The sequence below is a fragment of the Nelumbo nucifera genome, chromosome 5 (genome assembly GCF_055504915.1).
Source record: "Nelumbo nucifera cultivar China Antique chromosome 5, China Antique-T2T, whole genome shotgun sequence".
In the NCBI taxonomy this organism is placed as follows: domain Eukaryota; kingdom Viridiplantae; phylum Streptophyta; class Magnoliopsida; order Proteales; family Nelumbonaceae; genus Nelumbo; species Nelumbo nucifera.
In genome coordinates this window covers 74,120,727-74,192,815 of record NC_142653.1, presented here as the reverse complement: position 1 = coordinate 74,192,815, position 72,089 = coordinate 74,120,727, and the positions used below count along the sequence as shown (strand labels likewise).

General features: G+C 39.9%; 2 protein-coding genes across 8 annotated transcripts; one reads left to right on the top strand and one right to left on the bottom strand.

Moving 5' to 3' along the window:
• The first annotated feature begins 12,472 nt into the window (after positions 1 to 12,472).
• LOC104593974 (Pentatricopeptide repeat (PPR-like) superfamily protein) lies at positions 12,473 to 16,043 on the top strand. Of its 6 annotated transcripts, none has more exons than XM_010254098.3 (4): positions 12,473 to 14,924; positions 15,071 to 15,302; positions 15,426 to 15,651; positions 15,810 to 16,043. In XM_010254098.3, the coding sequence occupies exon 1, from the start codon at positions 12,885 to 12,887 to the stop codon at positions 14,868 to 14,870; it is 1,986 nt and encodes a 661-aa protein (XP_010252400.1). In that variant the 5' UTR covers positions 12,473 to 12,884; the 3' UTR covers positions 14,871 to 14,924; positions 15,071 to 15,302; positions 15,426 to 15,651; positions 15,810 to 16,043. The 6 variants fall into 6 exon arrangements, with proteins under 6 accessions (XP_010252400.1, XP_019052667.1, XP_019052668.1 ...); XM_019197122.2 differs by having other exon boundaries at positions 15,395 to 15,651; XM_019197123.2 differs by having other exon boundaries at positions 15,388 to 15,651.
• Positions 16,044 to 46,676: 30,633 nt separating this feature from the next.
• ATSPS4F (Sucrose-phosphate synthase family protein) lies at positions 46,677 to 70,566 on the bottom strand. Of its 2 annotated transcripts, XM_010254101.3 has the most exons (14): positions 69,906 to 70,566; positions 66,633 to 66,722; positions 63,113 to 63,342; positions 60,193 to 60,256; positions 59,303 to 59,517; positions 58,360 to 58,840; positions 56,622 to 56,753; positions 55,847 to 55,978; positions 53,664 to 53,840; positions 52,609 to 52,662; positions 52,434 to 52,496; positions 50,580 to 51,425; positions 49,593 to 49,720; positions 46,677 to 48,245 (listed from the first exon to the last, which is right to left on the bottom strand). In XM_010254101.3, the coding sequence occupies exons 1-14, from the start codon at positions 70,176 to 70,178 to the stop codon at positions 47,966 to 47,968; spliced, it is 3,165 nt and encodes a 1,054-aa protein (XP_010252403.1). In that variant the 5' UTR covers positions 70,179 to 70,566; the 3' UTR covers positions 46,677 to 47,965. The 2 variants fall into 2 exon arrangements, with proteins under 2 accessions (XP_010252403.1, XP_088743742.1); XM_088887616.1 differs by lacking the exons at positions 66,633 to 66,722; positions 69,906 to 70,566 and having other exon boundaries at positions 63,029 to 63,113.
• Positions 70,567 to 72,089: the final 1,523 nt, after the last annotated feature.

Sequence of the window (72,089 nt, the reverse complement as noted above, 5' to 3'; positions counted from 1 at the left end):
CGGCTTCAAGAACTGATGTCCGAGCTGCTGCTGAAGTGTAACCCGTGACAATCGAACCTCCCACTATCATGTGGATGGTGCCCCGAACCGGCCTCTCTTCCGGAGGCTGCCTCTACCACTGTTCAGCCGGCCTACTGCTGGACTCGGGAGCATCCTTACCGTGCTCCCCTTGCCGACCTGCTTTATTACTATTATTATTATTTTGTACAAATTTCCTTAGATATCCGCAATGGATGAGCTCCTCAATCTCATCGCAGAGGTTTTTACAATTTTCGGTACTATGACCGTGATCTCTATGAAAACTGTAGTACGTATTCTTATTTCTCTCACTAGGATTTCCCCTCAAACCTGGTGGCCACTTCACATACGGGGCATCCTTGATCGCCATCAGGATCTCAGCCCGCTTCGCATTCAATGGGGTGTAATCAATTCGGTCCGCTACAGGACCTCGAAACAGCTGGCCCGACTTTGCCCCCCGAGCTGCATCCTTTTTCTTTCGGCTGTCCCCTTGACTGGAAGGCTCTCCTTCCCTTTTCCTCTTTTCGGGTGTGCCCTCGCCCTTCTGGTTGATCTCTTCTTCGGTGGCTATAAACCTGTCCGCAAGCTTAAGAAATTTGGTTATGGTCGCCGGTTGGTTGACGACCATGTGCCATTTGAACTCTTTGTGCGTCACGCCTTTCTTAGCTGCTGTGAGGCGCACGACGGGGTCCAGGCGCGGTATCTGCATGCAAGCATCGTTGAACCACTTGACATAGCCTCAGAGGGATTCTTCTTCTCTCTGCACTATGTTGAGGAGGCTTTCTTTAGTTCGTGGACACCACTTATTGGTAACAAAGTGGGACGTGAAGGCTTGCGCGAACTGCACCCAACTTCTTATTGATTTGGGCGTCAGATTCCGGTACCATGTGCGGGCTACTCCTCTGAAAGTGGTGGATAAGGCCACGCACATGCACGACTCACTTGCTCTCGCTAGGTGCATCTGCGATTGGAAGGCATCTATGTGATCATTTGGGTCGAACGACCCGTCGTACTTGTCAAGAGGGGGGAGCTTGAAATCTTTAGGCATTGGGACCACCAGGAGCTCGGGAGATTGAACTGAAAGGATGGGAGCCTTGACTTTGCCCGAGCTTACCTCTTCTTTGCCTCCGAGATCGGGCAGGTCGTGGGTGGCAGACCGGCGAGCTCGGCGGCGGCGTCTCTGCTTCTTGGCAGGCTCGGCGTTTGTGCTTCTCACCTCTGTGTTGTTAGGAATGGTGTGTGTAGGAAGTAGCTTAGGCCACTAGTGATGGCCGCGGACAGAGGGATCCTGCTTGGAGCCTGTGGCCAGGATTTCGAACTAGTTTTCCAGGAACGAGGTATCAGGCTTTGAGGGCTGAGGTGACGTGGACCTGGCGAGCTGAGGTCCTCCCGACCTGATTGCTCGTGGTGAGACCGGAGTGGCTGGTCTTTCTTGTCTGCCGCAGGAGGAGGCCTGGCTCCTAGGAGGGTTCTGGGGGGCCTCTCCTTGGCGAGAAAGGTGCTCCTCCTGACGGCGAGACCTGGCTCGCTGTGAGGCTGGGTGCCGAGGAGGGAGTTGCGATTGCTGAAGCTGAGGCTTAGGCAGCGAGGGAAATTGCTGCTGATACTGGTACTGGGAGACCTGGTGTAGCACATGTTGCTGATAGAGCTGAAACTGTTGGAACTGTTGCATTTGAGCCTGCATGGCCCGCATGCACTGCATCAAGTCCTCCAGTTGGTTCGGGCTGGCCGCAGGGTGCACGACCGAGGGTTCGGTGAACGTTGCTCTGACTATAGTAGGGAGCGGAGCGACGACGGGTGCCCCTGTAAGAGGCACGTTCAAACTAGGGATCCCGTCCGCTGAGAGGGGGATGGTGAACTGTCCGATGTAGACAGTAGGAAGCTGGGGCTGTTCCTTGGAGTTATCCATCTCTGTGCTTCGTTCGATGTTGCTAGAGGAAGCCATCAGTGTTGAGTTTTTGAAGAGTAAAGAGTTGTGAAAGTTTAGAGAAAGGCTTTTCGAAGTGTTTCCCACAGACGACGCCAAATGATGTAGCGCGATCCAGTCACTCCTACCTGGCACTTACGTGGCTCCTGGAAGATATTTGAGAAGAAGAGGAAACCCGGGGGAGTTACCCGGCGGGAACACTCCGATGATTAAGTTAGTGCTCTGTCGGAGTTACCTGTCCTCCTTTATATTAAACTCCTTGTAGCAGAAATCCGTAACATCCGGCCCACTGGCCTCTGCCAGGGCAGGTATAATCGCCACTGTCAGCCTACCGCAATCGTTACTAGCAGAGCTGAGGTGGCACACGCGGGGCTGTCGTTGTAGGGTACGTGCCTGTCAGGTGTAAGACACCTTCTGAATGTGGTAGGCACGACGCTGTCTGACGAGGGATATGGCTGTTGTCTCCAGATTTGTCGGGTACGGTGGTCGGGCAGGAGATCTTCCTACGATACGCCGAACTACCCTTCCGCGAGTTACCCTGCGCTGGGCTACCTTGTAAGCGGCGAGCTAAGCCGAGCTAGCTGGCCCGAGGTGTCTCCACCTTGGGGTATCCATAGGCGGATCGGCGTGTTCCTGTCTAGGAGTGGCCCGAGATTCACTGGGAGGAGCTCGGGCACTAGGAAAGGTCGGGGGACCTTGAGCTCGGGGGCAGCTCGGGGTGCCTTAGCCCCGGGGAGGCGGTGTAGGCCAGGCGGCTCCCGGCGAGTAGTCTATCCCGCCGAGTTGCTGGGTTGAGCTCGGTGGGACCTTCCCTCCGAGTTGTGGCTGCGGTTGTTGCGTTGTCGCGCTGAGTCATCGTTTGAGCAAGGTCACACCCACGTGTACCCGTGCTATGAGGTCGAGCCAAATCATCCTCCATCAATAATTATTATGATAATAAAATCATTAATTAAATACTTAATTAACTAAATATTACAATATAAATAATCTTTAAAAAATAAAGAAATAATAATAGAAAGTTAGACATTTTTTACTTAAACAAAATAAAAAATATCAAAAACTACTAGACGGGGTCATTCTCTAGTTTGATGAAAAGTAAAACTTTAACCATGCTCCTTGAAATGTGAGGACACTAGAAGTTTTAGAGTCAAAGCAGACTTTGATTTCTAGCTTAGGTCAAAAGGCTAGTGTGTGTAAGTGTGAAATTTTAATTTAGACATAAAGAAGATAGCCTCATAGGAGGTATTTTTTGTCCTAAATAAAAACCTAGTGGTAGGACTAAAATTGTGTGAATTCTTGGTTGACTTGAATATAGAATCCCTAGCATGCCTTTGGTTTGTGAGACAAAATAGGCAATTTCAATAGTAGGGAAACCTAGATAGGTGGAGATTGAAGGGATGAGAGATCCATTGTATGGACGCCCAAATCTTGCAGAATAAAGGGGCGAATTTCAAAAATTTTTCTCTCCCTTTAACTGAGAATCGCATTCCCTATTTAGAAAATCATATTTTCAAGGATCAATCTTGAACCATAAACTGAACCGGATCTGAACCAAAAGGAGTAAGAGAGGATTATACCTGATACGGAGAAATAATATCTCCCAACGAAGGTATTCACGCCCAAGGAAGGATCCAAAGACTGCTCCCATTAAAAATGACACAGTGTAGGATGGAGCAGAATCAACAGTGTTCTTCTTCAAGACCTCTGTCCTTCGCAAGAAACAATAGGATGGCATGTGAGTACAACTTCCTATCAATTCTTTCATAAAGAACTGATGTCATCATCGAATCTTGACTTCTCCCACGGAGTTGGAGATCGAATTGGATGTCTGGCGGCTGCAGGAAAGAGGCGGCAAGAAAGATTTTCGTAGGGATTGCAGAAATCTTTCTTCTGTGATTTCAGCTCTGAAGAGGATGTGAGTATGTGTGTCTTCTAAAGGCTGTCGCCCCCTCCTTCTTTTGTAACCCTAAAAGATCAGCTCCTAATCCAATTAGGAGCTGCTGATCCAAATCATATTTGGATCATACATCTCTTTAGGTGATAAGGGTAAACCCTTATCTTATCTGCAGATTAGATCAGCCTTCTCCTAATCTCATTAGGAGGTTTTTAGATCTGAATCATATTCAGATCTAGACTCTCTGAGTGGATGGGATTAAGACCCTATCTTATCTGCTGATCCATCTCAGAATTCGCCCATATTTAACTTATTAAATTAGTCCAGTTCGAAATGGGCTTTAGACCCATTAAGCTTATGTGCTCACTTAGCCTTCCTAATTGCTGCCCAGTTGGGATTCCTTGTATGGCGTGGGACCCAAGCATTGATCTACACATCAGCCACATGGGTTCGGCCCAACCTTTGTTACAAGGCCTGGCCGAATACACTGCTATGGACAGTGCACCCCCTGAAACCCATCAAATGGGGTCTATGGGCCCAACATTTACCCTAAGTGGTCCCTGGGCCAAGCCACCTTATAACACCCAGGGACTGTGGGCAGATGCATGATTAACCCATCAAGTATTACCCTCAATGGTCATACACTTAACCTCTCAGCCCATAATGATCAAACACTGCCCGACAATAGAGGACCTCTCCCTTGGCTGCAAGGAACAGTGTTGCACTCTCTGCTTATATGGATCCCGGAAATTAAAACCTTTTACAAACATTTTAGAAACCATAATATTTATACTTTTACATCTCATATAAAATATATTTTGCAAAACAAATCTCAACGTTTGAAATCGGCTGCCAGCAGTCTTGGTTTCCATCAGTGAGAGTGCATCCCCGATCATTACCTTTGTCCGACAAAGGGGCTGATCCTATCACTATGATCACCCACTTAGATGAATTCTTAAACTATTCCAACATACCCAGGTTTTGACCCCGCTAAGGATCTCACTGATTGGTACATCAAAGACAGCCCAATCCGACAGGTAGTGCAGTATCATAGTCGAGTGTAGGGGTCGGGTGTAAATTTCTAGTTTTGCCCATTAATCTCCAAGGTCCACGGCAACACAGGAAATCTGGTCCAGTTTAAAGATTCAATTAATCTTACACTATATGTGCCTAGGGTCTCACCCTAGCAGCTGAGACAGGCCACCCCAACCGACTTGGTGGCACCATAGTGTCAGCCTTATCAGGATAGATCTCCCCACACCGACCCACTGGCTGTGAACATTCTAAACTAACACGAGTCTCATTAGGTGTCCAGTTTAAGGGTATTTCACAGAAACATACCAAGGGAACATGAATCAAATATGCACTTTTATTCATTTACAATAAACTCATAAAGTACATCATTCTGATTGAAGCTAAGGGCATACAAAACTGTCTAACAGAGATTTGGGAAAAGGATTCAACACTAATGGACATTTATTACTCATTAAACTGAAAGAAATTAAATTTTTCTCATGATCATGCAAACACCTTGAGAAATTAAGAATGCTCAAGCTTAAAATGGACATTTATTATTCTTAAGCCAAAGTGTGAAACCATTTCAACTTGACTTAAAATGTTTGGGTGACCATGCCAGTTTCATAAGATCATAGTGCTTTGCATCGTTAAAGAATCCTTTGCCTTGAGTTGTTCAATAGTAGTATCAACCCTTTTCCTAAGAATACACCAAGGACAATATAGGGCTATAAACTCTTCTCAACCAAATATACATTTCTATTTGTGCTTAAACTTGAGATCATGTGATGAGCGGTAGCCATGTTTGTACTTGTGAATGATCATATGATGAGCTTATGTTGGAAATATTGGCAAACACCTTAGAACTGTTATATTTGAACTAAATTGTGTCTTGACTAAACCAATTAAGTCTTTGTTGGGAAAATACATTTAATAGAAACTTGTTCTAGTGCATATACCAGATTCACTTAATGTGTAAATTGCTTCTAGAACTAAAAATCCTATAGAAATCTTCAGCTAAGGAGACTAAATGGTCCCTTAGAAAAGAAGTTGATCTCTAGTGTGAACATCACAAACAATTCTAAGCTGAAATAGTGTACTTAATTACTTGAGACTAAGTGTGTTTCCAAGATAAGACTTTTTTGTGCCTAATTTATTTAAGCCTAAAGTGTTTTCTTCTCTTGAATTGTTGAGAGTCTAGTTGTTATGCAAAGGATTTGAAGCCTAAAGTGTTTTCTTCTCTTGAATTGTTGAGAGTCTAGTTGTTATGCAAATGATTTGACTTATTCATGCTTGGAATCCAACCATGTAGCTAGGATCAAGTAGTTTAAATTACAGAGAAGTACGGATTTGCCCAACGCAGATTTCTAATTTACACTACATAGCTATAAACATTCAAAAGGACCACAACCCACACTCTATGCACCAATGCCCGCCCGTGAATTGGTCATTCTCCCATTAAATTATCATTGTAGAAGAATTGCTGCAAGTAGTTGACTACTAAAAGAAAGTGGTTGACTACTTGAGTCTTTAGGTGACTATTAATACATGCAATTGACTACTCACTAGTAGGGGTGTCAATTGGCCAGTTTTGGGTTGGATCCTATCCGATCCAAATCTTATCAAATCGGATTTGGACGGTCTGTATAATTATTGGATTGGGCCAATCCAAAATAAATTGGTCCATATTCTTATTGGTTTGAATTGGACCTAAACCAAATTTCCAATAATCTGATCATGAGGCCAAACCCTTGTCCAATTTGAAACCAACCAAAACTGAAGCCATCATAAAATCACTTTTATGAAAGTATTTTTACGAAAGCACTTTTATAAAAGTAATTTTATGAAAAATGCTTTTACAAAAGCACTTTTGTAGAAGCACTTTTACAAAAACACTTTTACGAAAGCACTTTTACAAAAGAACTTTTACATGAAAACACTTTTACAAAAGAACATTTGCGGAAGTGCTTCTATAAAAGCACTTTTATGGAAGTACTTTTATAAAAGTTCTTGTAGGTAGGGGTAAGGCTTGTGTGGGGAACAGTCTCTTTGAAAGACAGAGAGAGTCCTATGGCTCGGGAGAACAACTTTATTGGGGATTGAGAATGTGAGGGTGAGGAGTCCGAGAGGGTACTCAAGAGTGTTGGGTGCTAAGATGCCAGGGATTAGATGATCTTCAATACGAGGAGGACCTCTATTTATAGGAGAGGTCCCGAGATCCCAAAAGGTAGGAGATGAGGATATTCGCTCCATATCGGGAGAGGGAATATTTGATTCATTGTCAATTATTGGGTGTGCTATTAGGGTTTCGCCGCATGTCTCATGAGGATCCTCTCGAGGATTGGCTTTCCTTATCCTTGAGGTCCCTCATTACTCACGTGTGCTATTGCCTTTTTGCGCATTATAACTAATCCTGCGTGGCATCGGTGGCGTCACCGTTTGACGGATGGCACTTGCCTGTCTCCATGTGGCAGCTCGCTACATCCTTAGCCATCATGGGTTCCATGTGTCTCCGGGCGTACACGGGCCTTGCCATGGGCTTGGCCTAGGTTCGTTCCAACCTGAGTCATGGGCGAGTTTGCAGGTTGTGAGTTCATCGCACGTTTTAGCGGGCGTGGCTTCATTGCATGTTCAGGTGAGCTTGGGGCTCTTAGAAGGGTTCGGCTACGGTTTCTTTGGGTTCTGACGCTAGGTTAACTCGGTGAATTGCGGGCTTATCGCGATGCTAGTGTGCTGCAGGTTCATCGCAACGTTGGGTTTGGTTGTGAGTTGCTTGTGTGTACTTTTGTGGTGTTAATCTTGATGTTTGGCGTTCTAAGGGTCTGAGTGCACGCTACATACCTACAGTTCTTTTACAAAAGCAATTTTTGAAAGTACTTTTATAAAAGTACTTTTACAAAAGCACTTTTATGAAAGAACTTTTACGAAAGTACTTTTATAAAAGAACTTTTACGAAAGTACTTTTATAAAAGCACTTATAAAAAGTATTTTTATAAAAGTACTTTTACGAAAGCATTTTTACAAAAGCACTTCTACGTAAGTACTTAAGTACTTTTCAAAAGCACTTATACGAAAGTACTTTTATGAAATTACTTTTGCAAAAGTGTTTTTTCAATGCCAAAAGAGTATACTTTTGTAATTTTCAGATTTCTTCATTTTAATATATTTTTGTAATTTTTATATATTATGTTTTTTTATATATAATTTTTGATATTTCATTTGATTTGGATTGGATCCAATCCAGTCCATTTACATTTTAATGGATTGGATTGGATTTGGTTTGTATTAGATTTGGATCGGATTGGGTCCAGTCCAGCCCATTTACATTTTAATGGATTGGATTGGATTTGGTTTGTATTAGATTTGGATTGGATTGGGTCGGGTCCAGTCCATTTGTAAGTGGATTCACATTGAACTGAATCGGGTTAGATCAAATCCAGTACAATTGACACCTCTACTCACTAGTAGTAGTTGACTAATATGCGCGGCGCTTGCTAAGGTTTAACATCTCTTGATCCTCCTCCATCCATTCAAGTCCCTCTCACTAAGAAACTTATTAAATGGCCTCAAGAGATGAATGAGAGTGTTCAAATACGCAAGGAGAAATCCATTCCAAGCATACTTATTACTAAAGAGGTTCATTATACAAGAAAGATATGAGGAGTTTCAATAGGTCGTTAGAGCACTAGAGTTTAAAAAGTTTCAATAAGGAGACCGAGATAGGATAATAAAGTCACTTCTTAATTGAATGTAAATTGGTTGGTTTCTTTGTGTGTAAAAAGTTAGGATGCATCTCACCATTTAGGAGGCACTATAAGAACTTCATATAGAGGCTTGATAGTTTATGAGAAAGGATTCCAAGAATATTAGTAGCACTTAACAGTTCTTATTACAAACCTAGCTCTTAAATAGAAGGTCAAGTTAGATGACTTGGGAAGTGTACATAAAAATGTGAATATTCTTGTGGCCAAAGCTAAGGAATCTTTTTAGAAAAATACTCTCTCCATTGCTTCTCCACCATGATCAAATATTTATTGTTTCAGAAGTAATTAGGGATGAAAAGTGAAATGTTAACACTACCCCTATTCAAAGATGGATGGTTACTTCCATTAGTAAAGAAGAGATCTAATAAAGATCTCTCCTTTGAGGTTGAGGCTTTTACAAATTTTGTTCTTGTGATAGGAATAACCTATGCCTTTCCTATCATGTTTCGGCTTTTGTCTTCAAGGAAATTGATTTAACCTTTTTAGACTTGTTGTGAGATACTCTTGGAGTTATGCATTTTTTGGTTTTTTGAACTCTATTCTTGATACTAGGGCAAAGTCCTAGGTTTTTCTTATTGTTTTCCTGATCCTATAGTCTTCTCTCAGACTTGCTTAATCTTGATTTACTCTTGGAATTATGTATTTCCAAGGATGTCCTCTTTGTCTTCTTTCCAAATCTGACACTCTTTTAATAGTTTCTCATTCCTTGTTTCTCAATTCATCAAATTCAGCTATCAAAGTTGAAATTTAGGAATTTATTTTATTTTTTATGATTATTCTTTTATTAATCATTAATGGTTCTTTTATAATATCAATAAGATCTTCAAAAAAATCAGAACCTTTAATGCCTACTTCTTCTTTCCTTTGAACTTTTCTTCAATTAAGGGAAATTATTTCTAAAATGATTGCCTTCCCTCTTGCATTCAAAGCAACTAGGTTTTTCTATTGGCTTCTTGTAATGCCCTTTTTGCTTTTATTTTTTATTTTTTTTAAGAAGTTCAAGAATCTTCTTGAAATTAAAGCCATTTCTTCTTCATCATCATCATCATTACAGTCTTTGTTTTCTTCCTTTTCCTTAGTAGAACTCTTAAGGGCAAATGCCCTTGCAAGTTTTTTTAACAAGGATATTAGAACAAAGTAAGCATAATTTAATCCCAAAGCAATAACTACAAAATCTATCTGATTGACAAATCGAACATGAGCAGCCATGATTCAAATGTAACCAATATTGAACTTTGAAAAAGAATAAAGCATGAACAATAGAATAAAACAATGGAATGAATGAAGAAATAGTGGACTTCTTTTTGTTTACTAGTTTGAAGCTTTAATAGTTCTATGGACACACTAATAGAGCCTTCCTTGCTCCTATTTAGTTAAGCTTCCCACAAGCTAACTTTAATAAAATCTAAAGACAACCAATGCAGAGATTTAAGAGAGATTTGTTGTAGAACTAAACAAGTTTAAAGATTAAAACATAAAAATCCATATAAAACAATCGATTACTAACCTAACTTAAAACTTCTAGAACATTAAATTCCCAATTCATAGAAAATATGCAAATCACAACTTTTGTGTCTGCATTGCATAAGTCCTTTTTATCTCCACAACATTAACATAAGCATTCAATTATTTGAACATATATACTTTGTCGCAAATGAAACCTCCCTTCACCAATTAGTTGTGTTGGAAACAAATCAACAAATCAGCCTAGCTTGCTTCAATTTTGCTTGATAAAGCTCGTACATCGCATAAGTCCTAACTACTGACTACATGGTTTTGTGTTTTATGGGTTGCAAATGAATCACAAAGAGCGCCTCATTGACTTGCATGTCAGGTAGATTACAAATGTTCCAAAGGTTGGCATCATGGTTTTGAAAATTGGACCAGAAAAACCGGGAATTGTTATTTTCCCAAAATCATTGATTTGGTCAGCAAATCGTTGATTTGGGCAGTCAAACCATTCAATTCATTCAAACCGTTCATCGGTTTGAGCGGTTTTTACTTTTTTATTTATTTTGTCAGAACAGACTTTTCATTCGATTTGAACAGTTGGACCATTTGACCCACAAACTGGACCCCTGACCGATTTGTTGTCCGGGTCGGTTTTAAAAATCTTGGTTGACACAACCTGAAAATGTGGGCCAGTGTCCTCTACATAGTGACTTAAATTAGAAGACAACCCGACCTGATCAAACTTGCAATGAATTTGGGTTGACTCAGGTCAGGTCATGCATTCCCTTCAAATCACCTATTTTCAAATAGATATTGATTTAGATGCTTGAACCATTTAAACCATTTTGAATCATATAATTAAAAACCCTTTTCTTGTAAAAACCATTAATTTGTAAAAGACCACTGACTGGGGAGTTTGAACCATTGACCCGTTTGACCATGGATCAACCCTAACCCAACCAAAAAGCTGACTCAACCTGAAATCTATATCTATGCTACTATTAGAAATACGAAGGAGAGTGTGAAACTTTTGTTTGTCTAAAATATCCCTATTTTTTGAATTTGATCTCTCTCTAAAATATCTCTATTGTTAACTCACATCTTTCATTGAATTATATTCTTGACTAGAAACTCACATCATGTTTCATTGACTAAAATGTCCTTATGTTTTAATTTGGCCCCTCTATAATTGTAATGACATAAAATGTATTTTGAACTGCTTTTTACCTCATTCAATTCTCTCTCATTAAGTCTTATATTTAAATTATTAATACCATTCTCTCTTATCAAATCTTATATTTAAACTATTCTTTTCTCACTAATAAATTCTATTTTTTTTTGCTTTAAATAAATTTTGTTAATTAGATTTATATCCAATGCTTTTGGCAATACAAAACTCATGTTTAAAACCAATCCACAAACGACACCATTCTTCCATCCTTGTGGTGGGTAAGTAATTCGACAACCCAAGTCAAATGGGTCAATACATGATGCCATAGTTAAATAATAAAACTTTTAAAATGGAAATAAATACAAAAAATAAAAAATTATAGAAAACTGGGGTACATCTCTAATATTCCATTTTAATCATATCAAAGGAAAATATGTATGGAAAACAATAATTGTTCTATTGATGTTGAAAATGAAATACAAAATTTAAAACACCCCAAAAAATGAAATTACTTTCTGGTTGTGGGTTAACAACAAGAAATACAGAAATCTAGTAATATTTTATATTAATCATATTAAATAAAATACAAAATATAAAGCCGACCGAAAAGTGAAATTGTTTTCCTATTTGGTAGAGGATCAACAATTTAACATTTTTGATCAAATGTGTTATCCCTTGATATCATAATTAAATAGCAAAAAAGATAAAAACACAAAAAATTACAAAAAAATGCAGAAACTTTGTAGAAAACATTTGGGCACATCTCTAATATTTATTATTAATCATATTAAAGAAAAAGTGTGATAAAAAGGAATTGTTTTTATTGATGATAATAGTGCAATACAACATTCAAAATTTAACCAAAAAGTGAAATTATTTTCTTATTTAGTGAATAGTGGCTGGTTAGGTCAAATATATTAACCCTTGATGACATAATTAAATAATAAAAATTAAGAAAACACAAAAACAAGTTTCAAAAAATGAATGCATTTTGTAGCAATTATTGGAACACATCTCTATATTCATCATAATAAATGGGATAGATGTGAGTTATTTTTATACTAAAAAATATAAAAAATTGTTGAAAATTTTGAAAACATATTATCATCAACCCAAAAAAAATGCCTTGAACCCGAATCGAACCTGACACGACTCGATTGTCAGGTCTACCGATGAAACCCCAGCCAAAAACGACGCTTGGTTGTTCCATAGATAAGCAAGTTGCCAACGGTCAGACACTCAGACTGGCATTCACCGCAGTCCGCAGTGGAAAACCCTTGCCCCGTATCTGCTATCCGGATTTGTCCTTATCCGGATTTGTCCTTACCCGACACCCCAACCCCTTGCTTCCATGGTTCCACTTCCACCAGTGAAGATATCACATCAATGTCTCCGCCGCCGGCTACTTCCTGCCTGAGAAAATTCGCCGCAGTGTTTCTCTCTTCGACAAACAACTAGCGATTTACCCTTTCTAATCCAATCAATACGTTAGCCTCGAGTTGTATCGGTGAGTGAGACTTCTTCTATTTAATACCCTGGTTCTCGTCCACGGCAACTTCCTCACCACCCCGTGACGGGCTACTCCATCCAATTCCTCAACCTCCGGCTGTGTTATTTCATCCATTCAAAAGGCTGTTATGACTTATGTGTTCGTTATCTTCGTTTTCCCTCCGTCCTCTCTCAAAAACATTTAAGTTCTTCTCAACTTCCACCCAAAAGACTGGAAGATTAACGAAGAAAGAATGTCTGCTCTATCTCCAAAACTGCAAGTCCATGAAAGAGCTGAAACAAATTCAATCCCAGATCTTCAGAGTTGGTCTTCATCAAAACAGGGATGCGTTGAACAAGCTCATGGTATTCTGTACAGACCCAAATTCTGGAAATTTACGGTATGCGGAGAGAATCTTCTCTTACATTCAAGAGCCATGTCTCTTTATCTTCAATTTAATGATCAAGACATTTGCAAAGAAGGGTAACTTTCGAAAAGTCCTTTTGCTCTTCAACCGGTTGAGGGAAGACGACTTATCCCCTGATAATTTCACTTACCCCTTTGTCCTTAAGGCAATTGGGTGTTTGCGGGCAGTTTCGGAAGGAAGAAACATCCATGGATTTATTGTGAAAACTGGTTTTGAATTCGATTCCTATGTGAGGAATTCACTTATGGACATGTACGCAGAAATGGGTGACATGGAGACTTTGCGCCGGTTGTTTGAAGAAATGTCACAAAGAGATGCGATTTCCTGGAATGTTTTGATTTCTGGATATGTTAAGAGTGGGAGATTTGACGATGCACTTTCTGTTTTCCAGCAGATGAAACAGCAGAGTTTTGTGAGGCCTGATGAAGCGACGGTAGTCAGCACTCTTTCAGCTTGTGTTGCCTTGGGGAATGTGGAGCTGGGTAAGGAAATTCATCTATATATTGACAGGGAACTTGAATTCACCACTGTTATTCGTAATGCCTTGTTAGATATGTATTCAAAGTGCGGGTATTTAAGTCTGGCTCGTCAAATCTTTGATGAAATGCCGGATAAAAATGTAATTTCTTGGACAAGCATGGTATCTGGGTATGTGAACTGTGGTCAGCTTGATGAGGCTAGAGAGCTCTTTGATAGGACTCCAGTAAGGGATGTTATTCTCTGGACAGCTATGATTAATGGCTATGTGCAGTATAACCAATTTGACAAAGCATTAACTCTGTTTCGGGAGATGCAAATGAAAAGGGTAAAGCCTGATAAATTCACTCTTGTTGCACTCCTTACAGGTTGTGCTCAGCTGGGAGCTCTAGAGCAAGGGAAATGGATCCATGGATACATTGATGAAAATATGGTTACAATTGATGCTATTGTTGGCACTGCTCTTATAGACATGTATGCCAAATGTGGGTGCATAGAGAAATCCATAGAGATTTTTAAGAGAATAGAAGAGAAGGACAGGGCTTCATGGACTGCTATTATCTGTGGGCTTGCTATGAATGGTCAAACAACCAAAGCACTTGAATTATTTTCAGAGATGAAATTGGTTGGTGTGAAGCCAGATGACATCACATTCATTGGTGTTTTGAGTGCTTGTAGTCATGGAGGACTAGTGGAGGAAGGGCGCCGGCACTTTGATTCTATGAGAAAGTTATATCAAATTGAACCTAAATTAGAACATTATGGGTGTTTTATAGACCTGCTTGGGCGTGCTGGACTGTTAAATGAAGCAGAGGAGTTTATAGAAAAGATCCCAAGTGATAATATTGGGATTGTAGTACCACTTTGGGGTGCTTTACTTGGTGCCTGCAGAATCCATGGAAATGTTGAGATGGGTGAGCGTGTAGCTAGACATCTTGATGGGATTGAATCCAATAATTCTGGTGTACATACACTTCTTGCCAATATTTATGCAGCAGCTGATAGATGGGAAGATGTGACCAAGGTAAGAAAGAAGATGAAGGAGCTTGGAATCAAGAAGGTGCCTGGGTGTAGTTTAATTGAGGTGAATGGCATAGTTCATGAGTTTCTTGTTGGAGATACATCACACGAGGAAATGAAAGAAATTTGTTCCACATTGCATCACATGGCCAAACTGTTGCAAGGTTTGGAAGAAAATATGATTGATAGAGAAGATGCAACCCCATTGATGTTGTGATACAAAACCTGTATTTGGGTTTGGAAGTTGGGATATGAGAAATATTTGAGCCCTGTAAGTATTTATTTTTCTAAATGCAAATAAACAAATATTAGAAACCAATATATTTATTTCATTTATCTCCCACACTTGAAATTGTATTTCTTAAGCTATGAAACTTGCAGGTACAGATATTAAGGTTTCTATTGTGAAAAATGCAGATTTCGTGTGTTCCTCTGTTCAAAGATTTGTCATGGCTTGATAACAATGAAGTGGAGAAGGAAAACTGGCCCCATTTTATGAAATCTTGAAAAGAAGAATGGGAGAATATAAAAATTTAGTGTAGCATATTTGAATTATCTAACAAACCCATTTCACAGAACAGTCTTGCTCAATGGATTAATCAGCAACGTGCAGTGGGCCACCATGGGGGTGAGCTCGAGGACGTCATTGGTAAGGCTAGCAACTGTGGTACTGTTCCTGTTGCATTCTATCTCTTTGCAACTATAATTGCTTTAGTAATTGATTTTCATCAAAGTTTTCAGAATTGGGATGAAATCGATTTGGGCACTGCAGGACTTCTACAATTTTATGCTGGATTCAGATATCCGGTTTTTGCAACAGCCATGGTATCATCCAATCCAAGGCGACAATGATGAAGACATACTCAAGATATCTCAACTCCAAGAGGTTTCTTACAGGTAGCAAGGATGGCATTGCTACATTGATGAATGGAGCCATCAAAAAGAAGCTCAAGATCATTCCTAGAGATGGAGAGCAAGTCTTCTTACATTGAAGCAATGTAATTTGAATTTAAGATTATTCCTGTTAATTAATATTCTTTAGTTTCCTAATTCATTTATTTATTCTTAATTTCTTTCCTTTTTTTTCTTGGGATTTTGTTTCTACTTGGAGGTTAGACTCTTTTCATATTTGGTATGTTTGGATTGTTTGCTTCAGATGGGGAGAAAAGTCAGAGTCTATGTTCTCAGCTTTAGAAAGTCACTTCATGAAACCAAGAATAGCTGAGGTATTGCTCCAGCATATAAACCGAAAAGGTGATTTCATGAAACCAAGAATAGCTGAAGTATTTCCATATCTAACTTGTAGTGACACCATTAAAAGATCATATAATTATGGATTACCTTCCAATGAATTAATTCTTAATAAAAAAATTTAGTATACATTAATTGATTTAAAATAGGCATATCAGCAAACTCTTTAGACACAGATGGCCAAGATCCAATTCTACCAATCACATCATGTGGTATTTCAAGAGAACTGCCCGGATACCATGTGATATTTCTGATGCTGTCTTGCTTCTTTTCTGCCTTCTTTGATTCACAAGATTTAGGATTAAGAGCTTTCGATTTATATTTCTATCTACTGAGTATAAATGGACTTATGTCCCAAGCAAAGGTTACGAGTAGTATTAAGGGTACACTCTGGATTGTATACCAATGTGATCTTTTTATTACCTTTGATAATTGTCATGGAGTGGACTAGGATGTCATCCATTGAATTTGAGCAAGATGGGAAAAATGGAGAATTGCATCTAAAGTCATTATGATAGGAGAATTAACATTATGGCTGAAAGGAAAAGTTTATTAAATGAGTGTAGGGCCAGCAATGTCGTATGGCACAAGTGTTATGCAGACAAGGAACATGTCAAAAAATGTGTTTAACAGAAATGCAAAATATTAACATGGATGAGTGGAAAAACTAGAAATAACAGGATAAAAAATAAACTTACTCAAAAGACACTTAGGTGACCAATGAAAAGAAGTGATCCTTTACAAGTTAAAGATTTTAGAATTCTAGAAGAGCCAGGGCGACTAAAAAGGACATGGGTTGAAGTAGTGAGAAAGGACTTAATGCCTCATAATTTAACAATTGATTTTGGTACTGAACAGAGTGGTATAGTGGAGCCGAATTCATATAGCAAATCCTATATAATTGGGACTAGGCTTATATGACTTGAGAAAGGACTTAATGGCTCACAATTTAACAATTGATTTTGGTACTGAACAGAGTGGTATAGTGGAGACGAATTCATGTAGCAAATCCTATATAATTGGGACTAGGCTTAGATGACTTGAGTACTTTGTTTGATACATGATTAGTGTTTCTTATCCACTAAGGAGGTGTTGGCCAATATATATGTTTTTGTTTTATATTGGCAAACACCCCTAAATGTCAAGCCTTTGATTTTCATGGATAATGCCAAGTCCTTCACTCCTGGATTTTTGTTTTGGTTTTGGTGTTTTCTTGAACTTTCTTCACCTCTAGTCAATCTTTGATTTGTCCAACTTGGTTAATAAAATTTAGGGTCCATTTGGTTTGCAGTTGGAATTGGCTGGAATGGATTCTCATTCCCAAGGGAGGGAATGGCAATTCCCTCAAATGGGGCAATGCCCTTCCACCAGTAATGTCGGATTCCGCTCAACCAAAGGAGGAAATTCGAATGGATGATTCTGATTCCAAACCCTTATTCATTCAAACCAAACGGATCTTTAAGGTTTCTCTCTCTACCTAGAACGTTGAGGGCCAGAAAATAATTTACTCTTGAAAAATTTTCCCTTCAAAAGCAAAACTTTGGTATACATGTTTTAAAAAATGATCTTGCTTACCGTCCATCTACCTAATATTTTCACCAATTTTGATGAAATTTGAGATTACTAGATATGCCAAGAGATAAAGCAAAAAGATTGTCTAGAAGTCAATAATAAAATGAAATAATCGTGCAAGGTTACGCAGGAATACAAATTTAATGGTAACGCTGACACTTTACCTATCCGATGTTTTCAATAACTGGACTGCGCTAAGTTGGAACCTCGACCTGTTTAGTCCACAATCCAACCCTATACAAATTACAAAACCAAGATACAAGTGAAGCAGCAATTGAGCCAAAACAGTTCACGAGAGTTGACCCATCCGGTTAATTCTGTCCAGTTCTCGAATCAGCTCGGTTAACCCACCAAACCCAGCCAGTAAGCCCCCCTACTTGATTCCAGTTCAACTAGGATGACATCCAGTCCAGTTAATTGCTGAAACTGTCAAATAGAAAATTAACTAGAGGTTGATCTGATTACAGAAGGCTTACGTTAAAATGATTCTGTCCAATTAATTTAGTTCCGTTTGAATTTCTGGAATTTATTTATTTTTATTTTTTCTTTTACATTAAAATGAATTTCAATATCTCCGACCAAACGTTTCACATTCTAAATTTTCACAATTTCTTATCTCTAAGGCAAATTGTATACTTACTATTTAATTATTGTTTTTAAACCATTTTTATTGTTTTTGACAATTGACTAATTCTATTCCTGTCGTTAGTGTCCGTTAATATTCTATCAAAATCCGTACACATGTGACACCATGTGATGTTTAAAATTTTTTTAAAACCCAATATTACCCTCAGCTCATTCCTTTCAACGCAGCGGCAAACACTCACACCCCCTTCCTCCTTTGACTCTCTCTCTCTCCCCATTGCAAGGCCTATAAGCCAATTCTTCTTTTGGGTCATCAGAGACCGTAAGATTTGTAAAGTTGTATAAGTCCATAAGCCTCTTTAAAACCTTGCTATCTTTCTTTCTTCGTTGGAGCACCGATAGCTTTCTGTCATCGATTTAGAGATGGAAAATATAAACAAAGAAGAAGAGCTCGACTTGCTTTTGGGCGAGATCAAGTGATAACCGATCATATCTCCTCGACTCTCAGCGGGTTCCATTAAAAATTCAATTTGCATGCTCATCGGTCCACTTCAAATTTGTTATTTAAGTTTGACCACTCTCATTTCATTTCCCTAATTCATTGATAATATTCACCGTATTCGTCGCTTAGATTTTCTTCAGTTAAAGCTTCCAAACATGGATTTAGTTACTAAGGCTCAATTTGAAAAGAGCACAAATGCAAATATGTACAGTGCAAGTACATACAAAATAATACCAAAAATAAGGTTTTGCATTCTACATATTTGATTTTGTACTACTTCCAAACTGAACCTAAGGTTCCGTTTGTCGATCTCTGTTCGAGTTTCTCTCCGGTGAGGCTATTTTAGATGTTCAGAAAGCCAGTATTCGACCTCGTTCTTGTCCAATTTCGCTGTTTCTAATTCCATAAATGTAATCCAAACCCTCACTTGTTCGTCTCTTGAGTTGGGCTTTGGTCATCTCGATCCTTCCGCCATTGTTTCTTCTGACCAGTCTTCTTTTCATTCCATTGTTCCCCACAGTTGCGATGGTGTAATCAGAAATCCTGTGAAAAATCCAACCTCGATTGGCCAAGCACTCCTGCATTTGACCTCATTCTTTGCTGTCTTTAGCGAGATCAAGGAATCCCAAACTCAACTTCTTTTATTCCTCTCAATTCTTCATCGATTGCCTCGATTTCCCGCATCCGTGCATCGTCGGATGTGTCTTCCTGTATCGTTCCTTTTTCTACCTTCAGTGTTAGATTGCTTTGTGAACGGACCAAAGACATTCCTAGCATTAAGCTCCCCATCTCCTTCCTTTTTCTACTTGCATTTGCCCTTTCAGTAGATGCAACAAAAATACAAGCGATTTATATCGATTGAGGCTTCAAGATGATGTTATGGGGAAAACGATCGCGTTTATGGAGTAAACTACCATGGTAGATTGATGAAGATGAGAAATGGAGAGAAATATGTGCTAGAGATAACCACATGGCATCCACGTCATCAGTTGGATAACACTAGTCAATAGTTATCTGTATATTTAATAACACCAGATAATTATTATCTTGTTATACTTATTAGTTATCTGTACATTTAATTTTGAACTTTTGAATTCTTTACATCTGTATATAAATCTCTATAAACTCGGTAAATATCAATTGAACAATTCCCTTCTTCAATTAAGTCTCGTATGGTATTAGAGATATAGAAGACTAGTGTCATGTCTACCCAAATCTCTTCGATCAACTCTCAAGGTGAGTCCTCATCCATAACTAATGGATTGGTTACTCTGTCCAACTTTATGAATGTTATTACAGTTCGCCTAGATAGATACTACTATCTTCTATGGTCCATGCAAATTCTCCCTGCACTTAATGGGGATCGACTCATTGGATATATTGATGGATCTCTACCATGTCCATCAAAGTATGTTGTTGGTACCAATGATCAACAAGTCACCCTAAATTCACCTCCTGGTATGAACAGGATCAACTCATATTGAGCTGACTTCTTTCTTCACTCACAGAACATGTTCTTTCCCAAGTTGTAGGCTGCAAAACTTCTAAGGAAGTATGAGACTGATTCAGTCACTTATTTTCCTCCACAAACAAATCCAGAATTCATGATTTGAAGCTAGAGCTAGCACACATAAAAAAGGAGACTTGTCAATTGTAGACTACATCTAGAAAATTAAATGCATTTCTGATGCACTTGTTGCTTCTAATTATTTTATATCAGATTCAGATCTTATTCACTATCTTCTTGGTGGTTTACCACCAGAGTATGATACCTTTGTTATCATAGTAACTACCTGATTGGATGATTTGACTATGTTAGATGTGCAAAGTCTGCTTCTTACCTTTGAGAAGCAATTAGCTCGACGTGCTATCTTTATTAATTCTCCTTTTGCTAATATTGCAAGTAAAAAGAGGGATACCACTACATACAACAGAATTCTTACTCAAATAAGCCTCGACAATTGTCTTCTTCCTTTGACAGTAAGAAACATCCTAACAATGGTTCTAAACGACTCAATGGTAAGGATATTTCTGTTATTTGTCAGATTTGTGGATATGTCGGACACATTGTTGCCATTTGCAAGAAATATCTAGAGCTTCTAGGTGCTAAGAAGTTTTACAAAAAGAACCCCAATGTTGCTGCTCTCATTGCCTCTTCTGTTGGTTCTTCTCATGATTCAACTTGGTACCCAGATTCTAGGGTTACGAATCACCTCACTGCAGATCTCAATAACTTATCCTTGCATAATCCATGTAATGGTTCTGATGAAATCACTATTGGTAATGGTATGCATTTACCCATCTTTCACATTGGATATTCCACTATTCATACTTCCTCTGGATCCTTTAATTTACATAACATTTTACATGTGCCTCGGATCACTAAAAATCTCTTGTCTATAAGCCAATTCTACAAGGATAATGATGCAGTGTTTGTGTTTGATGCCTTTGGTTTTCTTGTAGAGGATTGGATGATGGGGAAGATTCTCTTCAAATGACCAATTAAAGATGGCTTATACAAAGTGCAATCTATTTCCAACAGTTTTGCAGCCTTGATTGGAGAATGCACCTCCAAGGATGTTTGGAATTTGTGATTGGGCCATCCCAATCATAGAATTACCTCTCATATTATTTCTAAATATGACTTACCTATTTCCAATAAATCTTTTTCCTTCTGTATGGCCTATCCTAGAGGAAAAACACATTCTCTTCCTTTCTCTTGTAGTAATTCAGTTGTTACAAAGCCATTGGAATTAATATTTTCTGATGTTTGGGGTCTCGCCCCTACCACTTCAATTGAAGGATTCAAATATGATTTATCTTCTATGGATGTTTTGAGTAAATTTATTTGGATCTTTCCTATGACTACTAAATCTCAGGCACCATCCTTATTTCTATCATTCAAAAATCATGTTGAAAACTTATTGGATTGCAAAACCAAAGTTATTCAAACCGATGAGGGCACAAAATATAAGCCTCTTACTGATGCTTTTCATTCTATGGGAATATTCCATTGACGTTCATGTCCTCACACACACCAACAAAATGGTGCTGTTGAATGTCGACATCGTATCATTGTGGAACATAGTTGTCAAGGCTCCGCCAATCCTCCCTTTCTTTTTTTTCGAAAAAAACAGGGGCTCCGCCCCTATACTCCTCAGTCCTCCCTTTCTCCACTCATCATCATCATCATCATCTCCCTTTCTTCTTCTTCTTCTTCTTCTGCCCCATGAGTCCAACTATTCTCTATTTCCAGTCGTCCGCCCCTTGAGTCCATTCTTTTGCTTTTTTTCTTTTTTTGTAAAAATAGGGGCTCCGCCCTATACTTTTCTCCTCCCTTCACTGATTCAATCATTGTTGTCATTTCTCACTTCTCAGTTTTTAACAGTCGAACCTACTCTTCTTCTCTTCTTTAGTTCTTCTTCTTTTCATTCAAATGTTTTTTTATATCATATATATATATATATATGGGCCATATGGCTGAAATCTTTTTACCTAGCTAAACTACAAGTCTGAAACTTGATTATATGGCTGATTTTTTTTTTTAATTTCTATTTATATATTGCAATGTTGCATTTTCTGATTTGGATTATGGTTGCTTGCTTACTTAGGGTTTAGGAAATATATGAATATTGCAATATTGAATGAAATTTGATTATATTATATAGATATAGCTGAAATTTGCTTGCTTTAATTTTTTACTTAATTTCTATTTCTAACTGAATAGCTGAATTATTGATTAGCTAAAATTTTCTTCATTGCTTGCTTTGTTTTTGTCTAAAACTTTATTGCTTGCTTTGCTTTATTAACTATTTTATAGTTTAACATTTTTATTTGTTTATTAGTTTTTTTTTCAATAGAAATAGAGTTGTTTATTAGTTTTTTATAGTTTAGCTAAAATATACATTTTGGCATGATTTAGAAGATAAAAATGCAATTTCATGCTCATTATGTGGTAAAGTTGTTAAAGGAGGAATAAAAAAGATAAAACAACACTTGATTAGGGGATATGGGGATGTGACTAAATGTCCCAAAACTACTGTAAGTATTGCCAAGGAGATGCAAGAATATATGCACAAGAATAAGAGGAAGAAACTATTGGATGATTTTACAATTGAAGATAATCGTGAGGCATGGGAGCATATTGTATCTGAAAGGGGTTCTAACAATCAATGTAATCAACCCATAGAAGGTGTCTCCATTTCAAGTGGTAGGAGCACTCCAATTTCAAATTCCTCATTTCCACCAAAAAAGAAGGAAAATGTCAGAGGACCTATGGATAGTTTTGTGAAATCAAGTCCAAAAGAAGTTGTTGAAGCAAGGCATAAAGGACAATTGATTCAAAAAGCATTGACAGTCGTTTGAAGAATGAAGAAATGAAAAAAGTAAGTGAATATGTAGAAAAGTGGTTTTATCAAGCTGGGATTCTTTTCAATATGGTGAAACTGAAAAGTTTTGAAGTTATGGTTGAAGTAATTGCACAATTCGGGTCTACATACAAGCCTCCAAGTTACCATGAGTTACGAGAGCCACTCTTGAAAGGGGAGATTGAGAAAACAAAGCAAATATACAAGGATTATGAGGCTTCTTAGAAGACTTATGGTTGTACCATCATGTCTGATGGATGGACTGATAAAAGGCAAAGATCTTTGATTAATTTTTTGGTGAATTCTCCTAAAGGGACTTTTTTTTTTCTAAAATCAGTTGATGCATCAAATGAATTCCATAATGAAACTTTTTTGTTTGGGTTGATTGATAAAGTTATTGAGGAAATAAGGGAGGAACATGTAGTGCAAGTGGTTAGTGATAACCACTCTGCTTATGTTGTTAACGGTGATCTTTTAAGATTGAAGAGGAATAATTTATTTTGGATTCCTTGTGTTACTCATTGTCTAGACCTTATGTTGGAAGACATTGGAGAATTGAGGTCTACAAAAAGTTGTATTGCCAAGGCAAGACAAGTGACTGTTTTTATTTATAGGCATCTTCTTCTTCTTGCACGCATGAGAGAAAAAACAAATGGAAGAGATCTTGTACGATGTGTAGTTACAAGGTTTGCTACATCTTTTCTAACTTTACAAAGTTTATATACTTTCAAAGAGCTCTTCCATGCTTTATTTGTTGGTGATGTGTGGAACAAGAGTAAAGGTGCTAACAAATTAGATGGAATAAGAGCATCAAACACTGTGCTTTCTATTGAGTTTTGGAAAAATGTAAGAGTCGTTCTTTTGGCTGCTCAATTGATTGTGGAGGTTTTATGATTGGTTGATGGTGATGAGAAACCCATAATGGGTTATTTTTACAATGCAATGGAGTGAGCAAGAGAGAAAATAAAAGAAAATTTTAGTGGGAAAGAAAGGGAGTATAAGCCCAGTTTAGACATTTTTGATAGGCATTGGACTAATATGATGCAACATCCGTTGCACCTTACTGGTTTTTTTCTCAGTCCAGCCCTTTATTATAAGGCTAAACCACAAGATGAAGCATCGGTTGGAAAGTTTGAAATGAGCTTTCTAGATTTCATTGAGAGAAAGGTCAGTGATATTGAAATTCAAGACAATATCTCTCATCAGTTTGAAGAGTATAAGCACGCTCATGGTGCTTTCTCTAAAGAATTAGCAATTAGGCAACGTGAAAATCAACCAATTAATATAATCTCTCTTTTCCTGAAACTTATATTTATATTTTATTCTTGTTATTTTAAATTTATATTGTTTTAATTCATTTTTTCTATTTTGTAGCTGATTGGTGGCATAGCTATGGACATTGCACCCCAAACCTTAGGCGTATTGCATTACGCATATTAGGTCTTACATGCACTTCTGCTTGTGAGCGCAACTGGAGCACTTTTGAGCATGTAAGTTCTAAGTAATGGACCTAATGGTTGGTTTTGTGATAAAATTATTTATGAAAGTTAAGATACTTATTTTTATAATTTTTCTTATTTTTTTGTGAATGTAGATTCATACAAAAAAGAGGAGTAGGCTTGATCAAAAGAGGCTCAATGATCTTGTATTTGTTTAATACAATCAACGCCTCTGAGAATGATTTACAACAAGGCGTGCAAATCCAAAGCAATTTGACCCTATTTGCTTTGATGATGTAGATGAATCCAGTGAGGTTGATTGGGAAAGACCCATTAAATGACTTGGTCTATGAAGGGTGTGATCTTACATGAACTCAACTTGATGAAGCATTAGGGGCATCTAAAATCCTTAAAGGGTCAAATAGGCCAAAGAGAAGTACATGGATGTGGAAATGCAAGTGGGGACCTAGGGGTGCAAGTAGAGGTAGAGGTAGAGGTCGAGGTGGAGGTGGTCGTGGGAAAGGTGAGTCTGGAAGACAAGATAAAGGCAAAAGTGTTGATTAAGAAGAAGAAGAAGACTTGATGTGGGACAAAGATATGAAAGATAATGAAGATGAAGAAGAAGATATTGATGTTGAAGATGATCGTGATGATGATGATGATGACGAGGATGAAGATGTTGATTGCAATGCTAATGATGTTGGTACATTCAATGGAAGTGTTGGTGGTTCTTACTTCTTAGACACTCTAATTAATTGGAGAATAGAAAGTTTTCTTTAAGGATTGTCTATGATACATTTAAAATTTTAAACTTCATATTTATTTTTTGTGGACTTTTGGAGATGAAAGATGATTTATAGTCTTATACTTCTTCGTTATTTGCTATTATGCCTTTTATTTTTTAATGGTTTCATGAGTTTCATAGTTTCATCTTATTATTTCTTAATTGGCTACTTCCTTGTTCCTATACAAACTACCAAGTACCAAGCATCAACCAAGGTATGCCTTTTAATCCTTAAAGGGTTAATATTGAATTCTTATCAACTTTTTTTATTTTATTTTTGCTGTAGTGCTTCTTCTTCCATCAGTTAATGACAAAGTTGATTTCTTATTGATTGATTAATTCTTTTAATTTGTTTTCTTATTGAAGGCAAAGTTGCAGAAAAAAGAATACTCAAGATCAATACTCAATCATCCAAAAGGTATGGTTCTATTAAACTAAAATTTTAAATTATTAGTTTTTTTTAACTTTTTTAGTGTTGCCAACTTGGAACTTGCCATGCTAGTAGACTTGTTACTCTCACTTTACTTGCTTGATTGCATATCTTTTTTGATCAACAACTTGTTTGATTGCTTATTTCTTTTTGATGCTGTACGATCCGGGCACTCCTACCTGGCTACTGACTGGCTCCTAGCTGGCAATGGACGACACCTGAGAAGAAAACGGTGAAGAATTCCCAGGGGACTTGCCCTGTGGGAATACTCCGATGCTTAAGTTAGAACGTTGGAGAAAATAGTGAAGAGTGTGAAAAAGGATAAGAGTGTAGGTCGCGCTAGATCACTAAGTTAGCTCGAGAGCAAGTAAGTTCAAGATAAGATCTCAGATGTTCGAGAGAGAGCCCTTCCCTTCAACTAGGGGGCTCTTATATAGGCGTTCTTGTTAAATCGGGCGTAACCGCCACTAGGCTTCTATCACAGCCGTTATCTGCCAGGGCTGCGCAAGTAATCGTTGTAGGGTACTACCCAATCGGATGGGTGACACGTCCCGGGAGGACAGGCATGCCACCATTTGTTGAGAGACGTGGACGCAATCTGTTGAATTGGTAGGGACTGCGTCGTCGATCTGGAGATGTGACGTAGTTTGACGGGTACGGTCTTGTCAAATAGAAGCTTCCTGAAAGCATCGCGTTGCTTAGCCGCGAGCTACCTTGTAGCGAGCTATTCCGTCGCGTAGCGGGCTATCCTGTCGCGAGCTACTTTGTACCAAGCTCCTTGGGGTACTTCGAGGTGACCCCTCTCAAGGTTGCCATTGGGGCAGTTTTTCTGCCTAAGTGTTGGAGCGAGCTGATTATCCTAGCTCGTGAGCTGGGATAGACTTGTCTCGGAGTATTCCCTTTCAGTAGCTCGGGGGACCTCGAGCTCGTGTTGTAGCGAGCTCCCCCTATAGTGAGCTATGGGGTAGCGAGCTGCCCTATGGGCTGGTCACTTAGTCGCGGTCAGGCTATGGTGCTGAGTTGTTGCTCGTGTTGAGTCATATCCATGTGTCATCGTCTCAAGGGGTCGGGTCAAATCATCCTCCATCAATTGCCCCCACTCCTTGGGCTAAGTATGCCACTTTAGCGTGAGGAGTTCATGAAGTGTGACGGGTGGACTTGATCGAAGTTCAAACTTGATTGACTGCTCACATTAAATGCGTGCGCAGAAGTTAGGGGATTTCTGACGTTTTGAATGCCGAGAAACGCGCCGAAGTGGCTCTTAACTCTAGATGTCGTGCAACCGTCATTACCTCAATCATGGGAGACGTGCAACCAGTCACATTTCGGTTTCAGAAGATGTACAGTCAGCTTGACTGTGAACTGTCAGATCTATCTCAATCTGGGTTGTTGACTTGTGGGCACAATGGCTATAAATAGGAGGGCCCCCAGGCCACATTTTCTTTCACACTAACTTGTTGTCTTCGAATTCTGAGGTTGCGCATCCATCTAGTCTGCCCGAGCTCTTCTCCTGTTCACACCGTTTCATCTTTTTCGGTGAGTCTAATCATTTTGTCAATCATGTCTGGGTATCCTTACCACGCCTACTCCCAGGACGGAAACTAGGATGACTCCCCCTCGAGCTCAGGGAGAGCTTGGGAGTAGGCTTCGGAGGCTCGGGAGGCCTCCGTCGAGGTGGCTTCTACTTCTCAGGGCAGGGAGTCTGACACCTTCGGTTCCTCCTCTATGACGATGGAGAGACTTAGATCTCTAGTTCATTACTTTAACCTTCTCGGGGACCTTATCTACGGTCTCCCCTCTGGTAACTTTCCCTAGGAGCATGGTCCCAATGACATAGTGATTTTTCAGGAACAGCTCGAGGCTGGCCTGCGTCTTCCTCTGCACTCCTTGATAGTGGAGGTGTTGAATCATTTCAACGTCACCATTGACCAGCTCCATCCCAACGCCATCCGGAATGTAGTTGGGACTATTTCTTTATGCTATGAGTATTGTCTTCCCCTTGCTCTTGATATCTTTTCTTCCATTCTCTGCATCAAGAATGCTACTCTCGGAGTGCCTCCGGAAAGGCGTTCCTACTACTTTTCTCCCTGCCGCGGCTTCAAGCTCTTGCACAAGCTGCCAATCAAGGTCCCGACCTGGAAGCGGGATTATTTTGTGGTCCGTAACCCCAAGGGGTGGCCCTTCCCAACTTCTTGGAGGGCTGCCATCCAGGATTATGGGGTTGAGTTGGACCCTGAAACTCGGAAAATGCTGCAGTCGTGGGCAGTAGTAGGCCTTCACTGTTCGAACTACTTGACCGAGGAAAAGCTCGCGTAGGCTGGTCTGAGTCCGGGCAGGTTGCCTTTTAGGTCGCGTAGTTTTTTGGCAGCCATCATGTCTAGTGTTGACGCGCGCCGCCTTATTTTTAGCAACCAGAAGCGTAAGGCGAAGAGGTTGCGTCTAGACCGAACTTCCACTTATGGGGGCACTGAGTTCGAGTCTGCTGAGCCAGACCTTGTTTCTCTACCGCTTGAGGCTCCATCGGTCCCATCTAAAGGAGTTGCCGGGGAAGGTGGCCCTGAGGAGGGCGATCTCCCGAGGCCAGGGTTGTTTACTCCTAGGCCATCCCATCCATTCCCCTACCTGTAGTTCCCAGTAGGGAACTGGGAGGGTGTCAATGACTACATCGTGGTTGGGCGGAAGAGCCGAAGGTCAATCTGCCACGAGGAGGTCGCTAGGTGGGGGGAGATGGAGCCCAAGGCACTCGCCGCGTTTGCCGCCTCTCATTGTATGGTGGTAAGTGGTCTTTTCTCTTTCTTCTCATTATTTTCTTTCTTTTCCTATTTTCTGACCTTAGTCTCTAGTTGGCAGGTGAACACCGCCATCAACGCCATGGCCCTCCAGACCAACATCCACTCCAGTGACGCTCGCAATCAGAGGGCCAGCGTCCAGAAGATCCAGGGCAAGCTCGACCTGGCCCGAGGTGAGATCCTTCAGGCTCGCAAGAGGAGCGAGGCCCAGGAGCTGCTTGCCCATGACTAAGAGGCACAGATCGCCAGGCTTTATGAGGAGAGCGCGCGCTACAGGGAGGAGTCGTCGAGGGTGGCAGTGGAGAGGGAGCTCCTTTGCCAGTAGGTTCGAGACTTGGAGTCTACACTTCTGGACCAAACTCGAAACTTTGACACCATGGTGGAGGCCGAGTGGGCTAAGGTAGTCTGGAACTTCAAGGACTCCCAGGAGTATCATGACTTCCAAGTGGAGTATGGCTCAAGCTCGTACCACTCTGGATTCAAGCTCTGCCACTGGTTGGTCCGAAAGAAGTTCTCTGGGCTCAACCTCGATGGCATTACAATGAAGGGCCTAGCTCCCGAGACGGCAGACCAGGCGGAGGAAGAGGAGCCTGACTCCCCGGAGGACGAGGACGAGGTGGAGGAGGTGGACCCTTGAGGTTGGCGGCTCTTTGATTTTCTGTTCTTTTGATTGACTTCTGGTGGTTCCCGGGTGCCAGAACCCGATTTTTCAAAAATCTTCTTCTTGGGCAGTTGTGCCCTTTTTTACTTCTTGTTGAACTTTCCCGAGCTTTTTTAGCTCGGTTTTTATTTATGCATTAGTAATGAAATTTTTCTTTTTCTGCTAAGTATGGTGTGCTCTTTTATTTTTTGCCAAAGCGATCTCATCACTCGAGCTATTAGAGCTACATACCCGAAATAGGATTTTTCAGTAATTATTACCCCGAGCTGTCCCTTAGTGTTTTGAGGCATTTTTATAGTATACCGCAAAATAGTACCGTGTTTGCCCAAACTGTATGTTCGTAGGTTGTACCTTATCCGGTCCAACCGATGTATTGAGACTAGCTATGCTTCGTAGGGTTCAGACCCGAGCTGCTTACACCTCTGATACTTCATACTTTGCCTTCGCTGGCGAAGCGACTAAGTCTTTCATCGTGCCGAGGTCTTGGTTAGCTCGGTGTTTTAGCCCTTAGGCTGAGGGGGCGACTTATAGTCTGCCCTTGGAGTTTGCCCATGCCATGGAGGCGACTAGGCCTCATTGCGCCGAGGTCGTGTTAGCTCGGCATTTTGGACCTTAGGCTTTGAGAGTGACACATGGTCTACTCAGTAGTTCGCCCATGCCATAGAGGCGACTAGGTCTTATTGCGCCGAGGTCGTGTTAGCTCGGCATTTCCACCCTTAGGCTCTGGGAGTGACTCGTGGTCTACTCAATAGTTATAGGTAATACTGCTTTAAGTTGACAATATTCCATGCCCGAGGTACTTGTTTCCCTTCAAGGGTTTCAAGCTCGTATGTTCCTTCCCCGAGCACCCGTTTCACTCAGTAGGGACCTTCCCAATTCGGTCCGAGCTTGCCAACGCCGGGCTCAGGTACCATAACTTTACGAAGGACCAGGTCACCGACGCAGTGGTTCCACTTCTTGACCCTGGCGTTATAGTACCGAGCTACTCTTTGCTGGTAAGCTGCGGTCCTGATATATGCGAGGTCGCTTACTTCGTCGAGTAGGTCGGGGTTGGTACGTAGCTCATCTTCATTTGCCTTGTCGTCACATGCTTCCAGTCATAGCGAAGGAACCTCAATCTCAGCTAGGATGACTGCTTCGGTGCCGTAAGTGAGGTTGAAGGGAGTCTCTCCTGTGGCGGTCTTCTCTGTGGTTCGATAAGCCCATAGAACATTGGGTTGCTCGTCTTTCCATAGTCGTTTGGCTCGGTCTAACCATGCCTTTAGTCCGTAGAGGATAGCTCTGTTCGTAACCTCTGCTTGACCGTTTGCTTGAGGGTGTGCGACAGAAGTGAAGTTCTATCGGATCCCCATGTCTTGGCACCAGTTCTGGAATTTGATGTCCTCAAACTACTTGCCGTTATTAGAAATCAATACCCGAGGTAAACCGAAGCGGCACACTATGTTCTTCCAAAAGAAGTTCTGGATGTTTCGGGCTGTGATCATTACGAGAGGTTCAACTTCTACCCACTTGGTGAAATAATCCACTGCTACCACTAGGAACTTCCTCTGGCCTGACGCTGGTGGAAACGGTCCAAGTATATCGATGCCCCATTGTGCGAAAGGCCACGGGCTGGTGAGATACTTGAGGTCAGCAACAGGCTGATGGTGGATGTTGGCATGCTTCTGACACTTGTCACCCCTGTCGTAGTGCTTTTTGGGCGAGGGCCCTGCCCCCAAGTGTTCGTTGCACAGGCCCTCATGAGTGTCGCGGAGTATGATCTCAGCTTTGGAAGGTCATAAGCAGCGCAGGTAGGGGAGCGTGTAGGATCTTCGGTACAACCGTCCGTCTATCGTGACGTATTTGGCCGCCTGGCGCTCTACCCTTCCGGCGGCATTGCGATCTGTAGGGAGGGTCTCGTATAGCAGGAAGCTCGCGAGCGGGTCAATCCAGCTCGGCTCTGCTTAAACGACAGGAGCGACCTCCTCTGCCCCCCCCCCCCGAGAATGCTAGGCCGAGGTAGGTTCTCTATGTATACGGTTCTCATGGTGTTATCACTGGTGCTAGCTAACCAGGACAGGGCATCGGCCTCAGCGTTCTCCAACCTTGGGACTTGCCTGATGAAGTGTGACTGGAAATCGAACAGAGCCTCTCTTACTTTGGCTAAGTAGGCAATCATAATCGGTTTGTGAGCTTCATATTCTCCTGTGACTTGATTAACCACGAGCTAGGAATCGCTGCAGATGATAATATGCTTGGCTTTCATTTCTTTGGCTAGAGCTAGCCCGGATATCAACGCTTCGTACTCTGCTTAATTGTTGGATGCCGCGAACTCGAAGCGTAGTGCGTACTCCAGTTTCATGCCACTTGGGCTGTGCAGAACTATTCCGGCTCCGCTGCCCTGCTGGTTCAAGGAGCCATCTACGTGAAGGATCCAGGGCTCCTCATCCCAGTTCGCGCTTGGCCTAACTAGGAGAGATGCCGCACTGGCTGCTACCTCATGGTGCTCGGACTGGACCGGCCTGGGAGCTCCGGGCTCGCCTGAACTGGGGGCCTCGTGCTCGACCGGCCTGGGGACTTCGGAGTTGAAAGTGCACTCCGCGACGAAGTCTGCTAAGGATTGGGCCTTAATAGCAGTTCATGGCTTGTATTGGAGATCGTACTCGCTGAGCTCAACGGCCCACTTCATCAGTCGACCAGAGACCTCGGGCTGGAGTAGGACTTGCCTCAGAGGTTTGTTGGTGAGGACGATAACAGTATGAGCTTGAAAGTACGGACGGAGCTTTTGGGCTGCAATAACTAGTGCATAGGCCAATTTTTCTATCTCCGGATATCTTGTCTCTGCTCCCTGCAACGCTTTAATAACAAAGTAGATAGGTCGTTGGACCTGATCTACTTCTTTTATTAGTACCTAACTGACCACTTCGTCACTTGCCGAGAGGTACAACTCTAAAACATCGCCCTTTTCGGGCCGGGTTAAGACTGGTATGCTAGCGAGGTACTTTTTGAGCTCGTCCAACGCGAGCTGACAATCTTGGGTCCATTCAAACCCTTTGCTTTTAATTGCTTTAAAGAAAGGTAGGCAGCGATCTGCCGACTTGGACATGAAGCAACTCAGAGCGGCTATTTGGCCATTCAGCCTCTAAACCTCCTTCACTTTTCGGGGTGGTCTCATATCTAGGATGGCCTTTATTTTGCCCGGGTTGGCTTCAATGCCACGCCGGTTAACAATGTATCCCAGGAATTTACCCGAGGTAACGCCAAAGACGCACTTATTCGGGTTCAACTTCATATTAAATCTACGCAGAATTTCAAAGACTAAATACAAGTCTTGTATTAAGTCGCATGAGAACTGGGTTTTGACGACCATGTCGTCTACATAACATTCTACTTTTTTGCCAATCAATGGCTCAAACACTTTATTTAGAAGTCATTGAAAGGTTGCCCCGACATTTTTTAGCCCAAAAGGCATGACCTTGTAGCAGTACAGGCCAAGCTCGGTTATGAAGGCAGTCTTTTTTTCATTTGCCGGGTCCATCCTGATCTGATTGTAGCCCGAGTAGGCGTCTAGAAAGCTCAGCAACTCATGCCCCGAGGTCGCGTCCACCAGATGGTCAATCCTGGGAAGTGGGAAGTAGTCCTTTGGGCAAGCTCGGTTCAGGTCGGTGTAGTCAACGCACATGCGCCATTTACCGTTAGCCTTTTTCACCAGAACGGGGTTGGCCACCCAACTCGGGTAACGGTCTTCCCTGAAAAAATCGGCTGCAAGGAGCTTCCCGACCTCCTCGTCGACTAGCCTCTATCGCACTGGGCATTTTTGCCATAGACCATGCAAAAACATCTAAATTGTCAAGTAAAAAGCGTACCAGTTTAGATCGCAGAGGCTCCTCAAGGGAAGCACCGATTTGAAGTGTTCGGGTTGGGTCCTCTGTCGAGGCTGGGATGGAGACGGTCTCTTCGGTGGACGCATTTCACTCTTCGTTATGCTCCGTAGGTTGCTCCAGCTCAAGGTCATCGGCCACCTTGGCTTTCCCTTTAAGGGCGGCGACGTAGCACTTGCGAGACTCAAGTTGGTCACCTCGCGCTATCCCGATTCCGGAGTCCGTGGGGAACTTCATGGCCAAGTAGTAGGTGGACACCACAACACGTAAGGCATGGGTAATTGGCCGACCTACTATGGTGTTATACGGGGAGGGGGTTGCGACCACTAAGAAATCGTGGTTGGGCCTCACTATGCTAGGCCAAGTGTCGACCTCCACGGGTACTGTAATCCTTTCCAGGGGCCTGACTTCCTCTCTGCTGAAGCCTACCAGGGGAGTGTTCACGGGCTTTAGGTCGCTCTCCTGGAACTGCAGTTGGTTGAAAGTTTCTTTGAAGAGGATGTTCGTTGAGCTGCCTGAGTCGACGAGGACGCTCCTGACTTCGAAGTTGTTGATCTTCACCTTTATGATGAACGCATCATCAGGGGGTAGTGGACCCCGCGGGCGTCATCTTCTGTGAAGAAGATGGGATCTTCCATCCTTGGCCGCTTTGGGGGGTTCTGCTCTTCCTTGGCGGCTTCGCGAGCTGATGCGCGAGCTGTAGCTAAGGTGCAGCCCGCCACAATCAAGCCTCCAACTATGACGTGGATGGTCCCCCGAACTGGTCTCTCTTCGGGGAGGGGGGGCTGCTCCTGTGGCTGTTCCACTTGCCTGCTGGACTCGGGAGCGACTCTACTCTACTCCCCTTGCCGACCTGCTTTATTATCATTATAATTACTTTGTACAAAATTTCTCAGATATCCGCGACAGATGAATTCTTCTATCTCATCGCAGAGGTTTTTACAACTTTCGGTGCTATGTGATCTTTATGAAAGCTACAATACAAATTTTTATTTCTAACATTAGGGTATGCCTTCAGCCAAGGTGGTCGCTTCACGTACAGGGCGTCCTTGACCGCCATGAGGATCTCGGCCCGCTTCGCATTGAGGGGTGTGTAGTCCCTTTCTGCTGTTGGAGCTCAGAAAGGCTGATTTGGCCTTCCCCCCCGAGCTCGGTCCTTCTTCTTCCTGTTGTCGCCCTGAGCTGGGGGCTCTAGTTCCCTCTTCCTTTTCTCAACGGCCTGCTCGCCCTTCTGGTTGATTTCTTCCTCCCTCCCTATGAACCAATCCGCGAGCCTGAGGAACTCGGTCACGATCTTGGGCTGATTGACAACTTTGTGCCACTTGAACTCTTTGTGAGTAATACCTCGTTTGGCTGCGGTGAGGCGAACTGCGGGATCCAGGTCGGGTATCTACAAACAAGCGTCATTGAACCACTTGATGTAACTCCGAATGGACTCCCCTTCCCTTTGAACTATGCCGAGGAGGCTTTCCTGAGTTCTCGGACACCTCTTGCTGGTGACGAAGTGGGTGGTGAAAACTTGCACGAACTGCGCCCAGCTTCTTATCGAACCAGGCGCGAGGTTTGTTAGACAGTTTTGTATGCCCTTAATTTCAATCAGAATGATGTACTTTATGAGTTTATTGTAAATGAATAAAAGTGCATATTTGATTCATGTTCCCTTGGTATGTTTCTATGTAATACCCTTAAACTGGACACTTAATGAGACTCGTGTTAGTTTAGAATGTTCACAGCCAGTGGGTCGGTTTGGGGAGACCTATGCTGACAAGGTTGACACTGTGATGCCACCAAGTCGGTTGGGGTGGCCTGTCTCAGCTGCCAGGGTGAGACCCTAGGCACATACAATGTAGGATTAATTGAATCTATGGACCAGATTTCCAGTATTGCCCTGGACCTTGGAGATTGATGGGCAAAACTGGAAAATACACCCAACCCCTAAACTCGATTATGATACTGCACTAGGTGTCGGATTGGGCTGTCTTTGATGTACCAATCAGTGAGATCCTAAGCGGTGGTCAAAACCTGGGTATATTGGGACAGTCTAAGAATTCATCTGAGTGGGTGATCATAGTGATAGGATTAGCCCCTTTGTCGGACAAAGGTAATGATCGGAGATGCACTCTCACTGATGGAAACCAAGACTGCCGGCAGCTGATTTCAACCGTTGAGATTTGTTTTGCAAAGTATATTTTATATGAGGTATAAAAGTATATATATGGTTTCTAAAATGTTTGCAAGAAGGTTTTAATTCCCGGGATCCATATAAGTAGAGAGTGCAACACTGTTCCTTGCAGCCGAGGGAGAGGTCCTCTCTTGTCGGACAGTGTATGATCATTATGGGCTGAGAGGTTAAGTGTAAGATCATTGAGGATAATACCTGATGGGCTAATCTTGCATTTGCCCACAGTCCCTGGGTGTTACAAGGTGGCTTGGCCCAGGGACCACTTAAGGTAAGTGTTGGGCCCATACAACCCATTTGATGGGTTTTCAGAGGGTGCACTATCCATAACAGAGTATTCGGGCAGGCCTTGTAACAAAGGCTGGGCCGAACCCATGTGGCTGATGTGTAGATCAATGTTTGGGTCCCACGCCATACAAGGAAGCCCAACTGGGCAGCAGTTAGGAAGGTTAAGTGAGCACATAAGCTTAATGGGCCTAAAGCCCATTTCGAACTGGACTATTTAATTAGTTAATAATGGGGCGAATTTTGAGATGGATCAGTAGATAGGATAGGGTCTTGACCCTATCCACTCTGAGAGTCTAGATCAGAATATGATTCAGATCTAGAAACATCCTAATGAGATTAGGAGAAAGCTAAACTAATCTGTAGATAAGATAAGGGTTTATCCTTATCACCTGAAGAGAAGGCTGATCCAAATATGATTTGGATAAGCAGCTCCTAATGGGATTAGGAGTTGATCTTTTAGGTTAACAAAAGAAGGGGGCGGCAGCCTTTAGAACACACATCAGTTTTTCTTCAGTGTTGAAATCAAGAAGAGAGAATTCTGCACCCTGCGAATACTCTCTTGCCGCCCTGTTTTCCAGTTTGATCTTCAGTTGTGGGAGAAGTCAAGATTCGGTCTTGACATTAGTTCTTTGTGAAAGGATTGAAAGGAAGCTGTGCTCACATACCATCCTGTTGTTTCATTGCCCGCTGCTATATCATTGCCTCTTTAGACAATCCAATTTAGAGGCAGTTCGATCAGATCGAACTAGCTAAGGATGTACTGGACAGTTTGAAGACAATGTACGAAGAGCAGAATCGTTCTACTCGGTAGAAGGTCTTGAAACAGTTCATGACCGCACAGATGTCCAAGGGCCAACAAGTTCACGACCATTGTCTTCGGATGATGGGTTATATCAACGTACTGGAGGCTCTTGGATCCGGGTTGGATCTGGTTACACAGATCGATGCTATTCTCAACTCTCTGCCTCCATCATTTAATCCATTCATCATGAACTACAACATGAACAAGCTGAACGTCAGCTTGCAGGAACTCAGCAATATGTTGCAGAGGGCCGAGGAATTGATTCAAAAGGATGAGCCCATTGCCATGCTCGTTGAAACTGGCAAATCGGGCAAGAAAAGGAAGGCAAAGAGAAAGCCCCAGAAGAAGGCTGCCAAACCCAAGAAACAGAGGAAGGACAAGGCATCAGATGCCTGTCACTTCTGCAAGAAGACCGACCACTGGAAAAGGAACTGTCCTGCCTACCTGGAATCCAAGAAAGGTAATTTTGAAACTTGTGATATAGAAACCAATTTATTGGTAGCTTCTGCGTCCTGGTGTATTGACTCCGGGGCTTCAACTCATGCGTGTAACTCACTGCAGGGGTTCAAGGTAAGCAGAAGGCTGAGTGAAGGAGAAGTCACACTCTACTTGGGGACTAATGCAACTGTTGCAGCCGCGGCCATAGGAACCGTGGAGTTATTTTTTAGAGAATGAACAATTGTACTGAAAGATTGTCTTTATGTACAAAATTTAAGGAGAAATTTGATTTCTGTTTCAAAATTGTGTGCAGATGATTATTCTGTCTTCTTTAGTAATATGATTACTATTAAAAGAAACAACAGATTCATCACATACGGGGAACTGGAGAACGGTCTCTATGTTCTACATCCTTCTCTAGAAACTAACATAACCGAAACTACGTCGGCTGAAATCCCCAAGAAGAGAGCCCGTGATACAGTCAATCCCATGAGTCTGTGGCATTACCGACTTGGCCACATCGGTGTTGACTGAATCACAAGGTTGGTAAAGGATGGTCCTTTGGATTTTCTAATTGTAGAAGATCTTCCCACCTGTGAGCCTTGCCTACAAGGTAAGATGACGAAATGGCCATTTAACAGTAAGCCTGAAAGATGTACAGGCACACTTGACCTAATACATACTGATGTATGTGGTCCATTGAGTGTTAGGACACGAAACCAACACGTGTATTTCATCACATTCACAGATGATTTTTCACGTTATGGTTACGTGTACCTAATGAGACACAAGTCTGAATCCTTTGAAAAGTTCAAGGAGTTTAGACAAGAGGTCGAGAAACAGTTAGGGAGAGAAATTAAAGCCCTTCCATCAGATCGAGGTGGCGAGTATCTCTCTGACGAATTTAGGGACTACTTGAAGGACAATGGGATAGTATCACAGTTAGCTCCTCCTGCTACACCACAACTTAACAGTGTTTCAGAGAGGAGGAATAGGACCTTATTGGATATGGTCCGGTCACTTCTCATACACTCAGAGTTACCCACATCCTTCTAGGGTTACGCATTAGAGACTGCGATCTATGTGCTGAATCGAGTTCCAACCAAATCAGTTCCGAATACTCCATATGAACTTTGGACCGGATGGAAACCAAGTGTCAGACACTTGAAGATTTGGGGTTGTCCAGCACACGTTAAAAGAACGAGTGCAGACAAGTTGGAAACCAAGACCAGCCGTTGCCTATTTGTAGGCTACCCAAAAGGCTTTGTAGGTTACCTATTCTATGACAAAGTGAGCAGAAAGTGTTCTGCAGTCGAAATGCACAATTCTTGGAAACTGATTACATCCTGGACACCCATCGTCAAGAAGTTGTTCTTGATGAGGAGATCTCAAGAGCAGTGGGAGATGTTCCACAAGTTCCAGGTAGTGACCAACCTAGAAGATCCACTCGGGTATCCAGGCCACCAGTCCGTTATGGTTATGACCAGGATAGTTACCTAGTGGAAGCCTTGACTAGTGAGGAGGATCCCGTGACTTACGCAGAAGCTATGTTGGACATAGATTCTGTTAGACAGTTTTGTATGCCCTTAGCTTCAATCAGAATGATGTACTTTATGAGTTTATTGTAAATGAATAAAGGTGCATATTTGATTCATGTTCCCTTGCTATGTTTCTGTGTAATACCCTTAAACTGGACACTTAATGAGACTCGTGTTAGTTTAGAATGTTCACAGCCAGTGGGTCGGTCTGGGGAGACCTATCCTGACAAGGCTGACACTATGGTGCCACCAAGGCGGTTGGGGTGGCCTGTCTCAGCTGCCAGGGTGAGACCCTAGGCACATACAGTGTAGGATTAATTGAATCTATGAACTGGACCAGATTTCCAGTATTACCCTGGACCTTGGAGATTGATGGGCAAAACTGGAAAGTTACACCCGACCCCTAGACTCGATTATGATACTGCACTAGGTGCCGGATTGGGCTGTCTTTGATATACCAATCAGTGAGATCCTTAGCGGGGGTCAAAACCTGGGTATGTTGGGACAGTCCGAGAATTCATCTGAGTGGGTGAACATAGTGACAGGATCAGCCCCTTTGTCGGACAAAGGTAATGATCGGGGATGCACTCTCACTGATGGAAACCAAGATTGCCGGCAGCCAATTTCAACCGTTGAGATTTGTTTTGCAAAATATATTTTATATAAGATATAAAAGTATATATATGGTTTCTAAAATGTTTGCAAGAAAGTTTTAATTCCCGGGATCCATATGAGTGGAGAGTGCAACACTGTTCCTTGCAGCCGAGGGAGAGGTCCTCTCTTGTCGGGCAGTGTATGATCATTATGGGCTGAGAGGTTAAGTGTAAGACCATTGAGGATAATACCTAATGGGCTAATCTTGCATCTGCCCATAGTCCCTGGGTGTTACAAGGTGGCTTGGCCCAGGGACCACTTAGGGTAAGTGTTGGGCCCGTAGAGCTCATTTGATGGGTTTCATGGGGTGCACTGTCTTTAACAGTGTATTCGGCCAGGCCTTGTAACAAAGGCTGGGCCGAACCCATGTAGCTGATGTGTAGATCAATGCTTGGGTCCCACGCCATACAAGGAAGCCCAACTGGGCAGCAGTTAAGAGGGTTAAGTGAGCACATAAGCTTAATGGGCCTAAAGCCCATTTCGAACTGGGTTGTTTATTTAGTTAATAAAGGGGCAAAATCTGAAGTGGATCAGCTAATAGGATTGGGCTTAAACCCTATCCAGTTAGAGAGTCCAAGATCTAAATAAGATTTAGATCTAGAAACCTCCAAATTAGATTAGGAGATGGCTGATCTGATCTCCAGATAAGATAAGGATTATCCCTTATCACTTACAGGGACTTCTAACCCAAATGTGATTTGGATTAGCAACTCCTGATCTGATTAGGAGCTGATCCCTTTAAGATTATAAAAGAAGAAGGGGGCGGCAGCCTTTAGATACACACATATACACAGATCATCAGGTTTTCTTTAGTGCTGAAATCAAGAAGAGAGAATTCAGCTCCCTGCAAATACTCTCTTGCCGCCTCCCTGTTCTTGTCGCCCTGTTTGCCAGATCGATCTCCAGTTGTGGGAGAAGTCAAGATTGGATCTTGACATCAGTTCTTTGAGAAAGGATTGAAAGGAAGTTGTGCTCACGTACCATCTTGCTAAATATTGCGAAGGACAGAGTTCTTGGAGAAGAACACTACTGATTCTGCTCCATCCTGCACTACGCCATCTTCAGTGGGAGCAGTCTTTGGATCCTTCCTTGGGCATGAACACCTTCGTTGGGAGATATTACTTCTCCGTATCAGGTATAATCCTCCCCCACTCCTTTTTGGTTCAGATCTGGTTCAGTTTATGGTTCAAAATTGATCCTTGAAAATATGATTTTCTAAATGGGGAATACGATTCCCAGTTGAAGGGAGAGAAAATTTTTTTGAAATTCGCCCCTTATTCTGCAATCTTTGGGCATCCATAGGATGAATCTCTCATCCCTTCAGATTCCCAGAAGTGGGTGGAGGCCATGAGAGCAGAGATGGACTCAATGGAGACCAGTGGAGTCTGGACTCTAGTAGATCCGCCCTTCGGGGTAAAAGCAATCGGTTGCAAATGGATTTACAAGTGGAAGAAGGGCCCCGATGGTAGGGTTGAGACCGTCAAAGCTCGTCTGGTGGTGAAAGGGTACACTCAGAAAGAGGGCATCGATTATGAGGAAACCTTTTCGCCTGTGGCCATGCTTAAATCCATTAGGATCCTACTAGCTATAGTAGCATACCATGATTATGAGATTTGGCAAATGGATGTCAAAACTGCATTCCTGAATGGAGATCTTACTGAAGATATCTATATGCAGCAGCCGCAAGGCTTCATTGCTGCAGGTCAGGAAAACATGGTATGTAAACTTAATAGATCCATTTATGGACTTAAGCATGCTTCTAGAAGTTGGAACATCCGTTTTGACTCTGATGTCAAATCGTTTGACTTCGAGCAGAATCCGGATGAACCCTGTGTCTACAGGAAGTACAGTGGGGATAAGGTTACCTTCTTGGTTCTGTATGTAGATGACATTCTACTCATTGGGAATGATGTAGGAATGTTAACTACGGTGAAAGTATGTTGGGACAGTCCAAGAATTCATTTGAGTGCGTGATCATAGTAACAGGATCAACCCCTTTATCGGACAAAGGTAATGATCGGAGATGCACTCTCACTGATGGAAACCAAGACTGTCGGCAGCCGATTTCAACTGTTGAGATTTGTTTTGCAAAGTATATTTTATATGAGATATAAAAGTATATATATGGTTTCTAAAATGTTTGCAAAAAGGTTTTAAATCCCGGGATCCATATAAGTAGAGAGTGCAACACTGTTCCTTGCAGCCGAGGGAGAGGTCCTCTCTTGTCGGGCAGTGTATGATCATTATGGGCTGAGAGGTTAAGTGTAAGACCATTGAGGATAATACCTGATGGGCTAATCTTGCATCTGCCCATAGTCCCTAGGTGTTACAAGGTGGTTTGGCCCAGGGACCACTTAAGGTAAGTGTTGGGCCCATAGAGCCCATTTGATGGGTTTTCAAAGGGTGCACTGTTCATAATAGAGTATTCGGCCAGGCCTTGTAACAAAGGCTGGGCCGAACCCATGTGGCTGATGTGTAGATCAATGTTTGGGTCCCACACCATACAAGGAAGTCCAACTGGGCAGCAGTTAGGAAGGTTAAGTGAGCACATAAGCTTAATGGGCCTAAAGCCCATTTCGAACTGGACTATTTAATTAGTTAATAATGGGGCAAATTCTGAGATGGATCAACAGATAGGATAGGGTCTTGACCCTATCCACTCAGAGAGTCTAGATCAGAATATGATTCAGATCTAGAAACCTCCAAATGAGATTATGAGAAAGCTAAACTAATCTGTAGATAAGATATGGGTTTATCCTTATCACCTGAAGAGAAGGCTGATCCAAATATGATTTGGATAAGCAGCTCCTAATGGGATTAGGAGCTGATCTTTTAGGTTAACAAAAGAAGGGGGCGGCAGCCTTTAGAACACACATCACTTTTTCTTCAGTGCTGAAATCAAGAAGAGAGAATTCTGCACCCTGCGAATACTCTCTTGCCGCCTCCCTGTTCTTGCCGCCCTGTTTGCCCGTTTGATCTCCAGTTGTGGGAGAAGTCAAGATTCGATCTTGACGTCAGTTCTTTGTGAAAGGATTGAAAGGAAGCTGTGCTCACATACCATCCTGCTGTTTCTTGCGAAGGACAGAGTTCTTGGAGAAGAACACTGCTGATTCTGCTCCATCCTGCACTGCGCCATCTTTAGTGGGAGCAGTCTTTGGATCATTCTTTGGGCGTGAACACCTTCGTTGGGGGATATTATTTCTCCGTATCAGGTATAATTCTCCCCTACTCCTTTTGGTTCAGATCTGGTTCAGTTTATGGTTCAAGAATGATCCTTGAAAATATGATTTTCTAAATAGGGAATGCGATTCCCAGTTGAAGGGAGAGAAAAATTTTTGAAATTCGCCCCCTTATTCCGCAATCTTTGGGCGTCCATGGGATGGATCTCTCATCTCTTCAAGGTTATGGTACCATGTGCGGGCTACCCCTTTGAAGGTGGTGGAAAAGGCCACGCACATGCAGGATTCGCTGGCTTTTGCCAGGTGCATCTGGGACTGGAAGGCGTCCACATGATCATTCGGATCGAAAGATCCATCATACTTGTCCAATGGAGGGAGCTTGAAGTCCTTTGGCATGGGGACAACAAGGAGTTTTGGAGACAGTGGGGAAGAAACAGAGAGGAGAGGGGTAGCTTTTACTTCACCTGAGGTTACCTCCTCTTTTCCTCTGAGCTCGGGAGAGACTTGGGTAGCAGTTCGGCGAGCTCATCAGCGTCTTCGCTGCTGCTTTGTCGGCTCGTCATTGGTGCTTGATGCTTCAATGTCACTGAGCTCGATGGGCTCGGATTGCTGGTGGTGGGTCTGGACCGAAGGGCCTTGCCTGTAGTCTTCGGCTAGGACCTCGAACGGGTTCTCTGCGAGCGGGAGCTCGAATTGCGAATGCTAGGGCGATGCGGGCTTGGTTGTCTGAGAGGCCTCTGACCTGCCTACCGGCTGCGAGGCGGGGGTGGCTGGCCTCTCCTTCCTACCAAGGGAAGAGGCTTGGCTCTTGGCGGGATCCTGGGCCTGGGAGGCCTCTCCCTGACGAGGTCGTTCACTCCGGCGGGAGGGCTTGGTCTGCTTCGTGGCCGGGTGCCGAGGGGGAAGCGGCGGCTGGGCTTGAGGCAAGGAGGGAAACTGCTGCTGGTACTGGTATTGGGAGACCTGATGCAACACTTGTTGTTGGTAAAGTTTGAATTGCTGAAAATGTTTCATTTGAGCTTGCATAGCTCGCATGCATTGCATTAAGTCTTCCAACTGGTTCGGGTTGGCCACTGGGGGCACAACCGAAGGTTCAGCAAAGGTTGCTCCAATTGTGGAAGGGAGTGGAGCGATCGCGGGTGCCACTATAAGAGGCACATTCAAACTGGGAACTCCGTCCACGGAGAGGGGGGCAATGAATTGTCCAATACAGACAGTGGGAAGTTGAGGTTGCTCCCCAGAGGCATTCTGGCTGTCACCACGTCCGGCGTTGCTGGAAGAGGCCATGAATGCTGAGTTCTCAAAAGGAAATCGTAGAAGCTTAGAGGAAGGCTTTTTGAAGCGATTCCCACAGACGGCGCCAAATTATGTTGCACGATCCGGGCACTCCTAGCTGGCAATGGACGACACTTGAGAAGAAGACGGTGAAGAATTCCCGGGGGACTTGCCCGGTGGGAATACTCCGATGCTTAAGTTAGAACGCTGGAGAAAATAGTGAAGAGTGTGAAAAAGGCTAAGAGTGTCGGTCGTGCTAGATCACTGAGTTAGCTCGAGAGCAAGTAAGTTCAAGATAAGATCTCAGATGTTCGAGAGAGAGCCCTTCCTTTCAACTAGGGGGCTCTTATATAGGTGTTCTTGTCAAATCGGGCGTAATCGCTACTGGGCTTCTATCGCAGCCATTATCTGCCAGGGCTGCGCAGGTAACCGTTGCAGGGTACTACCCAATCGGATGGGTGACACGTCCCGGGAGGACAGGCACGCCACCATCTGTCGAGAGATGTGGACGTAGTCTGTTGAATTGGTAGGGACTGCGCCATCGGTTAGGAGACGTGACGCAGTCTGACAGGTACGGTCTTGTTAGATAGAAGCTTCCTAAAAGCATTAAGTCTCTTAGCGGCGAGCTACCTTGTAGCGAGCTATTCCGTCACGTAGCGGGCTATCCTATCACGAGCTACTTTGTAGCGAGCTCCTTGGGGTACTTTGAGGTGACCCCTCTCAAGGTTGCCTTTGGGGCAGTTTTTCTGCCTAAGTATTGAAGCGAGCTGGTTATCCTAGCTCGCGAACTGGGATAGACTTGTCTCGGAGTATTCCCTTTCAGTAGAGAGCTCACGTTGTAGCGAGCTCCCCCTATAGCGAGCTATGGGGTAGCGAGATGCCCTGTGGGCTGGTCACTTAGTCGTGGTCAGGCTGTGGTGCTGAGCTGTTGCTCGTGTTGAGTCATGTCCACGTGTCGTCGTCTCAAGGGGTCGGGTCAAATCATCCTCCATCACTTTTTATTCAAATGTTCATTTTTTATGTTTTCACATGAAAATTACACTTATATGAAAGATTTTATTGATTATGCTTAGTGTAATGTGTAGCTAGTAAGCAAATACAACTTATAAAATATTTTAAGTCCTCTAGGAAGTATATAAATCTGTAGATTTTATATTTATAGATTCCATCGCCTAGGCATCGCCTAGTGGCTACGACGTCTATTCCTCAAAACAAGTGGTATGATGCATTCGTAGCTACTGCCTTCCTAATAAATAGACTACCTACTCCAACTCTTTCCATGGCTTCTCCTTGGTTGGAATTATTTGGCACACCTAATTACACTTTACTAAGGGCCTTTGGTTGCTCATGTTATCCATATCTGAGACCATACAGGCGTTCTAAGCTAGAATATCATTATGATGAGTGTGTTTTCATGGGCTATAGGTCTTCATCATAAATGTTATAAGTGCCTTCACTTACTAACGGGCTGATTGTATATCTCTCGTAATGTTATATCCAATGAAGGGAACTTTCCATTTGCTACTGCTTTTGCAGAGGAACCATCCTCTCCACTCATTGCACCCGTAATACTTGCCCCTCCCCCCACCACTTCGGCATGCTTTTAGCAAAACTCCCCTAGCACCGGTTGTAGCTCCACCCTCCTCTAAGATTACACCTCTCGCTGAACCACCTGAACCACCTTTCGCTGAACCACCTCCAACTGCAGTTGTTGCTCCCTCTCTTGATAATGCTCCTCCTATGCTCTCCACTCACCCTATGGAGACTTGGTCCAAGCGTGGGGTTTTTAAACCAAATCCATGCTATGCATTACACACTAGCACACTCACTAAGACAGAGCCAAGCTGTTATTCTCAAGCCCAAAAAGACCCTCGGTGGGTCCTATCCATGGTAGAAGAGTATAAAGCTTTACTATCCAATAACACTTGGACGTTGTTTCCTCCCCCTCCCAACAAGAACATTATTGGCAACCGTTGGGTCTATAAATTCAAGAGGCGGTCAGATGGCACTATTGAGCATTTCAAAGCGTGTCTTGTCACTAAGGGATACACTCAAGAGGTGGGTGTGGACTGTGATGAAACATTCAGCCCCATTGTGAAGCCTACCACTATCCGCACTATGCACTCTCTTGCACTCTCTTATAACTGGTGTGTTCATCAACCGGATGTTAGTAATGCCTTTCTACATGGTATCTTGACTGATGAAGTGTATAGCAGCTAGTTGGGTTTGTTGGTCCCTGTTACCCTTCCTTTGTTTGTCGCCTAAATTTCAGTTTATATGGGCTCAGCAAGCCCCACGGACATGGTTCACTAGACTACGTGATTACCTTCTGGCCTTGGGGTTTATGAATCATAGGCTGATCCCTCTCTTTTTCTTCGACGCACTCAGGATGAAACTCTACTCCTCCTTGTTTACATTGATGACATTCTGGTTACGGGCTCTAGCTCCACTTCTATTTCCTCTCTTATAGCTGACTTAGCATCTCAATTTACCTTGCAGGATCTTGGGCCAGCACATTATTTCTTAGGCGTTGAACTAACTCTCTCTTCCTTTGGCCTCCATTTGTCACAACACAAATATATTGTCGATCGGTTAGTTCCCGCTCAAATGCATGAAGCCAAACCGTCTCCTACCCTAATACCTGCCAACACAAGACTTCACTCCTCACAGGGTGATCCTCTCCTTGATCCATCATTCTACAAGAGCATTGTTGGTGCACTCCAACATGTAACATTAACTTAGCTAGACATTTGTTTCTCCGTAAATAAAGCCTTCCAATTTCTCAAAGATCCCACCATTGTTCATTGGGCGGCTGTCAAGCGAATCCTTCGTTACTTGAAAGGTACTATCTCACATGGACTGTCTCTTCGCCACTCTAAATCCCTCAATATCATCGGTTTTGCTGACATGGATTGAGCGAGTTGCTCAACTGATAGACGTTCTCAAAGTGGCTATTTCATATTCTTGGTTCTCAATCTTGTTTGTCGGAGCTCAAAGAAGCAAACTATTGTCTTTCATTCAAGTACAGATCCTGAGTATCGGTGCCTTGCCTCTACGGCTGTCAAAATCTCCTGGATAACCATGCTACTCTCTGAACTTGGAGTGAAGCTTTCCCCGTCACTATTTGGTGTGATAACATGAGTTCCAAGTCCTTAGCCTACAATCCTATCCAGCATGCTCACACCAAACATATTGAACTTGATGTTCATTTTATTAGAGACATGGTCGCTAAGAAGCTGCTCTTTATAAACTATGTACCCAGCAATGACCAACTTGCTGACTTACTTACTAAACCACTTCCATCTACCTAGTTTACTCATCTCAAGGACAAGTTGACTATTGGTCCACCCCTGTCCAGTTTGAGGGGGGATGCTAGAGATAACCGCATGCCATCCGTAACATTAGTCAATAGTTAGAGATGGAAAAGGCCATAGTCGAGTATCTTTGTACATATTCAGGTTTGATATAGAGGTTTTAGCGTTCTTTCCGTAATCTGTATGATCAAACCAATTGAGGTGGAAGATAACGAATAATGGTGCAAAATCGCCACCAAAGTAAATTCATCATTATTGGGGCTTGAGAGCTTGATTTCACCGTTTCAGGAGAAATCCAATTGAAGACCACTCTTGGCAGCTTTCTAAACATCTAAAATAGCTGCAGCAGAGAGAAAACTCAAAACGGAGATTGACAAACCTTTTGTCAAACACCTTGTCGATGCCATCTATGCCTTCGTCTCTGTCTCCATTCCTCTTCAGCAATTCCAACTCCACCGTGAGTCTAAGCAGAAGTAGCAGCAGGTCACTCATCAACCGTGGCCATCCTTTATTTATCTGTGTTTTGTGTGGTAGCCTTTGCAAATGATTCCCACAGAAAATGAACTTGTTCAATAGTTCTTCTTACTAGTGTTTAACTATTGTCCCGAGGATGGTTTTTTGAGGATGAATGCTTCTAAATTTCTCAAATCTTGCTTCCTCTTCTTCTGAGGTCGGTTTTCCGCGAAGATTTTTTTAGGTCAGTTTTTGTGAGAAAGGTCGTCACAAAATTTCTCAAATCTTGCTTCCTCTTCTTCTAGCATTGGCTTGTAGTTTGTGGCAGAGGATGATTGGTTTTTTGACTAACTCCACCCTTATTGGGTTGGATTTTGAAAATTTGAGGAATAATAGAGGATAAATTTGATATTTCTTTGCTTTTCCTTCATACTTAATGATTATTTCAATTGTTAGAAATAACAAAGGTACTTTAAGATAATATGTAAACAGTAAGAGTAGAATTAGTCAAATAACTAAACCATAAGGGTAGTTTAAGAAATTTTCCCTATTTTAAATAACACATTTGATATAAGAAAGAAGAGTCGATCAATTCAGGATTAATTCAGTTTGTAGGAAAATGTAGGAAAAAGAAGGGAAAGGAAGAGAAACCTTGTATAGACTTTCCTGCCTTTTCCTTCCTTTCCCTACTTTTTCCTTCAAACCAAACATAGCTTCAAGTTTCAAGGTGTTGATACATGTGATATGAAAAAAAATTGTGTATTGCACAATTCAAAGGGGCACTATACTTTGATTTTTATTTTTAAGTTTCAAGAATTGAGCCATGACATCTCTAAGAAGGGCATTGCCCCTCAAAAATGGTCATGTGTCCTAATTCCCAGTATTTAGTGTATCTGTGTATTCAAAAACTGATACGTATCGATACTTTGAATCGATACTTTTGAACCTCGAATCAATTGAACCCAAGAGTTTGTAGGGCGCTTGAAATGCGGTTAGCACCATAGCCCTCTTCTAAAAATACTATGTTAGGGCTTTCTTGTGGAACCACATCTTCCCGTTTATAACTCTCTTCCTCAATGCGAAGGAGCTTTTCACTTCCATTCTCTACACAACCTCTCAAAATCAGGGTTTTGTGGAGGCCCACAAGCAGATCTTCATAGTCTGTGTCTCCTTTCTCTCCTACAAATACTGCTACTTTGGACATATCAATACCCCACCGAATTGAAAGGTACCTGTAATGCACATCAAGTAGAAGTGGTTTTTTATCAGTGAATATAACTGCTTATTATGTGAAATTTAGGGTTGAGCTGGGCTAGGTGTTTATTTTGCATTTTTAGGCCCATATTTCATACTTGGGCCCAAAGTTCATATTTATTGAAGTTTTGCAACCTAGCTAGTTGGCTTCTAGGCTGGACATGAAGCTCACACTACATCTGAGCTGGGCTCAGTGGGAAGCTCAGGCATTTCAGGAGGGGATCGTTTAACAGGTGAAGTGACTGAATGAATGACTGAGATTTATCACTGTCTTTTGGTGAAAAGCCTACCAAAAGTGCTTTGAGTGTTTGGTAACAGTTGCTTTTAAAAATATTATAATTTAACTTTGTGCTTTTGGGCTTTAAAAGCGCAAATCCTGAAGTTTGTTCACACACAAATGTTACATCCAAATGCCATATATCATATTTGATTAATACTTATTTGCATACATGCATTGCACATGCTCTTACACTAGTGCTATTAAGAAGGTTGTGAGCTACTTAATGGGTGAAGCTATTCAAGTTGGGGTAATTACTATATGCTCGGGTATTATATTTTTTAATTATTTTATGCACTATAAGACAAAAAAAAAAAAACGTTAAGGGTTCCTTTGTTTCATAGTAGGAATTGTAATCAGAATTATTTATTCCTTCACCTGTTTTATTCATATGACAATCAGAATCAAAATGAAATTGGCTGAAATGGATTCTAATTCCCAAGGAGGAGGAGGGGGTGGGGGTGGGGGTGGGGAAGAGATGACCATTCCATCAAATGGAGGAATGCCATTCCATCAAGAACCAACCGAATGAATCAGAATGGAACATCGATTTCTGATTCCAAACCGTATTCTCACAAAACAAAGGAACCCTAAATCATTTAGTTCATCCACTTCCTTCGTTATCAAATGGCCCCTAAAGCCGTATTTGGTTTGATAGAAATTGAGAGAAAAACACAAAATTAAGAGAAATTTCATAACAAATTTTGTAAAATTCCTTAAGAGAGCCTATGTACGGGCTTGGGTCTAGAGTCATGTTAGGCTTAGGCCTCCGTTTTATATGAATAGTCTCAATCCGGGCTTGGACCTTACTTGTTACCAGGTCCATTTGATAGGTTGGACTCAAATGAAGTGAACCCCCTACAGATTAAGACCCACCATTGGCTGGGTCCAACAAAGATAGAGTTTACACCAAAAACCAGCAGGATCGATGTTGTTAGACCGTCTGATCCAATTAATCATCAAAGTGGGATCGGTTGAACGATGGGCCATGATCATCCTAATCTGGGACAGGTGGCAAAGTTATGGGCTCCAGGAAAAGAAAACAAACCTTAGGGCCTGCGCCCTTGATGCGAACAAAGGAACTACATTCAACCGCGTAGAGGCACGCGTGTATACAAGATTGCATCGGAAGCCTCGCATTCGTAGCTTTTGGCGCAAATCATCGATCCTCCTTGTCTGCCACCCAAACAAAGAGTTCCACAAGTTGTCAATTTGGTACCCAAAGTTAGCAAACTGAAACACTATTTGGTACCGAAAATATATGATACTAATAATTGATGACCAATCAATTGGTATTTCACTCAAATTCTCATTGGATTCTTCTTTGTTAAACTATTTTTAGGTACATGAAAGTTGTCTGGGATCTAATCTCGTTGCATCTGGGGTTAGGGCTCATGCAGATACTTTGGGCCCAGACGTGGTCCATCCCCAAGATTGAAGCCCAAGTTATGTATAGGCCGATGGGCTAGTTCCTATCTAACCCAACCCATCAATCTTCTAAAAACCTAAGATGCTAAAAAGATATGATACCAGAAATATATTGGTTATCACATCTATGATAAAGCCTAGCTGTTGGTTGTAGTGAAGATTTGGGAATGAATTCCGCATGTACTAGGGTTGAGGGTTATGGATTTAGGGGATATGCTCTATATCAAGTATATTGTATTGTCTTAGCAAGGTTTAAAGTATTGACACATATCGGCCCATGTTGACTGATACGTATCGTACTGATGGCTTCTTGATATGTCTCTATAAGAGTTGTATCGGGTCAGACCATAGTTCAGAGGGTAATTAGGACTTAAATCAATCCCTCTCAACTGGTTTAAAATAAATAAATAAAATATAAAAAATAAACATATCGGCCTGTATCGATACTTTGAACCTTATGTCTTAATAACTCTCCAAAACTCCAACATGAAATAAGGTAAGTCTAAAACCGACCCCGTAATCAATTTTGAAAAAAAACATATATATATATATATCAAGTATCTAAACACTCGGTATATAAAAAGACTGTTCCAAAAGTAATTCTTACCTTGGCTCCTGGTTTTACCAAATAAGAAAGGCAACGAGAGCTGCACCCCTGGAGAAATTCCGCCACATCATCCTCGGCCCCACCATCCATCCTGGCAAGCCTCCTGACCGTTGCTCGCACATTGTCACTAGGCCACTTGTACTCCACGTGGGCCGCATAGTCCACGTCAGCCCCCAAGTCTCTCCACGGGTAACACATCACACTCCCACTACTGCAAATCAATGCATCGAAATCCCCTGCCTCCAACTGACAACATCTCAACATCTCCAACGTCTCTGCAAGTGTGGAACCAGTCGACAACACAAAACCGGTCCGACCGGGGCCACCTGCTGCTGCCGCCACATTCTTGATGATCACCGGTAAGCAGTTGGCCATACCTCCTCCTCCGTTGACGTCGTAGCAATCCACAGCGATTACATAAAGCCTTTGCCGCCTGCCCGGGCCATGACTGATGCTAACCGCGCCATTGTAAGGGCGACGACGGGTCAAGGCATCGATGAGCTCCTTCTGTCGAGCAGCAGCATCAAGTTCTCCATTCAACTTGAAGTCTGCATCAATGGAGAATTTCAGGGAGAGATCGTCGATGTCCTTGAGTGAGTCGCTCATGGGTTCTTCGGCAACGCTTGGGACAACCTCAAGGTGGTGGGTGGTGGGGTGCCGATTCCTACAGTGTTCAACATGGGAGAGGTAGTTACGACAGTGCTCCGGCCACGAGAAGCGATGGATGTTCTTGAGGCCATTTCTTCGACATTCGAACCAGAGGGTTTTGTCTGAAACGAGCTTGAGTAGGGCATCTGCGATTGCCTTCTGGTCATGTGGGTCTACAAGAAGGCCGTTGCAAAGAGCCTGAATTAAGAAACTCCATCATTAGATTCAATATTTTTGTAGTTTGGCCAATTGCTTTCAAGGTCAAACCCACTTCAAGTTGGACCAATTGATGGGGTGTATAGGTTTGTAACTCAAAAGTTGAATTGAAATGATGTGGGTACCTACCATCTAGTGTAACATCAGTTTATCCGAGAACAGATATGGCCTAAAAGCTATTGATGGGTCTGGTAATCAGGAGCTGAAGAATGAAATTTGGAATTTTCTTAAATTTTTTACATTTTTGTATGCTTGGACTGATCTGGTCAGGGGTATTTTTGTCATTTTGACCAGCCCAATGTGAACTTGAGTTATAGCATCTTGTTACTATAACTTAATATTACTTAATAATGCTTGTCTTTCAATTTTTGGTTTATTTGCATTAATAGATAGAAAATTATTGTGTTTCTTGATGCACAAGACAAATACTTTTTGTAATTATGGTGAACAGTGTTCTGGGCCATACAATTCACTCTATAAATAGATGTATTCTCTTCTTTTTGAGGGTAATAAATGAATGAATGAAGATTTCTTAAGAGCTCCCTTAGGGTATAGAGTGATTCTTACAAACCTTAGAGTGATTCTACGACCCCTTGGAGTGATTCATTGGGATTTCTCTCTCTTTTCTCATTCTCAACCCTTTTTATGACCCCTAGAGTATATGTATGAATGCATGTATATAAAACTAAAATTTAAAAACAAAAAATAAAATAAAATAAAATATGTATCAGTTAAAGTAAAATAATTGGGTAGGACCGGTTCTTGTTGTTTTCTTGTAATATTGTTATATTTTATGTCTAAAAGGGGGTAAACTTGATAAGCAATTATGCCAGACACAATTATCCGGATTAATAACTTGTTTTGGTTCTAGGTTTGTTTTATAGAACTGGTTTTGGGACTGACCCATCCTACTCGATCCATTGACAGCTCTATTTTTTTTTTTTTTTTGGGAGTTCACATTGCAGAGTGGGGCTTTTGAGAAGGTCTTACCTTGTGGATATCCACGGGGCCTCCATTTTTAGTGGCAACAACAGGAAGCCCATAAGCAGTTGCCTGTAAAACAATGACGAACTTGCTTTAGTTACAAACCTAAAGCACATAGAGCATGAGCCAATTCAATTTAAGACATTAAAATCCCCATAATCACATCCTATTTGTAAGGTACCTCAATGAGAGTGAGACCAAAAGGTTCTACTAGGGCCGGATTGATGAAAACACCCTACAACAGATACAGATCAGTGGAAGATGTATTAGTTCTAATTGCTGAACTACCATCAAGCTAAAAGTAAATAAATAAATAAATAAATAAATAAGGAACACGAAGGCCAAAAGGAGTATTCACCCATGTGAATGGTTTTGTTTTCTATAGCAAAAATAATTGCCACATCAGCAAAATTGTATTGGTTTTGCTGATATAGCAGTTGTTTTTGTTTCTCAAAACAAAACCATTCACATGGGTGAATACTCCTTTTGGCCTTCGTGTTCCTTATTTATGTGTAGTGCTGCAAGTCGGATTGGCCCAAGTTAATAGTTTACACTGTTTCGGGTTGGATTCATTGAAAATTTGACAAATTCCCAATCCTAACCCAAAAAAGTTGCACCCTTACTTTGGTGTAGAGCTGCAAATGGTATCCAATTGTGTGAATTTCATCAGTTTATAATTGGATAAAGCATGGGTCTACCCTATCCAATTCGATAATCAGATTTTAATATATGTGTTCATATATACTTAAAATTTATATAGCATTTATTAATAAACTTGGTATGAATGTTGCTTTTTTTACTTAATTGTTATGGGTTTAAGTTTTATACAAGTAATTTTAAATTGATTTTGTTCATGAAATATAATATTAAAGTCATTTTTAGTTTATTTTATTAATATTATATAATATTTTAATAAATTTTAATTTAATTTATTTATATTATTTAATATTGCGTACAAATTCAATTCGATATAAATATGATGGATAAGATCCGATTTGATTGGATCCATTTGCAGCACTTCCATTGGTGCAAAGTTTGGTTTCTATTCCAATAGAATGTAGATATAACATTTGGCAGAGAAAGTGAAACTTTTAATTTTGGGGGCCCATTAAGTGCTTGAGCTAGGCCCAAATTCATAAAAAGTTGTTTGATCAATTTGATTTTGATCCTACTCAGAATTCGGTGGGAAAGGGGGTAGTGATCCCCTGTGTACTATGCGTACTGTAGATATAATACCTTGCTCTTGGCAGCCAAACGGTATATTTCTGGGACGTCAGATTGCTTGTGATGCTTGGGGTATGCCACCTGGCCGTACAAGTCATACTTGTCAATGAGCTTGAGAACTGTCGTGAGAACACCTGAGCTGCTGCTAGACATCTCCTCTATGTCATCTCTGTTTCCTAGTACCAGAGTCTACCACAACAATATTAACAATCCTCGAGTTAATAAAGTAACAGAGGCAGAAATAATTCAATTACATCCCCTTCAGGATTGGGTTTTTTATTATTCAATCCACTTCACAAATCTGAAATTACATTTTCTTCCTAGCCTACTAGTTAAACCTGTTCATGGCCAATCTCGGGCTTGGCTTTTGTCAAAATTCTAATGGGTCTAAAGCCCAGCTCGTGAACACGTCCATTACTAGTAGACTAGGGGGCTGGGCTGTACTCAGCCCAGTGCTCAAGTTTTATGGGACTTGGGATAATTTAGGGCCCGTTTGGTTTGTAGGAATAGGAGTCTGAAATTGGAATCATATTAGACCATTCCAATTTCAACTGTTTGATTGGGCAGAATTAGAATCCTATTCCCATTTTTGGTGAAATGACATTCCTCTATTTGAGGGAATGACCATTCCCTCCCTCTCCTTGGGAAGGAAATCCCATTCCAGCTTATTCCAATTATCATTTTGATTCCTGTATGAATCAAATAGACTATAGGATTAGATCATTTAGATTCCAGTTCCAAAGGATTTTGACTCTGATTCCGACTGTGAACCAAATGGACCCTTAGACTTGTTATGTGCCATGGTTTCAACCCACGCCCAATGTGTTTCAGTTTACTCAGCCCCACAGTGGTGTGCTTGAAATTGTGCATTTTGGAATTCACACATCCTTAGTGATGTCTTGTGCCGTGGAAGTGTGATGGTGTGATGTATTCCAGGAATTTGAAATTTAGGATTGTTTGGTTTGTAATCAGAATCAGGATTGAAATCGGAATCAAAATTCCTTTGAATCATAATCGGAATGATCTATTCCCGTAGTTTATTTGGTTCAGACAGGAATTGGAATTGGAATAAGCTAGAATGAGATTTCATTTCCTGGGAAAGGAGAGGAAATGCCATTCCAGCAAGAATGAGAATGGGATTCCGATTCCATCCAACCAAATAATTGGAATCAAAATGACTCATTCCCATTCCAATTCCAGACCTCTATTCCTGTAAACCAAACGTTCCCTTACTGATTTTCAAGTGAAATATAATAAACGAGTGCATTTGAAGGCAATAGGGTGTAGTGTGCTTTGAAACATGAGAATTTTTTTTTTAAGTCAAGATATTTTGTGTTCCATAACCATCAATTGCTAATTCTAAATGAATCGAATATAGATAATAAAAATGAGAGAAAGTAGATTAAGATTATTTATCACATGTAGAGAAAACTATCTATAGCACCATTGTAAAGATGTAACTTTATTACAAATTAAAGGAAACGGGTCAGACCAAAAAGAAAATGGATTTAAGTAGTGAGAAATGATTTAAGGGCCCATGAGAAAAAGTAGAAACACTTTCTACATCAATAATGCACAAGTAGGGTTGGACTATGATACCACAAAAACTTGTAACTAATCCATCAATATTATAAAAGTGATAACCAATCAGTGCTATTTATTAAAACTCATGTAATGGTTTTGATTGATCAAAGCTGTTATGAATTATATATGATATCATATCTTTCCAGCAGCATAGATTTTCCCATTAAAGTAATATTATACTTCAGTATGAACTCTAAAAGTAAAAACAAATTGGCTTTAAATCCATTATTTGTAAAGATTGAACAGAAATAGGGATGTTACAGGAACCCGATGGGGTCGGGGATGGGATTGAGGTCTCCACCCCGCCTTGACCCCGAATATATAAAACATATTTAAAACATTATTTATAATTTAAAATCTCTATTTATTTTAAGTAAATTTATTTTTTAAAAAAATCTATTATCTAAAAAAATTTTGGGGATTCGGGTCCAAGCGGGAAAACCCATCCTCATCGGAGATTGGGGAAAAATGAAAAATTTTATCTCCAGCAAAGATCGAGGACAGGGATGAGATTAATTTCAGAATTGGGAGCAGAAACAGAGAATATAATCCCCGCCCCGAACCCACCCCATTGTCATTCCTAAATAGAAAGGAGTACTTAGTGTTATTACCAAATTTGCAAGCTCCCGGAGGGGATGACATTCCCCAAAAGCCTTCAACAAAGTGGTGACATTCTTCTTAGGGTCCGGACGAGACAACGCCAGTATCATAGGCTTGTGAGGATTTGTAAAAAATCGCATTATCTGTAAAACATGATTCATAAAAGTAAAATTAGAATGATCCAGAGCAGAAATTTTCACATACCGATAGGTTAAATAATAAGAGTGACTATTTTAATTCTGTTATTAGAGAATGACCCTCATATTAAATACGAGGTTGGTATTCTGATTTGTTTTTATTTATGTATTCTGATAAATTTTGTTTGACACCCATATTTTATACTGTAAATTTAGATTATTATTTTATTTGATATTTTTTTATATATAAATTTGTTATTTTATTTAAATCAAGTTTTATTTCTAAATGATAACCCACTTTATGGATCCCACATTATTTTAAATGAGTCTTTTTTTTTTAATTTTTTTTCTTTTCTTTTTAGTGGAGATGATTACCCCTAACCTTTTGATAGTGAAGGTAACTATCATTTAGATACGTATACAAAAAATAAAAGTAAAATGAGAATAACCATTTTTGAAATGCTATTTCTTGAGAAAATATGATACTAGTTATTTGAAGAGAAGCTCTCTTAATTAGTCTAAGAGCTTTCCTTTAATAATATTAAATAATTAAGAGTATCGATACGTTGAACTTGGTAAATAATTAAGCGATATTTCAAGAAATAATACAAAAATACCAAATTAAATAAGGTTGGAAAATGTATACAACCTCGGACGATATAGGAGGCAAGTGTCTTTTGGTCTGGTTCCTGTCTGAGCTGATCAACGATGTGAAATCCCCATCTCCTTCTAATGATTCTTGCATTGTAACATAGCTGAAATCCATCCCTGGTGGTATGACCTAATAACAGAGATAGATTCATTACTACAGACAAAGTTCATATCAAATAGTCATTTCACTAGGCTACTAAGTAAGAACAACCAATATTGTCAGATTCGAACCGGATACAAAACCGTTTTTTGACACTGGGTCAAAGGTTGATGGTTCAAATCTCCGGTTTGACCTTTCAATTCAATTAAAATTCCAAAAACAAATTAAAAAGCAAATAATTCTAAAGGGTTCAACTATGATACCTGAAAGACAAGATATGAAAAAGCTTACAACCAACAAATGGATTTTTATCATAAAAGTGATAACCAATCAAATGGACTTTTATCAAAACTCATAGATTTTTCCAGTTCCAAATTATCTTTAAAGCTATTGCTTATAACATTAGCTTGGAACAGTAAATATTACAAGTTGTGAAAGATTTTAATACATGTATTTCACTATGTAGGGTAGATTTGACCAGATCAACATTTCTAACTATTTGGCAGCGTAAAAACTGATTTGACTACCTATCCCAGTAGTGGCCAAGTGTTCTCATTTCTAACCTAGTCCACAAACATATGGGCTTGGGCCTAGATTTTGTGTTCAGCCCAACCAGCCAAACCTTCATTAGACCAGAAAATTTGGGGATATACAAATATAGGATTCGACTATGATACTAGAAAAAACATAATGTCAGAAAAAAAAAGACTTAAAATTTTTCTGGTAGCATAAATTTTTCCATATAATGTATATAATATAAAATATCATATATTTTAAATATATTTAAATTTAGTGCCAGAAGCCCAACTTGGTGGTCTGACAATAAGGTCCAGTCCAAAGACTGACAAAATTGAGAGCACCCATCAAGCTAGACCCACAAACAAGTTTTTTTTCTTTTTTCTGAACCATTGCATGTGGGTTGAAGTGTTGAACTCCATTTTTCTTTGTTGAAGCAAAAAGGTACAAGCTAAGAAGATACTTGACAACCAGTACCAAATTCTCAGACCATTAACACTGGGAACTGGTTATCTTTAGGTCCCAGTTAAATAGAGTTCAAATCAGCCCCCCACAACGTCCCACAGCACATTCCCGCCATGTATTGGGAACATCTCTCGATGATAATATCAGAAATGATGATATTATCATTGGGAGATGTTCCCACGGCGAAAATGTACTATGGTACATTATGGGGGGAAATCTTGTGGGGGCTGATTTGATCTCAGTTAAATAATGGTTTGAATGGATTAACTGTCCAGTTAAATGATAAAATTATGTCCCATGAGCATTCAAGTTTTTAGTCCGGTCCGAGTCCTAACAACATTAGTTACAAAAGAACATTCCCATATATTTGGGCTGCTTTTAGCCAATCCAGATCTCCTACCCACACCTACTACTCAGCACATTGCAGGTGTATTCTCCTCATGAATGGAAATATGTAAATATGTGAGATGTTCTTGTGTAGCTATATTGAGGTGTGTATAGGGTCCTTGTGGGTAGGAGATCCGAACACACTTTTGGCAACCCAAAATTTGGAATTTGTATAAATCACATCCTTGATGCCCATGGAATGTGGGAAAGTTGGTTTCTGTCTAAGAAAAAATAGTTGCAGAGATGGAAGGGAAGAGAGTGTTCATACCACCATCCGAGGCATGTAGCGACCAAAACAACTGACTCCCCTTCTCTTTCTCACCCTAAGCTTCCTTTCCAACTTTATATCAAACCCATCATACAGACCCCATTGCTCTTCTATCTCTTGCCTTGTGCTAGTGACCACCATTTCAGCAGCATCTAGTCCCAACTCCTCAGCTTCAATCCTCCTCATTATCTTATATGTTGAATTGATGTCCTCCTTGGACAGCCTGCCTTGTTTCAATAGCTGCTCAAACTTGTTCCGCCCGAGCGAGTGCCCCGTCAGCACCATAGGAACGTTCAAGGCCCCGGCCAAGTGCGCTGCCACCTCTCCGGCGTCGGCATAGTGGCCATGAATCACATAGGGCCACATTGGCTTCCCTCCATCTACTTGTTCCCCTAGGGCTCTTGCCACGTTGGCAATGTGGGCCAGTGCCCCGTCAACAAACTCTGATATGTGAGGCCAGAGTGACTCCTTTGGTATGTACCTGTCACATAGTTTTACATCTATTTGTTTGTACTTATAATTTGCATTTTTATCTGATGCAAAATTTGCATTTATTGACAGTGCAAGTTTTATATCTAAAAAACTGATGCAAAATTTGCACCACTGCGCTCTCTCATATAAAGTGGGAACCACATCATTTTGTTCCATACCATATTCCTCTCAAATGTAGTTCACACCTTAAACAAACAGTTTGTTCAGACCTTGTCCGGGCTACGCTTGAGTTGAGCTTTTGCTAAAATTTGAATTGGCTTATCCCAAAACCTGAGGCGGAAGCCCAGCCCATTAACAGATCTATACGGTATGTACTTTCTATGGTAAAAGCCATTTTTATCTTTTGGGTTTAACAGATCATTTAGGGATACATGGGCCTACATAGCCCACTAATGTTTAACGTGGGCCTAATTAGTGCCCAAAAATAACCCTTAAGAAAGGATGCACATACTTATCACGAGGTCCGCATGGGATTCGAATTATGTAGGCCCCGCAACTATCACCCTCAACCTGATCATCGGCATCAGATGGGCCTGACAACATTTCAATGGGCTCACCATAACTAGAGTCTACATCTGGAGAGGAGATCTGGCGAGTTAAGAGGTCAACACGATAGATGCCTCTGGTGTTGGCTAGAGCCCTAGCCAGCTCTACCACATACTTCACCTGCTCACCACCAAGAAATTCATATTTGATTAGATGAATATAACAAACATTGAGATCAAGCCCAATGGGCCTTGTAGTCTGTCTTTCTATGGTCTGGATTCAGTCCAGCAGGTGGACAATATTCTAAATCTAAAATTGTGCTTAGTCCAAATTTTTCATGTTTAACCTGTTAACTTTGGCTGTTGGGACCCAACAGTACAGGCTGTTAAGACAGTTTCTAGGCTGGGCACGTTGTGGGCAATTCATCTATTCATACTCATGCTTTGGTTTTTAGTCAAAATATATTAAGATGTAATTATTAATTTATCCATTCTCATGGTAACGTGGCATTTCCAGAAATTCTCTGGTTTATCATCAAATTAGTGAGAAAATCTTTAAGGAATATTCTTATGATATTTATTAACAAATTCCTATAAACTTTCTCTTTCTTATTTTCTGAAGAACCAAATACAACCTTGAATTATAGAAGTAAAATTAAAGAAGAAGGAGGAGGAGAGAAGGAAACAAATAACTTATATGGATCACAACAGATCTCTATTTCAATGGGATGAAACGAAATCAGAAATATAATGAAGTAATGAACTCGTGAATCCTCCAAACAGAAAAAAAAAAAAAAGAGATAGAAGAGAAAAGGTGAAGTGGTGAGAGGGAAATGAATCCGGGAAGAATAGTTACCTGTCCACCAGTGTCTGAATCTCTTCCTAGTTCCATGTTTTCTCCACGCACCAATCCATGTAAGCTAAGATTAACAATATAAAAAATTGCTTTAATAATAATAATAATAATAATAATAATAATAATTAGGCTTCTTGTAAGTGTTCGAGCATTTTATCTGGATTTCTTTATTTGATTTTAAGAGATTAAGGGGCGTTCTATAACATGAATTGCTTTTTTTGTTGCCGGTTCTAAAAACAAATCAAAACTATTTGGTTTGAAAACAGGTTGTTTCTTAAAGCAAAAGCATGAAAAACATGTTTTTGGTTGTGTGTGTGTGTTTTGTTTTCAAATTTGAAACAAAAGCATGTTCTTGAATCTGGTTTTAAAAACATTTTTCGTCTGATTATTTAACATCATATTCCATAAATCATATAATTTCTATACTGGAAATTTTGTTTTTATTTTAAAAATCATTATTTTGTTGGTTCCAAAAAGATATATTGTTTTTTGAAACAAAACCAACTTATTTTTTCCTTAAAAAAACAAAAACAGAGTTCAAGAACATGTTTTATTGTTTTTGCTGATGTGGAGACCAAAAACAAATGAAAACAAAAAATTCATCTTGTCACCCCCTAAGTTAGGTAAGATTTGTAATTAAACAATAGGCTTTATTTAAAGATGGGAAGACAGACTTGTGTAATGTCTTGATATTATCCTTGTTGGGGTTTTATTTGAATTAGGAAACTAAGGGGGCATTTGATTAGTATTGATTTCATTTGTTTTTCAAATTACCATATCAACCAAAAATTAATAAAAACATGTTCTTGACCTTTAATTTTGTTTTCAAAGAAATAAATAAGTTGGTTTTGTTTCAAAAGCAATAAATGTTTTTGGATCCATAAAAAAATGCTTTTTAAAAACAAAAACAAATTTTATAATGTAAAAATTGTATGATTTATGGAACATGATATTAAATAACCAGATACATACATGTTTTTGAAACTAGAAATTCAAGGACATGTTTTTTGTTTCAGTTTTGAAAACAAAAACACATACACAACCAAGAGCATTTCTTTTGTGTTTTTGTTTTGAAAAACAATCTGTTTTCAAATTAAACCAGATGGTTTTTTATTTGTTTTTAAAACTAGCAACAAGACAAAAAAAAAAAAAAAAAAAAAAAAACTATTCACATTGTAGACTGCCTCCTAAATTATCTGTAATTTGTGATTAAAGGATGTAATAGTAAGAAAGAACTCGATTTTAGAGACAAATTGGGGCCCACACAAATTTAAATATTTTTTATCTAGTTAAAATTTACCTAGCATTTTTGTTAAGTGAAAAGCCTAGCCACATGTTTGAAAAAATCCTCTTATTTTGAGGGCTTTGCTTTAAAATATGGAAAAAAAATCTATGATGTTGGAAGGGCTTTGACCATTCAAATGCCACCATCCCTCGGTGAATTTGATAAATAACCATCTGATTGATTACCACTTTTATGATAGCAGTTAATTTGTTATAAGTTCTTTAGGCTGCGCTTGGAAATGATGCAAATAAGTGTAAATGCAAATATGTAGAGTGTAAAATGGTTCATATAAATTGTAAAGTTGGGTTAGTTTTAAACTGACAAATTTATCTTCTTACCAAACATAATTGTAATGGATACAAACGTGCCCACTTGAATGCAAATTTACTTTTTTTTTATTGATATACTTTTACATCTTATTGTCAATGTAAATATACATTGGTCTGTTATTTGTTAATGCATAAATGTAATGTTGCCAAACATAGGCAAAAATGAACCAGAGTGTAAATTTACCTTGAACTAGGATTTACACTCTATTTGCATCGTTTCCAAAAGCAATTTTAGGTATTTTGTCTTTCTAGTATCATAGTCGAAACCTATATACTAACCATCATGTGACATGTGTCATCATCTAAGAGAGAGAAATACAGCTGGATTTGACTAAAGACTAGAAAATGGGTGAAACCTTTGGCTATCATTAGATAACCTGGGTTGTCAATAGGGTTTTCTGACCTCATGTGAGAGAGCCAGTTGACAGGCTGAACCGAGGCTATTGAATTTTTAACAGCCAATTTTTTTCCCAAAAGTGAAAAGAGATGGGGAACAAAGAAGGGTTAAGATAAAAATGAAAAAGAAAAGTCTGAGACTCCATGGAAGAACATGATTCTTTGTGGTAATAAATATTAGATAGATATAAATTGAGTCTGATTCGGATGAAGGCAAAACGGGTACGAATACACTGAGAGCACAACAATATAGGAGATGTTAAATTCATGGGAAGATGTTCCCGTGGGGGTGCAGCTTGGATGAGCTCAGATTGGACTAAATTTAAATAAACCCAGCCCGAAGTAATATAAAATGCTAACTTGGGCCAATCCGAATTGCACCCCTAATTACTGATGTACGGTTGGATGTTGTGCTCTCGGCACGTTTATATATCTTTCAGCAATCTCATCTTTATTTCATGAATCAAATTCGGATATAAGTATATCCAATTTGATCCGATCCTGCCCTAATTAGTCATGTCTTAAATGGGGTTGGATAACTAAACCATTGAAAAATTATTCATTTAAACACATAAAATCAAGGTTTTTAAAACTGACCCAAAGAATAAATCGGTCAGGGGTTTGGTTTCTGGGTTGAACGGTTTGACCATTACCAAATAGTTGATCTATTTTTATAAGAAAAAATAAAATTAAAAAAATAAAAAAAAATAAAAATGGTCAAAACCGTTTGAACGATTAACCACCTGGGCCAATGGTTTTCTGACCAAAATCAATGATTTTTGACAAAAAAATAAAATCAATTTTAGGGAAAAACAGAATCAATCACCTGACCAATTCCCGGTTTTTCTAGTCGAATCGTCCGGTCCGGTCCAGTTTTGAAAACCATGCATAAAATAATAACAGAGGTTACCTGATTAAGACAATGTATAGGCGCTTGGACTTGTCGTCATCTGGCCATATCTGCATATCGGAATTGATTCGAGGAATTTTATCACTTACTGACTGGTCATTTTGGTTATTTGCTCCCCCTTTCTCCTTCTCCCCTTCAGAAAGCTCAGACAAGTCCTCTGCGGCATCATTTCGCCCTTGTTCTCTCTCAATGCGCCGCTTTGCAAGCCTCTGCGCATCATCCCATTCAATCTGCAGCCAACACAATTCAAGTCTTTTATAGTTGTTTGCAATTTAAATTTTATAAGATTGATTAAGCCCATTTCGTCATGGTTTTGGTCTTTGGTTAGCACTCTGTCAAAGAGTTCAAATCAACCCCCCAGATTGCCCCCCACAACGTCCCACAACACATCCTCGCCGTGTATTATGAACATTTCCCAATAATGATATCATTTCTGATATCATCATTGAGAGATGTTTCTAATACACGACCGGGATGTGTTGTGGGACGTTGTGGGGGGCAATCTTGTGGGGGGGCTGATTTGCTCTCCTCTATCAATTGCTCAAATAAAATTGTATCAAAGGTTATTTCTTTATTTTAGAAATGGTAAATATTGGTAAAAAAATCATTTGGATTTGATTCTGATTCAGAAATTTAAATTAAGGCAAAATCTATTTGCATTCTATGCAAATTGTTGCAACATAACTCAAATGTGAATGCACGATGAATCAAAACATCACATTTGGATTTTTAATGTTGTTAAAGTCTTTAATGGTAAACACACATTATAAAATATGAATCAATATAAAAATAAATAGACTATCTAATATCTCTAACATGATTTTTGGTCAAAATTTTGATTTAACGCGTAAAAAAAACTGATTTAATGTGCAACCATCTGTATCTAACAACAATATAGGTTGCTGATGTGTTTTGCTCCTAATTTGGTTTTCTATTGCATTTTAGATGTCTTGTTTGTAGAAGATCTAGAATTACTTTTATTAGCACAACTTTTGGATGTCACCACCTTACAGACTAGGGGTGCAGGCCAGGATAGGTTGGGTTTAGGACTTGAGGTCAATTAACCTATAAAACCCCAATCCTAACCCTAATCCAATTTGCCTCACTTCTCTATTTCCTTTATTAAAGTATTTATTTTCTCTTATCTTTTTTTGGATTTTGAGAGGGGGGGGGGGGGGGGGGGGAGAAGTTGGTCAATGGGATTATGATAAGTGATACCTATCTCCGGATAAGTGATACTTATCTCCTAAATAGATAAATAACTTTCCTACTGGGGGAAAGTTTCCAACACTTGAATGGGACAAAAATGCTCCTTTTAATAATAAATTTTTTCTGGCTAAAATGATCATTCTCTTTTTTAATTGGGAAATAAAAGAACATGAATAATTACATTTACCTGAATAAGTGTTTCCTAGAAAAGATCAATTCATATTTTAGCAATTAGCATTATTATATGTAAAAAGTAAATAGTAATCATGTTTTTAAAAAATTGTACTTTTAAATTAAAATAATTGATATATTTAAATACAAAAAATGAAGCAAGATAGGACTTAACCCTAAACAGACCTAACCCAACATGACTTTTCAAATTCAGTTCGGACTAATCCAGCCCAACTTGCACAGCCCTACTAAAGACAACAAGGTGGGCCCTGATCCTAATTTAGTTTTATTTATTATGTGTCTTTTCAAAGGTCACACCACCAAAGCAGTGTTTGATAACTTTTCCTATTTTGACTCCATGTAAACGCCACATAATCAATTTTGCTTTGATAAAACTTTTTCTCCTATTATAAAAGAAAGAGGAAACAAGTCCGTGAAAGATTCATGGTGAACCATAAGGCCACGCTTACAACTTGTTGAAAAGCTTTATACTTTTCAAATTTCAAATACATGGTTGAAATTAAAATAAAATATTCAGTAGTATTTCTTTAGGTGGCGTTTGATAAATCTAAAGAATTAGATGACATTCTAGTCTGAAATCTGAAAAGAATTAGAAATGATTTTCTACTTTTTAAAGGCTCTCAAAAGATAATATTTGAGTTTGAGCAATTCTCCAACATCTGAAATTATGAAGTTTACTATTTTACCTTTAGAAATAAACAATTTGTTAATTTTATAAATAATAAAAATAAAATTAAAAAGAATATTAAATAAAATAGTATTTTATCAATAAACAAATATTATGATTTTTGAAATAAGTAACGATTTCTTATTTAATTAATAATAAATATTTTAATTATTATTAATAAACATATTATTAAATATTCATATTACTATGTAAGTATTAAGACTAAATATTATTATTTATTTAAATTAAATTGATGCCATTTATTATTTAAATAATGATAAATATTGAATAATAATATTTATTGTTATTGTATAATATTTTTATATTATGAAATAATATTTATTATTATTATTATTATTATTATTAAATAGATGATGGTAATGAGGGCATTAGCATCGTTTTATAATGTTTGAAATACATCTGATTTTGATAAGACATGAAACCAGGTCTTACCATTTCAGATTTGAATTTATGTTTCAAATCCTCTAATAATACCTAAACCCAAACACTCATGCAGTTTAAAAAGCAAAATTTTGAAACCAAGGTTCAAAATATTGATACGCCTGTATCAGTAGTTTTTTCAAATCTGATTCAGAGGGGGCAGTTTAAGGTCTGCCCAACCCCTGAACCAGTCAAAACCCCGATACACCCTCTGTAGGGGCATATTGGGAAGCTCCTCATACGATACGTATCGATATTTTGAACCATATTTCAAATCTTAGACGTCTGAAAAGTGTTATCAAACACCACGCTCTATTTCCTATGTATTTAAGATTCCTTGAAAACGTTGGATGTATGGAAAAAACAATCAACATAAGCTATTTGGGACCTTTCTATGCATTTTTTTTTTTTTTTTTTTTTTTACAAATAGTCAACTTGGGTGCCAAACATCTATGAGTGAGTGGGGGTGCAACTTGGTCAGGCCTAACCTGAGCCTCGACTGAACCAACATGCAATTTTACATGAGCTGGGCTTAGATTTTTGGCCCTCAATCTGGCCCTAAGGCTATAAGTTTGGACCTTTTCATTTTTTGGCCTGGGCTTGGGCCTAACACTTAGGTAGCCTGAACCTAGCCTTACCTTATCTAAGCTTGGTCCGACTATATACATGCATATATAGACACACATTTTGCATGCATACTTTTTGCAAACCATACATATATGGGTACATGCATACATATACATTTATACCAATTTTAATGTGGTCTGATTGACTAATCCAAGCCTAGTCCATTCTTGAACTTAACCCAAGTGCATCAAATTTCAATATGTATTGGGCCTAGATTAGACCGTTCAAGCTTGACCTCATGTTTGGTCTGAGCTTGGGCTTGGGGCCAAATTCCTAGGGTTGGGTCTGGGTTGAGTCCTAGACCCAGCCCAGCCTACCCAACTTGTGAATGAGGTATTAAAATGTCACACACACACACATATATATAGAGAGAGAGAGAGAGACCTGTTTCTTTTTACGAACAAGATGCCATATTCTCCAGCACATATTCTCAAGTCTGTTATTGCGTTCACGTGTATTCCTTGTTGCAATTACCTGCAGTTCCAATGTCACGAGATGTATATATGATCAGATATCTTCATTTTTGCTCTATGAACTAACCATAAAGGCTCTAACTTCACGTGAATTTCACCTCCCTTCCCTTTTTCCTTTCCTTCTTTGTAGTTGGATTTTGGAATGAACAAAACAACAAGAAATGCAAATAGAATAATTTAGTTAAGTTCATTTTGGAAGGAGTGCAAAGATAAATTTATAGAATGTAAAACCTTATACTTTGTATTATTTTGCATGTATTTATACAATATATATTTATATTTGTACTCCTTCCAAACTGAGACTTAGTTTCCATGGGCAAAGTTTAAAATTTCGTCAAGTATTAACCTGTATCGTTGGATATGTATAAGCACGAAATATGAGTGTTTTGGGCTTTTGACTTATTTCAGAGGGTAGATAGGAGGCCTAAAATCTACCCCAATAAAAAAAATATTGAGCATATGGTTCAAAGTATCGATACACCCCTTATATTGGGGTGTATGGACGGACACTTTGAACCTTGGCTGTTGGAAACAGATATCGGCAAAAAGGTATTTTGAGTCTTTGGTAAGAGTTGCTTCTAAAAACAAAACAATCCCTTTAGCCAAAACACCCCCAAAGCATAAAACCTAAATTGGGGTTTTGTAATTTTGGGCTTTGAAAAACAAATTCTAAAGTTTTTTTTTTTCCAAAAGCAACCTTAATTACAACTCGACACATAAGAAAGCATATGCTAGAGAGAGATCTTCACAAACTTGCATTGCTTAAACAAGGAATTCATTCTTTTGCATGAAGATTTATAATGAGTTCAGAAATTAATTCAATAGAGAATTGTTTGAATTTTCATCCTATGTTTTCTATATATAAATTACCAACAACTGAAACTTTTTAGAGAAAATATAAGGGTAAATATTACTTAAGTTTGTATTTGGATCCAATAAAACTGTAACTGGTGATGGAATTGAGGGGTGCAAATCAACTAGTCTTAGGGTACAGTTTTTTAGGACCATGCTGCAATGGAGTAAAATTGAACAAAAAATTATTTTTTGGCAATCTAGAAGAAATAGAAATAGCCAGTGTTTTCAATATCGGACTGGGCCAGAAAAACTGGGACCAATCACTTGGCCAGTTCTGTTTCATTTCAAAATCGCTTTTTGACCAAAAACTGTTGATTTGATCAATGAACCACTGACCTGGGCAGTCGAATTATCAATTCGGACAATGATTTTTGGCTGTTTTTTATTTTTTTATTTTTATTTTTTGTTAGAGTGGATCGTTTGTTTGGTCTGAACGGTTGGACTGTTCGATTTGAGAACTGGACCCAAAATGATTACTTGTCCGGTCCAATTTTAAAAACCTAAGAAAATAACTATGGAGGAGTAGTCATTTGAAATTTGCAAAATTGATGGGGGTGGATCTAATAAATTCCAAATTCGTTTTTTTTTTCAACAAATTCCAAATTCTATGTTTCATCAAATTAAAAATTTTCAAGGGGCCGGATGGTCATTTGAATTCCCCTAAATTTACCAGTTGAAGAACCTTCAACCCACCAATTTCTGTGACCAACTGAAGACTTGTCAATCAGATTAGGGACACTGTGGGCCCTCTAACCAAACCTAGCCAAACCTTAAACCATTTGATTTAAGATACCCTATCAGAGAGGTGGCAATAAGGTTTTTAAATTTTTTTGGCTCTACTTTTATTGGAGGAATAAAGGGTGAAGAGTGGAACATTGTGGAAGGCTTCTTTATCTCCATCCAAAACCTATGTTTCATTCTAGTCCATTCAATTGGTGGGCCACCCTCTTAGATTGTCCATTGGATGGGTGGTTTAGTGCCCCATAAAAGGCACACAGCATCAATCAACTAACTCCACAATCTTATTCAACTGAGCAAATGGCCCTAAAAATAAAAAATGAAGGTCCAATGTCTTGCAGTCAATCTGGAATAAACCCAACAACCATACCTCACTTCTCCATTCAGAATCTGATGCCAATTTAATTAATAGTCAAAAGCCCCTCTCCTGGAGAGAAGGTAGTGTCAACTCAACTGTCAAGTAGATGGTAATTTGAAGGCATAAAAGTGCTTAATTAACGCTTATTCTTCAATGGTAGTGTTGGGAGTTCTATATTAATTTTATTATTCTTGGGGTTATTATCTAAACCTCTAGAGACGTCCTGTCAGAGATCTACAGTTGGGAGATGAACATTTTTTATTTTTTCATTTATTATATTACCCTTCCATTTAAATATGCTAAAATGAAAATTGTGTGATGATTATCCCTTCATCTGAATCTGAAGATTTTGGAACCTTTAGGTTGGAAGAGAATAAAAGAAGTTTTTTTTTCATTTATTTTCGTTTTTTTAACAATTATTTAACCGAGGATTAGATTTAATTTAATTAATAGTTAAAAATAATTATTGTCTTAATTGACCAATAATTACTTTTAACAAAATAGGGTTAAGTACTCTGCAATCCAATGAAGAATTCTGAATTACAGCCCTTCATACTCTACTAGTAGCCCCCTATAAACCGCATCTTCTTCGTGAATTTGGCTTTAATTCACAGTCAGGGTTCATCTCCCTTGTACCCTGGGGCTAAAAAATTTTGACATGGACTGATCAGTCATTCTCCCAATAAAATATCTTTGACATACAGGTTAGGGAAAATTTAAGAGAAGGAGATCAGATTCAGTCATTCTCCTAATAAAATATCTCTGTATTTATATGTTTTTATTCATTAGGAGACATTCTCAATACACTGCTACAAGTGGCTATGAGGATGGTTTACTGAAATCCAACTTTTGTCATCACATATAGAGCAGTGTTGCATGGACACATACAAAAATCAGAATCAGATGCATGTCTCAGACTAATTGGAGCATCCACACTACCATGCATATAGTGAAAAGAGAAAAAGAAAGAAGGACAAACAATTCTAAAGAAAAGAAGAGCGGTATATATATAGAGAGAGAGATTCATGACCATTGGATTGCTGTCATTATGTGAAACATAAGTAGGTTCCAATCCAATGAAAGAAGAACTGCCCACTTGTCAAAGCAGCAGCATATGTGGGAAACGTAAAGAAATGTTTGTAAAAGTTTTCCTACATTTCCCTTTCTTTCCCTATTTTTTCCCTCAAACCAAACACAATATTAATGAATGAATGGAAGGAATTGAAGTCTTACGGCAATCCAGGTGCGGTGGAGGTCGGACTCATCAAAGCTGTTGACAACCTCTTCTACAAAGTATTTGGTGGTGGGACTGAACAAACTCAGATTTGTCTCCTCCACCTTGCTCTCTTTTTCTTCTGATTCCTCTTTTCTATTACTTATTCTTCCCGGCCGGAAGCTTCTGTCATGGCCTCCTCCTCCTCCTCCGTTCTTTCTCGACTTGGTTGCACTGATTCCTGCATCGAGTATGGCCTCCAAGTATCCGTTTATCCACTCATTTCCTGCCATGTTTCCTTCCTCTCTCCCCGTTTAAGAGAAGAAACACACAGAGAAATCAGAATCTGATTATATTGAACCAATTCACTCTTTCTGGTTTCAGGAAAAACAAAGCTGACAGAAAGCAGGGTCCAAAACAAAGTTAGGAGAGAGAGAGAGAGATTGGAACTGAGGTGGAGCTAACGAGGGATGCCCATTGATTTAAAGGCAACGGTATGAATTAGTAGAAGAAAAAAAAAAAAAGAAAAGAAGAAGAAAGAAGCAAAGGATTTGGAGATTCGGATTTTTCTTTCTAAATTACCAGATATTCTTATTCGGAGATAATCAATCCACATGCATGGACTTGTATGGGTGAGAGGAAGTGAATAATGCTGAAGAGCATTATTTTGTGAATGGATGAGCTGAAAGAAAAACTGAATAATATGCTGAAGCATGTAAGAAAAAATAATATTAAAAAACATACAAAATTCCAAAATAAGGAAAGAAAAAGAAAATAGTAGCCACAGTATTAATGTGAGTCATGGGGAAAAGTGAATCTATTCTTCCGTTACCAAAAGCAAGCAATTAATTAAAAAAAAAAAATTAAGGGGGATTGATGTGGGCACTTCTCCAATTAAAAGACAAAAATATCCTTTTATAATTACACAAAATTTGTAAAACATTTTAACTAATAATAATGGTTTTCAAAATCGGACCGGACCGGATGGTTGGACCGAAAAACCGAGAATTAGTCAGGTGACCGGTTCCATTTTACCCCATAATCATTATTTCCCCCAAAACCATTGCTTTGGTCAGCAAACCGCTGATCCGGACGGTTGAACCGTTCAAAATGTTCAACGGTTTGGCCGTTTTTATCTTTTTTATTTTTTTAATATTTTTAATTTTTTTTTGTTAGAACAGGCCGTCTATTCGGTTCGAATGGTTAGACTGTTCGACCTGGGAACCGGACCCCTGACCTGTTCGTTTGAAGATTCGATTTTAAAAACCTTGCTAATAATAAACAGAGATTTGTCCCCTTTATAAAAAAATTAAAAAAAAAGAGTGCTTTATACCTTTTTCTCTTTTTTCTTTGTTTTCAAAATTCACCATTTCCAATATATATCTTATTTTTATTTTTTATCTTTGATGATGATGAAGAAGAAGAAGAAGAAAACTCTATTTCTAGTTTCTTCTTTGAAACTTCATTTAGTTTGTATCACCATATAAAATTTATTAGGTAATATGTTTTTGGTAAAAAAAACTTCATATTAAAAAGAAGGTATATATCACCAATATTATAGGTTTTCTGAACATTACACTCTCTTAAGAATGAGTCAAAGACCTTTTATAAGAGGTATAAATATAACTAATATGCAATATTTTGAAAAAAAAAATATTACACCAAAGAGAAAAACTTGCCACTAAACAAACATGAGATCATGTTGTACAGCCTACTCAAAAGTAGATTTGAGAGGATACTTTGGATTTAAGGGTATAGATGCAAATAAGGAAAAAGGATATATACTTTAGATTTAAGGGTATAGATGTAAATCAGGAAACTAGCAAGAGAAAAGCAATTAGATACAAGTAGGGGAATACTTTACAGGAGAGAATGACATTAGCAGAAAACAGAAGTATGTTGATTTAGTTCTCATTGTGTCTTGCACGTGAAGGTTGTTCTTGATTCCCGTCCAAAAAGAATCACATTCACATCAACTGGGTAATTGTAGGTTTGTAACCATTCGGCTCAATCACCTTATTTTTGGAACCATTTGTGATTATTTTATTAAATGCTTAGGCTCAGTTTGTACGGAGTACTAACACAAATATGCAGTGTAAAACTTTACATTTTGTATGTATTTGTACTCAAGGTTTACGGAGCATTGGCTTATATTGGTGCTTTTTTTATGTTTTATTTTTTATTTTTTAAATCAAACTGATTCA

Bases quoted from the DNA above. Each gene is read 5' to 3' on its own strand.
- LOC104593974 (XM_010254098.3), top strand. From the start codon at position 12,885: ATGTGTTCGTTATCTTCGTTTTCCCTCCGTCCTCTCTCAAAAACATTT.
- ATSPS4F (XM_010254101.3), bottom strand. From the start codon at position 70,178: ATGGCAGGAAATGAGTGGATAAACGGATACTTGGAGGCCATACTCGAT. The intron at 51,426-52,433 runs GTAAGACCTTCT...TTCTTAATTCAG, and splicing joins GCCCCGTGGATATCCACAAG to GCTCTTTGCAACGGCCTTCT. The intron at 48,246-49,592 runs GTTTGTTTTCTT...TGTGCATTACAG, and splicing joins TCAAGGGCGCAGGCCCTAAG to GTACCTTTCAATTCGGTGGG.